The sequence below is a fragment of the Cricetulus griseus genome, chromosome 3 (assembly GCF_003668045.3).
Source record: "Cricetulus griseus strain 17A/GY chromosome 3, alternate assembly CriGri-PICRH-1.0, whole genome shotgun sequence".
Lineage (NCBI taxonomy): Eukaryota > Metazoa > Chordata > Mammalia > Rodentia > Cricetidae > Cricetulus > Cricetulus griseus.
The window spans coordinates 229,270,443-229,342,531 of record NC_048596.1 but is presented as its reverse complement, the minus strand read 5'-3'; the positions used below and the strand labels follow the sequence as shown (position 1 = coordinate 229,342,531).

At 37.0% G+C, this 72,089-nt stretch overlaps 1 protein-coding gene and 2 pseudogenes across 1 annotated transcript in view; all 3 read right to left on the bottom strand.

The window, feature by feature from the left end:
* Positions 1-12,247: 12,247 nt before the first annotated feature.
* On the bottom strand, positions 12,248-16,120 carry LOC100756193 (annotated as a pseudogene).
* Positions 16,121-22,376: 6,256 nt separating this feature from the next.
* LOC100769807 lies at positions 22,377-45,309 on the bottom strand (annotated as a pseudogene).
* A 17,803-nt stretch (positions 45,310-63,112) lies between these two features.
* LOC100769523 (aldo-keto reductase family 1 member C13) overlaps positions 63,113-72,089 on the bottom strand; it is a 13,528-nt gene continuing 4,551 nt past the window's right edge. The window contains exons 4-9 of the mRNA XM_027405091.2: positions 70,677-70,754; positions 70,077-70,199; positions 69,263-69,372; positions 68,564-68,729; positions 65,009-65,091; positions 63,113-63,281 (exon numbers count right to left, since the gene is read on the bottom strand). Coding sequence (XP_027260892.1) covers positions 63,239-63,281; positions 65,009-65,091; positions 68,564-68,729; positions 69,263-69,372; positions 70,077-70,199; positions 70,677-70,754 — 603 coding nt within the window. The 3' untranslated portion in view covers positions 63,113-63,238. The remainder of the gene's footprint in view (positions 63,282-65,008; positions 65,092-68,563; positions 68,730-69,262; positions 69,373-70,076; positions 70,200-70,676; positions 70,755-72,089) is intronic.

The window sequence follows — 72,089 nt, the reverse complement described above, 5'->3', positions numbered from 1 at the left end:
CTAAATTAATTGTTATCTGGGTGCTTTTTTCAAAAATTGTGCTGTGATTAAATATGGCTAAAGTAAAACGATCTGGGCCAGAAACTAGAAGTTCTGGTCTAGAACTGGTTACAATAAAATTGGGCTATACTGAGTTTCATTCTTGCCTGTTCATGAATGATTTCATTCCTGCCTGCTGTAAAGCCTTCAGGGAAATCACTACAGCTGGTGCCAATTTGGGGCACATGACTCTCAGAGAAGGTAAGAAAAGTTTAGTTTAAATAGAAATTAGGGTTAAGGAAACTGGGTTCTCTCACCCAAGCTGTCACAACAATAAGTAAGCGAACAAAAATTAACATGGGTTCTTCTCAGTCCTTTAAGACAAAGCATTTTGTACAATTATTGAGATATTTGTTAAAATCTAAAGGAAAAATATTCAGAACAACAGCTCTACAACATTATATGCATAGCCTATGAGAAGGGAAGTAAAGTCCATGCTAATAATTTTACAAGCTGCAGTACAGTAGTGTACTATGTAGAACTTTTCAGGCGATACAAAAGAAAAGAAAGGAGAATGAAAGAATTTTTCTGTCACTCATCTTGGGAGGGCTTAGCAGGGTGGGCCAAAGGAGACTCCAGTCACTCGGGCTTCCCAGTAGTCACAGAGCAAAATTGAGACTCTCACCCTCATGAGTGATCTTGGCTGGAATTCAAAACCCTCCAGCCACCAGCTTTTAGGGCTACTAAAATCTGGTGGAGCAGTGTTGGTTCCAATGAATGACTCTAGGAACCCAATACTGCAACACAAGCTAGCTTGGCGGCCTCAGAACTTAGGGTTATTATTATTATTATTATTATTATTATTATTATTATTATTATTATTACTATTATTATTATGTGTTTAATTTTTATTTAAATGTTTTTTCTTTGTAACAAAAATAACTCAATGTAAAAGGTCCGTTTATGAGAAATAATTTATTTCCCCTCATAGTGAGAATAATTCATCATCAATAGTCCATGGGAGAACCTTCATGTTCTGCTGCTACTTCTGGTGCCTTCCTGTAGGGAGCCAATTGTTTTAACTAAGTTGCTATGCTTTTATTTTACCGATAAAGACTTGGAAGCCACAGGCTTGGATAAAAACTTGCTAGTTCAGAGATAGAAGCTGAGTGACTTTTCTCAACCTTTCCTACTCTGTCTGAAAACAAAACTCCTCCAACTGGATGTGCCTCCCTTCCACTTCCTGTGCTTCTCTTTTCCGAACTCCTTACTTCCCTCACATTATATGGTTATTTTCATTTATTGGTTGCTTGCTCCACCTCTCAACCTATGGTTGATTTTATTTAATGCACCTCAGGGTTCACAGTGTGATCAAATATCCTTCAACAGCCACCCACTTGTTATTTCTACTTGGAAATTTCATGATATAACTTTTCTTCAAACAGCTAGAAAAACCAATCCTGTTACTGTGGAAGCATTGAAAACCCAGAAAGCTAATGCAATACTTACCAGGAACAGCAATTTTAAAAGCACCACAATGGCTGAATGAAGCAACAGTGGAGCTAAACAAGACTTTATAGACTTCCAATCATCAGATTCCCAATAAATATGCTGAAGTATGCATTGGAGAAAAAGATACTCCTCAACAAATACATTCCTTCAAATTATATACCTATCTATCTGACTATACAAAGAAAAGAGACAAAAAAAGGAAAGGGAAGGGAAGGGAAGGGAAGGGAAGGGAAGGGAAGGAAAGGAAAGGAAAGGAAAGGAAAGGAAAGGAAAGGAAAGGAAAGGAAAGGAAAGGAAAGGAAAGGAAAGGAAAGGAAAGGGAAAATGATGACCTGAAATTCTAGCAGGGATTATGAGGAAAGTGAATGGAAAACAAAGAGAAGATAGAGAGAAATTAAACCATGAGTGAAGAGAGGGGGGTGTCTACATGATCAAGGCACGTTTGTATGTAAATGTCTCACTGAGAAGCTTTCATTTATCCAATGAATATGTATAAACATTTTAATAAAAACCAAATATTAAAACTTCATAGAAGAGACCCAAGTCCCTCAAATGCAAGTATGTTAGAAAGTTGACCAGAAATACAACAGAATTCAGCCTAGAATAGAATGCCTGGAATAGTCCAAGAACAGCAAGACTAACTTTCAAACAATAGAATTATAAGGCAAGTATAAGTATTTTGTTTTAAACTTGTATATAAGGGGCTTTCTGGCAGACCTAAGTATTGCAGGCCCACCCCATTTCCATCTCCCTTGCTAAACTGTTAGATTAAATTCCTAAAGCTAGCCTCCATGGTCTATTTTCTAATTTGGCCACTGACACAGTCCTGAAATGAAATACCAAGGTCCAACAATCAAAGTTCATTATTTGGCAACACAGCTAACCTGTCCAACCAAGACTTACCAACTCATCCTAGCACAGATTTCTTCTTTTCTATTTAAAAAACCCACTCCTGCAAATAAACAAAAAATAAAATAAAAATTAAAAAACACCTGATGCTTGCTGTCTGCCTTTTCTAGAGGAAGCCCCACCCCCTCTTTTCCTCTCCAGGTAATAAATATCCCTTTTGTTGAGAATTTGTTGTTTTTTAATGTGTCCTTATTGACTCAAAGGGACTGCCTTCCCTTACAATGGCTTCCTTAACCACTATAATAATTAATGATGTAAAGTGATTCCCAATAAACTTTATATGAATATATAAAATATAAATATACTCAACCTTGCTCTAATTATTGGGAAGAAACTGAAGATATCCTCCATTCTGAGCCCCACAACCTTGCCTGGCCTTGCCCTAATTACTGGGAAGAAATTGCCAGATATACTCCATGTGGTAAGAAACATCACTTTACTGATAATAATGTAATTTAGTCCACAGCAATGGCCCTCCAGGTATAGCAACCTTTCTACTTTACACCTGACCAATCAACTCAGGACAGATTTCCCCAGCTGGAAGATGCGCCAATCCTGGGACTTACTATGCAACTAGCAGACCCCCAGATGTCACCATTACTCTACCCCCAATATATGCGTTGTCCCACTGAGGTTCAGGATCTCTCTTACTCTACCTGCTGTGTCAAATGGATGGAGGACTAGAGTTAACTTGTAATTAAAAAGACTCTTTGCTGTTTCCTTGGATCTGGTCTCTTGTTGGTTTGGGGGTTCCAGACTCTAGGTACAATAGGTCTCCCTCCTTTTCATGATCTACTCAGATGACCAGTTCCATGGAAGCAACTTCTGAAGATAATGATAAAAAAATGAGATGAGTTATGTTAATTCTTCTGTGCAGTTTGACATAGAAGATTAAAAGAAAGATTATTTGATACTGAGTTATTAATTTATTTAATTATTTACTTAAAGGACTGCTTGTACTTGTATTGCAAAACATGACTTCAGAGCAGAATGACCTGGATAAACAGCTGAAGTACAATAGTCATTACCCTTAGTAACCTGAAGATCAAAAGTTAATACCAGTCAACTATAATAGATGCCTTTAAAAAGCCAAAACTAATTGCTATGTATGCTTCTGGGAAATCTGCTTGCCTGTCTGTTCATTCTATCTTACAGTTTTAAAAATATTAAATAAGAAAACAAATTAAATGTAGAATGGAAGTCTTCTAAGAACTATCCTGGTTTCACTCCAGCATTGAACATGTCTCCTCTCTTCCACTCTCATTGGTGTTGGAGTGATTATTTAAGAGAGTTTCCAATAAGTTGACAACTCATAAGTTGTGCATCAAATTGTAAATGTTATGATTGTGTTCTGACATTTTCTTTAATATCTGTGTGACTAAATTTACATTGTCTTTAGGATAATAAAGCTGTCTTATGATGGTTGTGAATTTCCTTCAACAAAGTCACAAGGGGAAATCCTTTCTTATACCAGGAAAATTTTTAGAAGGGACATCTGGAATTTAATTTTTATATATCTTAAATTAGACTTTGAAATCTGAAGAATAGAAACACTGTCTATTAGACAGTGAACTATGTGGTCTCAAAGGTTATTTCAGGCTCTAAGATAGGGAAGTGATATTTTACCTTGCTTTGTCATTCTTCAGTAGCTCACTTCCTTTTGAATTAAAAAAAAAACTAACAGCTAAAAATGATGTTTACTCTTTTCTTCCTTGCCATTTAAGCTACAGTCAATGTCCGACTTATTCTCTGTGCTTTTCTCTACTTTATAGAAGAACATATCTTCCCTCATGGTCAGAATTGATTAAAGAAGTTGCTATTCTGAATTGAAATATTCTTCAATGTGTGGTGAAAAGAAATCACATTTAGTGAAAAAACTTAAGGAGATTTCATTAAGCATTTAAACTCTTCAATCCTGTTCTATTTCATTTATATTTGATGTGTAGAAATGCTCTAATGCTCAATAAAATATTTTTATTGAAAAAATCATGGATATACATGCTATTTAGAACTGAATGTAAAGTATAATTTTCCATGATGTATCTGAGTTTTGAAACATATACTGTAATGCTTTTGAAAAATATATATGGCATATGATTTTCTATTACCAAAGAGGAAAAGGACATGACATCAAACCACAAAGTAAAGGAATGAAGAAACACAATAAAAGAAAAACTTTTGCTTCTGAAAATAAACACACAGAGAGAAAGACAGAGAATGAAAACAGCAGAATTTAGGATAGAATGTATCTGAATTTGCAAGGTAATAAATGTGAACATATAAATGCTACATATTAACTACAACTTGTATTTCACAGTCTCCACACTCCATGCAAATTTACACCTACTTCTACTAAATGGCAGTATCCATATTATCACCCCTTTAATCTTAACTGTTTGTATCATTTTTCTATTTCCAGTGTGTTTTTCATGTTTGCATATGTCAGGGCTAAAGTACATGTGGTGTGTGTGTGTGTGTGTGTGTGTGTGTGTGTGTGTGTGTGTGTGTGTGTGTGTATGTGTGTCATATAGAATCCTCATTGCTCCTGTACCTTATTCTTTGAGACAGGTTCTCTCCATCCTACCAAGAACTCACCAAGGTGGCTATTTTCATTAACCAGCTTACTCTAGGGATCCCTTATCTCTGCATGCAAAGATGGAATTAGAGAGGACACCACATCCACCTGGAATTTTATGTGAGTTCTGTGGATATAAACGCCAGTCCCCATGTTTGCTTGGCAAGTGCTTTAATTATTGAGCCATCACACATTTCTTGGCAGAATAAATGATATGATAATTATTTTCCTAAGTTTAAGGTCTTTGCAAGAATATATTCATTGTCTTAAAAGAGGAATATGTGAGGAAATGAAGTCTATGTGAGTTGGCTAGTTAAAGAAAACTATTTGATGCTAAAGAATGTCAGGCAAGAGACAAACTGTATTCTGAGGCAGATGAGATTCATCATCTTGCAAAGACATACAACAGTTCTGTGAACATACTTGAGTCAACTCAAGGTAGAGTGATGCCTACTCTAGAAACTGTAAAACTCTGGAAAACTGTAAGAATCATAGAATTACTAACTAAATAATTACTCTTTATATTAACGCTCTATGTTGGGGCTGGTTCATTTTGCAATTGCTGTAGGTTGTAGCATAACAAAGTTATTGTCTTTGAAAATAGAAGATCATCAACATAGGTGAGCCTTCAAGAAAAGAATATGAACTTAGTCAGTAAATCAACTCAAAAGAAATAGTACATCCATATTAAAATACATGAGAATGATGCAGGTGATGTCTCAGTGGTTTAGACACTAGTGCACTTCCATAACAGGTTAGAGTCCCAGGTCCCATAGGACTGATCCCTCACATACACAACTCAGTTCCAGAGCATGTGATGCCCTTTTCTGGCTTCTCAAGGTACCAGGCATGGACATGGTGCACAGACATTTAGGCAGCCAAAATATCTGTACAACTAAACAAAATGAACAAAAATAAAATATATGTATAAGCAAGTCAAATGAAAAATAAAGCCATAAAAATTTATCACATGGAGTCTGTCGTCACTGCTCAGAGTCACCTGAGGCAAGCAACCTGTGTGCCGGACCAGTTCAGCAGTGGGTTCCGAACACCGAACACCCAGAAGCAGCCTGCATCCATCCGCTGGCCCAGGACCCTGCACGCCCGAAACTGCCAACACCGGGGGAACAGTGACACCTCCATTCACCAGAAGAGGACCGATATCAGAGTATTGGATCTGTTTGCATCTACCAGAAGAGAACCTTGGTCCCACACCCACCAGGAGAACAAGAAACTCTTGCTACACCCACCAGAAGAAAGGGTGAGAAGAGGACAAGGTAAAAACACATCCAACAACAGAAAACCCAATATGACACCACTGGAGACTAGTAAGACTTGAACATCACAATGCAGATGAGCCAGAAGAGAATGACCTTAAAAACATCTTTGGGAAAATGATATAGGATCTCAAAGAGGACATGAGAAAATCCCTTAAAGAAATGGAAGAAAAAACTTACCAAAAAATACAAGATATCAATCTTCAAGTCAATCAATATCAGTCTCTCATGGAAACAGTTCAAGAACTAAAAACTGAAATAGAGACAATGAATAAAGCACAATCTGAGGGAATGCTGGAAATAGAAAAGCTGGGTAAATGATCAGGAACTACAGATATAAGCATAACCAACAGAATACAAGAGATGGAAGACAGAATCTCACGGGTTGAAGACACACTAGCGGAAATAGACTCACCAACCAAAGAGAGTCTTAAGTCCAGCAAATCCCTATCACAAAATATCCAGGAACTATGGGATACTGTGAAAAGACAAAACCTAAGAATAATAGGTATAGAAGGTGAAGAAATCAAACTCAAAGGTGCAGAGAACATATTAAACAAAATCATAGAAGAAAACTTTCCCAACCTAAAGAAAGACATACCAATGAAAATACAAGAAGCCTACAGAACACCAAATAGACTGAACCAAAAAAAGGTCACCTCACCACATAATAATTAAAACACCAAACATACACAACAGAGAGAAAATATTAAGAGCAGCAAAGGAAAAAGGTCAAGTAACATATAAAAAGGCAAACCTATCAGAATCACACCTGACTTTTCCTTGGAAACTCTGAAAGCCAGAAGATCCTGAATAGATATTCTCCCTGCACTAAGAGACCATGGATGCCAGCCCAGACTACTATACCCTGCAAAGCTTTCAACCATTATAGATGGAGAAAACAAGATATTCCATGACAAAAGCAGATTCAAACAATACATATCCACCAACCCAGCCTTACAGAAAGTATTGGAAGGAAAACTCCAACCCAGGGAAGTTAACTACAACCAGAAAACCTAGGCAATAAATAATCCCAATTTACCAACAGCCAAAAGGAAAAAGGGACAGAATACCACATATAATCTCACCACAATTGCCAAATCAAAAACAAACAAGAATGAACAATAATCAATGGTCATTAATATCCATCAACATTAATGGTCTCAACTCCCCTATAAAAAAGACACAGATTAGCAGAATGGATAAGAAAACAGAATCCTTCCTTCTGCTGCATATAAGAAACTCACCTCAACCTCAAAGACAGACGGTACCTAATAAAGGTGGAGGAAAGACCTTCCAATCAAATGGACCCAAGAAACAAGCAGGAGTAGCAATCCTAATATCCAATAAATTGGACTTTAAACTAAAATCAATCAAAAGAGATGAAGAAGGTCGCTTCCTACTCATCACAGGAGAAATCCATCAGGATGAACTCTCAATTCTGAAATTTATGCTGCAAATACAAAGGCATCCACATTTGTAAAAGAAACATTACTAAAACTCAAATCACGCATAAAACCACACACACTTATAGTGGGAGATTTCAATACCCCACTCTCACCACTGGACAGAAACACCAGACAGAAACTTAACAAAGAAACAAAAGATCTAATGGAAGTTATGGTGCAATTGGACTTAACAGATATCTATAGAATATTCCACCCAAATACAAAACAATTTACCTTCTTCACAGCACCACATGGAACCTTTTCTAAAATAGACCACATACTTGGCAACATACCAAACCTCAACAGGTACAAAAAACTTGAAATAACCCCCTGTGTCTTATCACACCACCATGCTTTAAAATTAGAATTCAACAACAACAAGAACTACAGAAAACCTACAAACTCATGGAAATTAAGTAACACCCAATTGCACAATTCATGGGTCCAGGAAGAAATAAAAAAAGAAATTAAAGATTTCCTAGAATTCAATGAGAATGCGGACACAACATACGCAAACGTATGGGATACTTTGAAAGCAGTGCTAAGAGGAAAGTTCATAGTGCTAAAAGCCCACATGAAGAAACAGCAGAGAGAATTAACAACACAACTGAAAACTTTAGAAAACAAAGAAGCCAATGCACCTCTGATTCACAGACACCAGGAAATAATCAAATTGTGGGCTGAAATCAATAAAATGGAAACTAGGAGAATAATAAAAAGAATCAATATAACAAAAAGTTGGTTCTTTGAGAAAATCAACATAGACAAAACTTTATCCAAACTTACCAAACAACAAAGAGTGAACATGCAAATTAATAAAATCAGGAATGAAAATGGGGACAAAACAACAGACACAGAGGAAATCCAGAGAATCATCAGGTCATACTTTGAAAACCTATATTCCTCAAAATTTGAAAATCTAAAGGAAATGGACAATTTTCTGGACAGATTTCACTTACCAAAATTAAATCAAGAACACATAAGCAATTTAAATAGACCTATAACCTCTAATGAAATTGAAGCAGTCCTTAGAAATCTCCCAACCAAAAAAAAGCCCAGGGCCAGATGGCTTCAGTGCAGAATTCTACCAGAAATTCAAAGAACAGCTAATACCAATTCTCCTCAAAGTATTCCACACAATAGAAGCAGAAGGGTCATTACCAAACTCTTTTTATGAGGCCACAATAACCTTGATACCCAAGCCACACAAAGACACAACTAAGAAAGAAAACTGCAGACCAATATCCCCATGAACATTGATGCAAAAATTCTCAATAAAATATTGGCAAATCGAATCCAAGAACACATCAGAGAAATCATCATGATCAAGTAGGCTTCATCCCAGGGATGCAAGGATGGTTCAACATACAAAAATCCATCAATGTAATCCACCATATAAACAGACTGAGGAAAAAAAAATCAAATGATCATCTCACTAGATTCGGAAAAATCCTTTGACAAAATCCAACACCCCTTCATGATAAAGGTCCTGGAGACATCAGGGATAACAGGAACAAATCTCAAAATAATAAAAGCAATATACAGCAAGCCAACAGCCAACATCAAATTAAATGGTGAGAAACTCAATGCAATTCCTCTAAAATCAGGAACAAGGCAAGGCTGTCCACTCTCTCCATACCTTTCAATATTGTCCTTGAAGTTCTAGCTAGAGCAATAAGACAACAAATGGAGATTAGGGAATACAAATTGGAAAGGAAGAAGTCAAACTCTCACTATTTGCAGATGATATGATAGTCTACATTAGTGACCCGAAAAACTCTACCAGGGAACTCCTACAGCTGATAAACAACTTCATCAAAGTGGCAGGATACAAGATTAACTCAAAAAATCAGTAGCCCTACTACATACAGATGACACATTGGTAGAGAAAGAAATCAGAGAAACATCATCCTTTACAATTGCCACAAAACAACATAAAATACCTTGGAGTAACACTAACCAAAAAAGTGAAAGACCTGTACCATAAGAATTTTGAGTCTCTAAAGAAAGAAATTATAGAAAATACCAGAAAATGGAAAGATCCCCCATGCTCTTGGATAGGCAGGATCAACATAGTAAAAATGGCAATCTTACCAAAAGCAGTCTCCATCAAAATCCCAACACAATTCTTCACTGACCTTGAAAAAACAATTCTCAACTTTATATGGAGAAACAAAAGACCCAGGATAGCCAAAACAACCCTGTACAATATAGGAACTTCTGGAGCCATCACCATCCCGGACTTCAAGCTCTATTATAGAGCTATAGTACTGAAAACAGCTTGGTAGTGGCACAAAAATAGACAAGTAGACCAATGGAATAGAATTGAAAACCCTGATATTAACCCACACACCTATGAACACCTGATTTTTGACAAACAATCCAAATATATATGCTGGAACAAAGAGAACATCTTCAACAATGGTGCTGGCATAACTGGATGCAAACATGTAGAAGATTACAGATAGACCCAAGCCTTTCGCCCTGCACAAAACTTAAGTCAAAATAGATCAAAGACCTCAACATAAACCCAGCCACACTTAAACTACTAGAAGATATAGTGGGTAACACCCTTGAATTAATCGGTACAGGAGACTGCTTCCTGAACATAACACCAGTAGCACAGACACCGAGACCAATAATTAATTAATGGGACCTCCTGAAACTGAGAAGTTTCTGTAAGGCAAGGGATATAGTCAGCAAGACAAAATGACAGCCCACAGACTGGGAAAAGATATTCACCAACCCCACATCTGACAGTGGGCTGATCTCCAAAATATACAAAGAACTCAAGAAGCTATTCTCAAAAACACCAAACAATCCAATTAAAAAATGGGGCACAGAGCTAAATAGACAATTCTCAATAGAGGAATCTAAAATGGCTGAAAGACAAATGAGAAAGTGTTCAACATCCTTAGTCATCAGGGAAATGCAAATCAAAACAACTCTAAGATGCCATCTTTCTCCTGTCAGAATGGCTAAAATCAAAAATACCAATGACAGTTTATGCTGGAGAGGATGCGGAGAAAGAGGAACACTCCTCCACTGCTGGTGGGAGTGCCAACTTGTACAGCCACTGTGGAAATCAGTATGGTGACTCCTCAAGAAAATGGGAATGAGTCTACCACAAGATCCAGCAATTCCACTCTTAGGCATATACCCAAAAGAAGCACATTCATATAACAAGGACATCTGTTCAACGATGTTCATAGCAGCATTATTTGTAATAGCCAGAAACTGGAAGCAGCCTAGATGCCCCTCAACCGAAGAATGGATAAAGAAATTGTGGTACATTTACACAATGGAGTACTAATCAGCAGAAAAAGAACAATGTAATCTTGAAATTTGCAGGAAAATGGATGGAACTCGAAGAAACCATTCTGAGTGAGGTAACCCAATCACAAAAAGACAAACATGATATGTACTCACTCATATGTGGACCTGCTTTATGATACATAGTAGTGACCATGCTTTATCAGAGCTGTTTTTAATGATGCTGCACAGAATGGTTTCCTCCCAGATGATGATTGAGAAGCTAATTTAAAAAAATGGTGCCAAGTACCACAAGAGAACCAGAACTGTGCTGTTTTCTGGAATTTTGTTTTTTACTTTGTTGTTGTTGTTGTTGTTGTTGTTTGATTGTTTTTTGTTTTTGTTTTTTTTGGTTTTTGTTTTTTTTTAATGGTGTGTGCTGGATGTCTCTACAATTTTGCTCAAATGACTGCAGAACATGGAAAGCTGTTGCTGCTATTGATGCATAATATATTGTCATTATTGGTCTTTTTATGTAAATATATATATGCTAATTGAAACTCAAATATGTGATGAATCCAAGGAGTTTCAGTGAGTACTCACCTATGCATGCAAATGTGATTTCATCTTTAGTAAGTAGTAAAGTTATATGCTTGCCAAAAAAATAAGTGACACACTGGAAGACAAATGTCACACAATTTCAATTTTATTTGTAACCTAGAAATGATGAACTTATGAGAACAGAGAGCAGAATTGTGGCTATTAGGCTTCAATGTGGGTCTTTTAACAATGTGGAAACAATTGGTTTAAGGATATAAAACTGCAGTTGGACAAGAGGCATGGACTCTGTGATGTCTTGAGGTCTACTGAGAGCATGATAAATATGGTTGATAACTACATGCTATATTTTAAAGTTGTGAGATAGTATATTTAAGTGTTCTCAAAACAAAAATGATGAATATGTGTGATATAACATGTTAATTGGTTTAATTTAGCCATGCCATTGTGAACATACTGTGTTATGTATCATAATTGTGCATGACTTTATTTATGAGCTAAATAAATGAATGGAAAAATTTATCACATGAAAATATGTACTCTTAAATTCTCATTTCATCAATGAAGAGATCCATTGCAAAGGTGTTCACAGTGCATGCTAACTTAATTTGAATCCTAAATTTCTGTGCTCTCTTCAAGATAAGTTGTTAATTGTGTTATAGAGTAGAAGAAAACATTTCTCAATGTAAATGAGATCTCACATGAGTAGGAAATGTTAGGTAGATTGGCTCAACAACAACAACAAAAAATCCCTGAGAGATTTCAAAGAAGAAAATAGAAGAGAGGTGTGTAAGAAGATGTGTAAGAAGAGAGATGATGTGTAAGAGTCCTGATGCCCACTGCCTCCCTGGTCACCTGTAAGTTCTTCTTATCTCATTCTCTTTGGAACTCTGGACAAGGACAACAATTACGCATTGAAAATGGTAACAAAGAGCAATCTGGGCCAGTCTTCATTTGTCCATTTTTGCCACATCACAAAGAACTGGATCATTCAAGAGAACTGGAGAGTTTGTTGTTCCCCCTGGAAATAAAAGCAGAAATCTTTATCTTCAAAAGATGAGAACTGTTAGGAGGCTTCAAAACCAGGAATCTTGAAAGGAGTCCTTGCAGAAGCACTATTTCCATCATTGAGATATCCTCAAAATGCAAATTATTCTCTCTCTCTGAATTTCTGAAACCCGAGCTTATAGTATTGAAAGAATTTCACCAGTACTGTTATTTGGAGTAAAGTTCCTACTGTCCTTACCATTGCTTAGGTCTTTGAGATCCAAGAACATAGTAGGCAATTAGAACAATGTCCTTTGACTGGCAGTAGTTTAACAGCTTGCTCTGGTTCAAGTAAAGATAGCATTCCACCTATAGATGGACAAACACAAAGGTATCTGATTATATGAAATGCTAATGTTTATGTAAAAGAGAAGCATTAAAGGTAAGTACCTGAACAATAAAATGTAACATATTTAGATTATCAATTTAATTTAATCTGTGTCTTTAAAGCTTAATCTCACATCTATATTATTATTATGACTCACAAAAATAATTTTCGACTTCCAATTCTACTTTCCATTACAAAAAGAAAACATAGTGCTGGCTCCAATATGTTTCCAGAAATCATTGTGAAATTTAAATATAGAATTGAGCAGCCTTTGGACAAAACCTAATTTGCATTATGTGGAATGTTCCTATCACAAGGCTTCATATGTCACAGTAAGGTCCCATAGCAGAGCTCCTAGCACAAGTCTTCTAGCAGATATCTCTGCCAAGGGTTAAGCTAAAGATAAATCAGGCATCTAGCTTAGAGACAGCTTTTAGGTAAGGTCAGTCCTCTGTGCTCAGGGCATTCTCCATATAAGGGCAGGTAGCGAGCAGGAAGTTTTGTTGAGGAAGAAGGAGTCCCCATGTGCAAAACATGTAAAAAAAAAAAAAAAAAAAAAAGCTTCCAGGCCATGATAGACTAAAAATTCTTACCAGTCAGCATGTCCTTCCAACAGATAGTTCAGTAGAGTGGTGGTCAGGCCTGTGCTTCTGTTATTTACAGCACACTGCCCTACTCTACTGACTCAGTAAGGTGCTTTTCTTACTCTGGTCTATGGTGAAACACTCTATCTGCCTGTCAATTTCTTCTTTGCTGCCATATTAGATAGTTGACTACAGTTCCTAGCCAAAGGTCTTTGCTACATGATGATAATGTATCAAACTGTAATAAAGAACATAGAACCACACACAGAATATATGCATTTAATTTGCTTATGGAGATACGGAAAAAAAGAAAAGCTCACAAGAGGTTTTTCAACAGATAGTCAACTGTGTGTTCTGCATGCAATCTCATAGTTCGATTTTATCCAACATTAATATCACCATAAACAGGTAATCAATCAAATGTGTATGCTTTTTGAATTTCAAGTTTACACTCTTGCAGCTATGTCTCTTTTTCAAGATCCAAGACCAGACATGCTAACCAGAAGGAATAACTCCTTTACTTCTGAAGCTGCCATGCCTACTCATCTCCTTCACTTTCATTTTCTCCTTTTCCTGCTCATTCCATGCTTTTATGGACTTCTCACTATAAATCAGTCCATTTGCCATCACTTTCTATGTTTTACATTTTCCCCAGCTCATGGATAAGTATGTTGAAATACTGCTATTGACATCGGCTTCCTGGACCACTGTAAATCTCCACATGCTGCACCAGTTGGGCACTATGGTATTCATTTCACTAAATTTAATAGTCCAAAATTTGAAATTTAGAATCTCTAAGTGTCCTTTGCCACAATAAAACTGCTCTTAGAATCTTCTCTTCCATGAAAATAAGATGAATTCAGCAAGGGCAAGATGGACTGGAGGCATCAGAGCAGAAATAAGAAAAGGTAGATGAGAAGAAGATGCGTGTGAGGGTTCTCACCTGGTTGCAGACAGGCTTGTACTTAAGCCCAGGCTTATTCAGGATTTTCTCCAGCTGCCTGCTATTAAAGTTGGACACCCCATGGACTTGACCAATTCTGCATCCTTACACTTCTCCATGACCTACAAATGGAAGAGTTGTGAAGAGTCATATTGACATAGAAATAAATAAAAGATGGAACAGTTAAGATTATATCATCTAGCTCTGGACATACAGCTCAGCAGCAGAGTGCTTGTCAGTGTGTGAAAAACCCTGAGTTTGAATGTTGTCACACTAACATTGAAAAAGTGACACTAGTAAGACACTGCCCAGATGATCACTGAAACTGAATATGAAGAAACCAAAAGAGTGAAGATAAAGTAGAAAAAAAAAGTGACATCCATGAAGGAATTCTGTCTAAGGAATTCCTGAGAAGCAGATGTTCACACTACATAAGCTGACAAGATGCATTAATTCCTTTTGTCCCAAGTACCACTTCATTCCCTTTTATTACACTGTACTAATGCACAACCCCCACTCCAGTAACCCACTCGTATAAACGTAATGAATTCCTACACCCAGAAGCATATGCCCCAGTTACTCAAGCATGACTTGATTTCCCTCTCTCAGCTCCTCCATTGAATCTTTCAACTGCTCACCTCCCATGTGGCACAGATATCCTCAGTGTCAAATAATGTTTTTCTATGTTCATCTGCTGGAAACAGAGCCTCCTCTGGCTGGAATAGAAACTGTCTTCACAATATTCTGACTAAACATGAGAATCTCATAGGAATAGATAGAAATGGAACAGTAAATGTGTATTAAGTGGAGCATCATTCTACATACTTACATTTACAAGGTGATTTGTATGTGGATTTATAAGGAATATTCTTAGATGCTTGAACTATATAAACTATATATACTATATATATACTATATATAAACTATATAACTATATAAACTATATATATATATATATATTCTATTATTATTGCTAATTATTATAATTATTAAACAATATTCTCCCAGATCTACCTGTAGTCTCCTAGCTGGTTTCCATTATTTTGTCATTTCTTATTCACACTTCTGGTGAGATATTTTTCTTTCTCTGAGAAATTCAATAGACATACAACCTTTACATACAATCCTTTATAAATGATTTCATCCTGACACAGGCCAATCAATGGTCTTTTACTATCTGGATATATTTGAGCAAAAGGAAACTATGTCGATTAAAGATATTCAATCAAGGCTATATGCAAAGCTAATTTTGATGTTGGAAAACTCAAAGATGCTATAAGGAGGTAATAGCCAGAGAGCTTAAACAGTCCCAATATCACAAGAAAAAAATGCTGGAATAAAATCCAAATGCCTACTAATGTAATATAAGGAATGCCTATATAGTGACATTTTTGAAGATTATTTATTGAATCTATAATTCTAGCAATTGATTGGGCTTTCCATTTTGTGACCATTTGTCTAATCTACTTTGAATAGACTATGTAACACAAAAATTGAATTTACAGAATAATATAATAAAAATTTATCTTTATCATTCAGAAAAATTATTAGTATGCCCTTTTCATACTTGATTAAGATTGATCATTCAAATTGCTTACCTTCATTGGCATTGGGTAATGAATAATATAGAGGTCAATATAATCCAGTTGAAGGTTTTTCAATGATTTTTCAAGTTAGATTGAACCAGCTCTGGTCTATGGAAAGTACATCAAAGCTATTTACATGAAAAATTGGAAGCAATCCTGGATTAGTATATTATCCAAATATGGAGGATTTATTTTACCCAATACTGATACATTTGTACTATATGGAAACTTATAATCATAAGACACAAAATTTCTTTTGTTTTGTGGCTTACACTAATCTGACTTACATAGATGAATATGATAATTGTTTAAAAAATAATTCACTTATTTTAAAATTGAGATATTTAAAGAAGATTTTAAAATATGAAATTACTTCCAGGCTTGCACATTGGCCTTTTTGGTCACTTGATTTCAGAGAACTCTCTGGATCAATATGCTATAAACCTAATGTACATCAGCAAAGATCATCATTTCACAAAATTTTCACTATCATAATTTTGTTGTGTCCACTAATTCCCCAGTTAGGAACCGCTCATTGGATGTTTTCATTAACTTAATTGGAACATTTACTGTGAAATACTGACCATTCTCCCAAGCAGAACTGTCCCGACCTGCAGGACGTCAACCTGGGGCAAGAGAGTCAGGGATAGGGAATGGGGACAAGAGACGCTGAAAGAATGACCGCAAGACAGGATTCTGATCAAGTGGCAAACTTTATTTTTCTCAAGCTAGCTTATATAGTCATCAGAGCAGGATATGGGAGGGACAGAATGGGTTGTTTGTGCACCATGTGTTAGTATTTGCAGGATATTAGGAAGCCACAAAGAGGATGTTTGGCAGGGTAAAGAGTTTATGAGTAAGAGGTCCAGGAAAGGTTGCCTAGATGACTGAGCCTGTGGGTGGAGGACTGGGTCAAATTGTTTCTTTTCTTGAGCTGAGGTTATAAGGAGCTGCTATGTAAAGGTTAATATACAACTATGTGGCCGGCCAAGAACAGCCTAGGATCTCATGCCAAGTTCTGAGATTTGGCTCCCAACACAGAACTGCAGTAGTCTTTGGACATTTGTTTTATGTTCTCAATCTCTTCATTCAACATGTTGATTTCCTTAAGTCTTGCATTTTTTAATATGGGGAAAATATCCTGAATATAGAGCTAAAAAGAGGAACATTCTATCCTTCCAATCAGCATCAAATCAAGGAAATTGACAGTGTTCAGGACTTGTGAATTTGATCTCTTTTACAAAGCCAAGAAACACTGAAGTAATTGACAAGTGATCATGTAATCAGACACTAACTCAGAGCAAAATCAAAATATCTTCTTGTATACAGAATAGCACTAGTCTAGAGAAACAGAACTTAGTGAGTCCTGCAGAGTCAAATGGGAAGTGGGTGTTTTGACAGCTTTATCTCTTCCACCCTCCCTTAGTCTATTTTATTTGAGTCCTCCAACAGAGCACTAATGTTCTTACCTATTCAGGTTTATATGTGCCTCATCTGGCTATTTTTTGATGAGCAAGGGCATTATCATAAGGAACATCCAGGTGAGGGATCACAGATTACTCCTAGGAAGGAAGTTCAGGGACTCTTTAAAAGAAGAACGTGGTTATACCGGTCATGGATTAGCATCATTTGTTCACCATCAGCTAAAGTTTGGGGATGTGGAGTCTTGGAGATATCAACTATACCAGAGTGCTAAGTGAACAAGAACTGAAGACACAAGACAAAAATGAAACTATGAGTAAAATGTTGTACGAGACTGCTGGTATAAGAAACATGTAAATTTTTGTTCACATGAAAATCCTAAGGAAGACTTGTCTCATTTGGTCCAGTGTAAGCTATGATGTATCTGGATCTGGTCCAGGATATGTGGAGCAATATTTTTGCATAACTATTTGAAAAGTAAACTGTTGAAATCTGAAACAAATTTGATTGCTTATTAAAGAAGGAGTAGGGACTGAAAATGATCAACATCATGGGAAATGAGAGGCTAACCAGGGCCACACCTGTTTATGTATGTTAAAAAAGAATCTGGAAATATTTTTATGGGAGTCAAGAAAGGATTTATCTGGTGAGGCCAGAGGCAAGAGTGAATGTGTCATTAGGACACCTCCCATGAGGATAATTTCACTATCAGGAGCTATGGAGCATGGTCCACAGATTTGCTTATCTGAACCTTGGAGAGAAATCTGTCCTATGAAGGAAAAGCACATATGGTTAATTGGTTTATTACTCCAGTGTGGTTCTCTTGCTTCTCATTCTGAGTCTTTCTGAAAGAATAATGTTTTATCTTGCGTTGTAGATCCAGTTAAAATTCCTAAGGATTTGATAGCCTTTTGAATATTGTCCCTTTTACACTGGCCAAAACCAATCACCTGAATGACTGTCTGTACATGTGTTTGGGGGCACAGTGGTTTCCTGGCTAAACTATGTCAGAATAAGTATCCTGATGGGGGAACCCACAGAAAGTTGACCTGAACTTGTGGGAGCTCATGTACATGGGCCAACAGTTACGGAACCTCCATGGGACCGACCTAGGCATGTGTTTGACAGTTGTGTAGCTTGGTTTCTTTGTAAGGCTGCTAGCAGTGAAATCAGGACCTGTACTTGGAGCTTAGCTGGCTTTCGGGAACCTGTTCCTCATGCTGGATTATCTTTGCTCAGCCCTGATGCAAGGGAAAGAACTGCATCCTGCCTCATGGGCCATGTTTTATTCAAGCCCATGGGAGGCCTGCCCTTTTCTGAATGGAGACAGAGGAGGAATGGAAGGGGAAGAGGAGAGATGGGAAGCACGGTGTGGGGGCACTGGGAGGAGAGGAGAGAGGGGAAACTGAGGCTGGTATGTAAAATAAATGAAAACATGCTATTTACATTTTAAAAAGCAAGGCCAAATCTTAAGGACTTTCATTTTTTTTATTCTCCTCTACCAAGTGTGCCATCTGAAGGAATGGGAGAGATTCTCGCTGACCACATGGCTTACCACAGAAGCATGGACAAAGCTCTCTATTCTCTGACTATATTTGGAGACTATGTGCTACTTAGAGCTCAGCATTTGTAATTCTAAGGCCTCTCCAATTAAGAGGACAGGTGACTTACCAGAGTACCAAAACATTTAGAAGGGTTCCCTTTTTCCTCTGTATTCCAGCTTATAGTTGTCCCGACCCGTGGGGGGGGGCAACCTAGAGCAAGATGTCCAGGGAGGGGAATGGGGACAAGAGATGTGAGAGAATGACCACAAGACAGGATTCTGATCAAGTGGCAAATTTTATTTTTTCCCAAGCTAGCTTATATAGTCAGTAGTATGGGGTAAAGGGGAGGGGGAGAAGAGGCCAAGAGCCAGGTGTTAGTTTAAGCAGGATGTCAGAAAACTATAGAAGGAGGATGTAGGCAAAGTAAAAAGTTCATAGGTGGTGGGGTGAGGGAGGGTTACCTAGGTAAGTGGTGGGACAAGGGAGGGTTGCCTAGGAAGTGGGCTTGTGGTTGGAACAAAGGATTGACGTCTGGGTCATGTTGTTGCTTCTGGGTACTCATGCTTCTAGAAGCCACTTATAATCAAAAGACAGTTCTATAACTGTGTGGCTTACCAAGTTTGCCCTAAAGGTTCATGCCAAGCTGTATGGCTCCCAACACCAGATGACTTTGAAAAGTAAAAGGCAAAATACTGGCTATCCTAGACCTTCTATGCTCATTGGCTAAGCCTTCAAACTTTGGCTTTAATCATCCACAAGGAAAGGTCGGTCCATCTTGTGCAGTAAGGGATGATATTTTTACCTCTAACTTTTCTGTGACACTCAAAGTTTAGACAAGAACATTTTTGCACAAATTAGGCAAAAAATATAATTATCTTGATTAAACATGAATTTTTCTCTAACCCAGCCCTCATGAATGATACAAACCACATACTTTTATACTGAATTCTGACCTTAGAAATTTTAATAACCTTTACTTACATGTACACACCATCTGTAAATCCCTCCTCCACAAAACTTTGTGACTGGCATCCTGGCTGGTAGTCTCTCATTCTTAATTACTGGTGCCTTCTGTTTAATTCCATTCCTTAAATTCAAACAGAGTAACATAAACAAATATACCAACTTACCCACAGCAAATTGGGAATCCATCTACCTAAAGACTAAGCGATACCATTTTTGGGCATATACCTAAAAGATGCACTCTCATACCACAAGGACATTAGCTTAATTGTGTTTATAGGCATATTATTTGTAATGGTCAGAATCTAGAAACCACCTATATGCCCCTCAACTGAAAATTGATGAAGAAAATGTGGTCTACATACACAATGGAGTACTACTCAGCAGTAAAAAAAAATCATGAATTTGCAGGCAAATGGATGTAACTGGAAAAAAAGATCCTGAGTGAGACAACTCTGGCCCAGAAAGACAAACTCAGAATATACTCAATAATAAGTGGCTAATAGAAATGAAGCAAAAGGATAACCATCCTATTGGTTATGGCCCCAGAGAAGCTAAGAAACAAGGAGAACCCTAAGAGAAGTATAAAAGGATCTCCCTGGGAAAGGGAAATAGACAAGATCTCCTGAGAAAATTGGAAGCATAGTGGGGGAAGAAAGGAAGACAGGAGAGGGAGAAGGGGACAGGGGAAGAGAACATGAGGGAACTATTTGGTGGAGAAGGGGGAAGGGAGGAGAGGGAGAGCCAGGAAAGAGATATATTGATTGAAGGAGTCATTATGGGGCTAGTGAGAAACCTGACACTATGGAAATTCCAGGGAATCCACAAAGATGACCCCTGCTAAGACCCTAAGCATTAGTGGAGATGGTACCTGGATTGGCCTGCCTCTGTAGCCATGTTTCTAACTACCTAAATTATCCTTATAGAACCTTCATCCAGCAACTATGGATGCAGATGAGGAGATCCACAGATCGGCACAAGGCCAACCTCCTAGAGTCCAGTCAAAGAGAGGGAGGAGTGATGATATGAGCAAAGGGGTCAAGACCATTTTGGAGGTACCCACAGAGGCAATTGATCTGAGATGGGGGAGCTCATCAACACTGAACTGATAGCTGTGGAACCTGCATGTGACAAAACTGGGGCCCTCTGAATGTGGGTGACAGTTGTGTGGCTTAGTCAGTCTGTGGGACCACTGGCAGTGAGACCAGGATTTATCCCTAGCACTTGAACTGCAGTTTTGGAGCCCATTATCTTTGGAGGGATACCCTGTACAGCCTATATTGAAGGGGAAGAAGCTTGTTCTTCCTCAAAGAGATCTGCCAGACTTTCCTGACTTCCCATGGGAAGCCTTACCTTCACTTAGGAGTCCATGAAGTGTGGTGGGGGGGGAGGTGGGGAGAGGTGGGAGAGAGGAGGGGGTGGGAACGGGAATGTAAAATGAGAAAAGATTGTTCTAAATAAAAAGAATCATGTAAAAAAGAATCAATTTTTATGTTTTTCTAAATTTATTAAAATTAAAGTTGGTTCTGTTTTTTATTATTTTACAAATTAATGCTAGGAATGACTATTGTGTCATTGGATTAAATATATAAACAGCACCTTTGTTTGTAAGACATAATTATCTTGTTTTTATTTTTGTTTTTTGAGACAGGGTTTCTCTGTGTATCTTTGGAGCCTATCCTGGCACTCGCTCTGGAGACTAGGCTGGCCTCAAAATCACAGAGATCCACCTGCCTCTGCCTCCCGAGTACTGGGATTAAAGGTTTGCACCACCAAAACCTGGCAAGACATAATTATCTTAAGAAAAAAGAAAAAATGACAACAAACAACCTTGGCATCATTTCTAGGTAGAGCTATTATCAATTCCCTCCTCCTGAAAAGCCCCACCTGACTTTTAATGGTCCAACTAGGCTGACTCTCATGTCATCTCTTCAGCCTCAGCTATCTCAGGAATGCCTCACTCTCCAGTTCCAAGACTCTAGAGAAAGCCTAGGTACTATTGATCAACATTCCCAAGTGTATCTCACCTTCCATACTATGTGCAGTGTACTCTTCTTGACTCATGGCTAGAGGAGCACTGACATGAAACAACTACTAACAGTCATTCTCTGGTCTAGAAAAACTACCTACACCAAGTCTGAGTTATTTATAAAATGGAAATCATCATCTCCAAACACTGCCCACAGACTTTCAACAAAATCAATTTTTGTGTCATAATGACTCATTAAAAACATAAAGCATATCTTGATGAAAACAGTAATATTTATTTCAAAACATCCTGAAAATTAAATCCCTTTTCTTCAAAACAATTAGCTGGAGCTTAAGCTGAATATCAGAGATGCTAAGCAGCCTAGGTTGACTGGAAATGAGACATCCACCAAACAGCATCCAAGTCATATGACCAACATCACACAGTGACTTCAGGCAAAGTCATGACTAGGTCCTCATGTTAATATTCCTCAGAAAATGTATATTCAGGGTGGTCAGAAAAACTGAAATAGGAAATAAAAACAAATATGCACTGTATGATCCATATCTGCAGTGTAAAGTTATGACATCTAGGAAGTCACCATCCGGGTGAGAGTTAGTCATTTTGCTCCCTGATTAGTTGCTGAAGGTGATATTCTTACAGTCATTTACAAATTATAAAATACCATTAATAAATTATTTCCAATTATGTCCCTTTGCCTAGAACAGAACACACAAAGACCAGTGTTCATAAGTATTCATCTCCCTTACCCTCATCTAAGCATCAATCAAAGAAAGAAGAGCCAAAAATCCTTCCCAACTTCAGTCTCCAGTGAAAAGAAAGCAGCATGTCCCTTAGGTCAAGGTAATCTACACATTGATCAACACAAGTATATTTTAATAAGCCTTACATATCAATCATCACTACTACTTTCACTTCCATTTAAGTATTGGTAATGTGCTAATTATTCATTCACTGGCAATTATGTACATGGTAGTATATTAGATTCAGTTAGGAAAAGAATGACATTAATAAGATGGGGTTCCATGTCCAAGGAGATAACTATATAATTTATAGAGCTGTATATAAAATAACAATCTAATTGTAACACAATTAGTAAAAGACCCAGAGACTGATACGAGTTCAAGCTTGAAGCTGAAGATCAGAAAAAATTGCAGCCAGGCATTAGCTCTCACCCTTACCTCAGACTGAGAGGTGATACTGGCTCCAATAATCTCAGACTGTAATCCCAGAGTGCTATGCTCTCCTCAGTGTGGCTGGAGAATTCTGAGACTTCAATGTCTTCCTATCGTCAATGTGGCTAGAGAATGAATGCCAGCTGTGAGACCATGTTGCTGTCTTAAATACCTCTCATGTGTCCTGGGATTAAAGGTGTGAGCTCTAATTCTTTTTTAGACTGATTCACTCTAATATTTCCCTGGGTGGCCTTGAACTAACAGTGGTCTCTCTGCCTTTATCTTCTGTGTCCTGGGATTTAAGGTGTATGCCACCCCCTTCAGACCTCTATATGTTTTGGCTGAATTTGCTTTCTGAATACTCAGTCAAGCTTTAAAAAGTCATAAATAATTCATCACTACAAACCGTTAATTGTGACAAGAATTATTCATTGTTTACAAAAAAGATTCACTAGCTGAATGATATCTCCTTTGCCTTCATTCTGCCCTCTACTAAGAAAAAATTTTAATGATGATAAACCAATTTTAATGATGATATACCAATTTTACATGGCATTGTAGATTTTCTGATCCTCCTTCAAACATTATCATATTTATTTCTATTAAGAAGTAAAATTTAACAAGTATAAAATATAGATAGATAGATAGATAGATAGATAGATAGATAGATAGATAGATAGATGATAGATAGGTGATTGATAGATACATAGATGATAGATACATAGATAAATAGATGATTATAGATAACAGATATTTAGATGATGGATGGAATTAAGATAATAGAGTATAGATAGATGATAAATAGATACATAGATAGATGATAGATTGATGGATGAATATTTACATATATTACATATATGCAGTCTTTGCTTGTAATTTGAAACCTATTTCCAGTATCAACTTTTGTAACCATAGAACATGAAGGGAAACTAAAGATCATTGAGTGGCTATTAATTCTCCTATGCAATATTGTTTTTTACTGAAGGTTCTATTCTTAGTTTTGAGCATGACATTTCAAAATCTTCTCTATTTTGTAATGTCGCATCTACATTTTCAAAAACTCAGGAACAAATGTTAGATTAACTATCTCTATGGGAAACTTGCTATAGACAAATAGGATATTTGGTTTCTGAATCATCATGGATGGAAGAGGTAGACAGAGGCCTGAAACAATTTGAGGTGAGATGTTTATCAATACTACTTGCACCTTAGCTGGAAGATATCAAAAATTTTTGTTCAGGCTATCTAGGGTTTTCATATCCTTGGGAGACAAACTGGATTTCAAAAACCTTTCAGAAAAACACAAAGGTTTTACTAATTGAGTGAATCAGATTTTATGTCCAAAGGCAATGTAAGTAGTATGTCTGCTCCTAAAAATGAGGAACATTGTTTACTAAAACACTTATAGTTAATAAATATCAAATAAAATGGGAGAAAACTGCTGTTAAGATATATAAAAATTGCACAGTGCCACAGGCAACATGAATTCTCAAAGGCAGCTTGAGGGAAAAAAAGTTAACATCATTTATAGATGGTGGCATCACAGGTACAATTTCCAAGAAATCTAGAACAAAAATCTGAAATACATCATACAAACAGTGAGCTGCATGGAGAGTTAGATTTAGTAATCCATCAATGAATAGCTAAAATGTAAACAATTGCTCTTTTCAATATTATGTAAGTCAGGATTTGTCCAAATTCTAATCATAACATGTTCATGTAAGACAAAGGAGCTTGCTTTATAGAGGATCTTCTTATTTAAATTTGAGATATTTTAACATCAACATGATTTTCATGAATTTTCCCATCTTAAAGCTCATGCAGTGGGAAGTCTTTTGGAACCTCAAAACTATGGAGACAAAGAAAGACTGGGGGAAGAGGGACAAGGAAATGTGTCAACAGTTTAAAAACTGAGAAATCTAATAAGACAATCATTAGGGTAGTGGAAAAGTAAATGAAACAAATGAACAGAGAAGAGAACTGATAAAAGTAATCACCCTTTGTAAGTCATTTAAAATTACATATATCTTTCTGATTCATATTTTACAACTTATAAGAACTGTATTTTAGAGAACAGTTTAGGAGGGAATTATACAAAGCCTCGGTAAAACAGTGAAGGAGACTCAAGAGCCTGAATAGTGAAGACATAATGTTCAATCACAGAGTAAAAGTATGAAGACTGGAGTAAGAGGCAGTTTTTGAGGAAGTAATAAAATGAGAAGAAAAAGAGAGCAAAATTTGAGAGAAGGCAATTCAGCAAACTTATGAATTTGTATAAAAATCACTATTGAGAATATGTAAACGTAGCAAACTGATAATCCACACTTTTTTATTTGAGAAAACAGAGCATCTCTTTATTGACTACCTAGCATTGCAAATTATTGCATTGTCATACTTCTATACTTCAACCAACAGTCTTAATTTTTGTATGTGTGTACATATATATATATATTATATATACATATATATATATAGAGAGAGTATCATTTTCAAATGATCATATATATCAATTTCAAATGAGCATAAATATATCACATTGCATATATTGGCATATGATAATTATTACATACATTTGATATATAATTTACCATGTATATTTTCACACACACACACACATATATGTATACATTCACACATCATCAATGGCTCATGCCTACACACTTCTGCACATGTCCGGAGGTGTTTGTCACAAAAACTGGGCTTATGATCTTTTTCCAACAGCATTTCTGGGAATACCAGCAATACTTGACTACAACATTGAGGCAGTTGTAGTTGTCTGCCAGGCTGAAGTATCAGAAGTACCTTTGGTTGAATTTCTACTTTGGTTTATTATCAATTTTTTAAGTTAAATTTAGTCATTTATTTTACATCCACACTGCAGTTCCTCTCCCTCATCTCCTCCCACCCCCCCTCCTCTGTATATTCCCCAATTCACTCCTTCTCTGTCATTGTTCAGAAAGGTGATGGTCTCCCATTTGTGACTACAAAATATAACATACCAAGTTGAGATAGGAATAAGCTCCTCCCCTTGTATTAAGATTGCACAAAGAAATGTACTCACTTAAAGGTGAATATTAAATGCAAAATAAAGCATAACCATACTACAATCCACAGACATAGAAAGGCTAGGTAACAAAGAGGGTCCAAGAAGTGTCCATGGATCTCCTGGGAAAGGAGAAATAGAAGAGATAGGGTAGACTGGGGTAGATAGAGATGGGAACATGTGGGATCTGGTTAGGAGTGGATGAAGGAGAAGACTATTGAAAGATATGACAGGAAGTGTGGGTGCATTTCAGGTTTAGGAAGAAACCTGGTGGAAGAGAAGCTTCCAGGAATCTACAAGGAAGACCCCAGCTTAGGCTCTTAGCAATGGCAGATTCTTAGCCTTAACTGACCATCTCCTGTCACTATGGCAAATGTCTAGTGGAGTGATTGGGATGACAGCCCAGTCAAACAAAATTTGATCTACAGTCTATCCTGCCTATGGGATGTGCATGCAGTGGGCTGTTAAGACTGGCATGGACATTGTGGGAGTGGCCTACCAATGACTGGCCCAGCCTCAGACTCATACCGCAAGATTGAGCACACCTCTGACACTACCTGGAGTGCCAGGACACAGAGATTGGAAGGCCCAGAGAGCTAGGATAGAACTAAACATGACTGAGGAGAAAATGCAGGGAAATGATGCCTAATGATATTCTTCTATACTCATGGTTTGGTAACTACCCCAAGTGTCATCAGAGAGCCTTCATCCAGTAACTGGTGGAAACAGATGCAAAGACCCACAGTAAAGCACTGGGCCAAGTCGGGGAATCCTGCTTAAAAGACAACAGAAGAATTGTATGAACTGAGTGGGCCAATAAAAGGACATAACAAGGGAACCCACAGAAACAACTATCCTAGCTTGTAGGAGCTCAAAGAATCTGAACTGACTGCCAGGGAGACTGTATGGGATCAAACTAGTGTGTGTGTGTGTGTGTGTGTGTGTGTGTGTGTGACAATTGTGTAATCTGTTCTATTTGTGGGACTCCTACTAGTGTGAGCAAGAGCTATCACTAATGCTTTGGATGGCTTTGGGGAACCAATCCACACTTCTTGATCTGCACTCTGTTGAAGTGTTTTTACACCTTCACCCACTGAGATGATGTCTACTTCCTACCCTTTGAATATTGACTGCTGTGTAACTTGCACTGGACACCTGAAATTCACAAAAGCAATGATGTGTCAATCCTGTGCTTATGATAAAAGGCTTCTCACTGTCTTGGTATAGGGCTAAGTGCAGAGGTAAAATCTAGGAAATTGTCACTTGTATGAAACCCATATGGAATGGAGGAAAAGTTCAAACAGTCTACTCTGCTTGAGAGACCTCATTGTCCTGAGTATATGTATAATTGTTCTGGAAGATATGTGAAACAACTCAGCATAGACAGATAATTATTACTGAGGTCAGACTAAAATAAAGTAATTTTTCTTCAATTTTGAGACATGGTTTCTCTGTATTTCTTTGAACCCTGACATGAAACTTGCAGTGTAGACTAGGCTGACTTTGAAATCACAGAAATCCTCCTGCTTCTGCCTCCCAAGTGCTGGGACTAAAGGCATGAACCAACAATGCTTGGCATATAAAGTAAATTTTTAAATCAAAGATCACTAAGGTTAATAAATGTTATTTATTAAACTTCTCTTTAAGAATGGCTTCTTTAGAAACTAAACACTTTATACTAAAATAAAGTAATCTTACCTGGAATTTTAAAAAAAATCAATCCAGGTAAATGAGAAAGAGGAAAATAAAATTAATCATTATATACATACATACAAATATGTAATGAATATCCAAGCATTCGACATATTAAAAGTAAGCCATAGAATTTTCTAGAATCAACATTACACACTCCAGATCCCTCATTTCAGAAAGTAAAGCAGAGGGCCATGGAGAAGGAATATGCAGTACTTGACTGACAATGCACAGCAAATTCTACATAGACTCCAACATTAAATCTGCTAAGTCACACTGCTGTTTACCTCATATACAAAAGATTTTTCAATGCACATGAAAGCTCACATGCATAGAAAATGCTAGGAATATAGGCTTGATTTCAATAAATTTCAGAGATTTGAAGGAGGCAAGCATATGGAAGACACTATTTGCAGAGCTCATCACCTGCAAATTCTCTTTCATCTCATTTTCTTTGAAACTCTGGGCCAGGGCCACAATCCCACGCTGAACCAGGTAACGAAGTGCAATCACAGCAGGGCTTTGTTTATTCTTTTTGGCCACAGAACAAAGAACTGGGTCATTCAAGAGAACTGGAGAGTTCTGGTCCACCCTAGTAGCAAAGTAGGAATGAGCTCATGATGCCAAGGTTTTGGTTTTGTTATGGTGCTTCAGAACACATGGCATGGCACTTTCTAGACTGGGCATGATGGGTTTGGATAGTTGTCAACTGGAAAAATTCTAGAATTTTTCCTGGACAATGAGGCTTTTGGATACCTGTAGGGGATTATCTTACTATGAAAATTGATATTGGTAGACCCATTTTAATTATGGGTGAGACCATTCCCCTGAGCTGGACTGTATAAATGGAGAAAGTGGTCAGAGCATAAGTGTTCATTTGTCATTCTGCACTTCTTGCCAAAATGTGAAGGGATGATGTAGTTCAAGTCCATGACATGACTTGGCTGTCATTATGGTCTGTACGATGGACATGTGAAACATAAGCAACCTTTATTCCTGAGGTTGCTCTTGCCTGCGTATTTTAATAGAACAAGAAAGAAAAGGAACTAAGACACTAGGGCTACTCAGAAGTCTCTGAACAACCACTTTTTGCTTCATCAGGTTCTTCTAAAGAAAGATCCCTCTCTACCTGAAAAGTGAAGGTTATCATGCTAATTGACAGTCTTGCTTCAGGTATATTCTTCATCTTATTACCATTCTTTATATCTTTGGGTTTCTAGAGCACCATAAGCAAACAGAACAATGTCTTTTGATTTGCAGTATTCCAGCAGTTTCCTCTGGTTATTATAAACATGGCATTCAACCTATGAAACAATATGATAGAAAGATATGATTATATCAAATACTCATATTATGACAAATAAAAATGCCTGAAGTCAATAGACTAAGAAAATTATATGCATTAGCACATGTGAATTTAAAAGATCAAACTGTTGCATTTTTGAAGAATAAAACAACTACTGGCTCTTCCATCCCTTTACTCTGACCAATCTGTAACGAGGTGAGTGAGCCTCTGCTCCTACCGAAGCCCTGTCCAAACCATTATTCACCCCAACCCCCAGGGTGTGCGCCTGAATGCTTGGGGTAGACACACCCAGGCAGGGAGGAGCTTCCTGAATCTGATAACACCCCACTCTTCCATCCCTTTCCGCCAACCCATCTGCAACTTCTGCAATGAGGTGAGTGAGCCTCTGCTCCGACCCAACCATCGTCCAAATCATCATTCACCCCGGCCTCCCTGGCCTGTGCCCCCTTGGGGAAGACACCCCCAGACAGGGAAGAGTTCCCTGAGTTTGGTAACAACGAGAGTGAGGAAACTACCAGGAGAGGCAAGACAATCCAGAGCTGCAGACATTGAATTCCTGGACCCCACACACCACTGGGTCACAAGAGGAGATAGAGAGACCCGACCTGCACCCACTAGAAGAAGATATGGGAAGAAGACAGAATAAGATCTCACTCAACAACTGAAAGACCAATATGACACCACCAGAATCTAGGGTCTCCACTCCATCAAGATCTGAAAAGCCCAACAGAGAGCATGAAGAAGAGATGGACCTCAAAATTATCTCGGCAAGATGATAGAGAACTTTAAAGAGGAAACAAGAAAATCCCTTAAACAAATAGAAGAAAAAGCAAGCAAAAAAATTACACAAAATGAAAGAAAAGACAAATCAAAAAATTCAAAAAATAAACAAATCTCTTAAAGAATCTAAAGAAACCCAAGGAAAAAAAAAACAAAACAAGTGAAGGAAGTTCTTGAAACAGTTCAAAGCATGAAAGATGAAATAGACACAATAAAGAAAACACAGAATAAGGCCATGCTGGAAATGGAAAGGCTGGATAAATGATCAGGAACTAAAGATTTGAGTGTAACTCAAGAATTCAAGAGATGGAAGAGAGAATCTCAGCTATTGAAGACTCGCTAGAGGATATATATTCATCAAGCAAATAAAACCTCAAGACCAACAAATCCCTAACACAAAATATCCAGGAAATATGGGACACTGTGAAAAGACCAAACCTAAGAATAATAGTTATAGAAGAAGGTAAAGAAACACTGCACAAATGTACAGAAAACATATTCAACAAAATCATAGAAGAAAACTTCCCCAACCTACAGAGGGATATGCCTATGAAAGTACAAGAAGCTTATAGGACACCAAACAGACTGGACCACAAAAAGAAGTCCCCTTGAAACATAATAACCAAAACACCAAATCTACAGAATAAAGAGAAAATATTAAGAGCAGCAAAGGAAAAAGGCCAAGTAACATATAAAGGCAAACCAATCAGAATCACACCCGACTTCTCAATGGAAACTTTGAAAGCCAGAAGGTCTTGGATACCATACAAGCACTAAGGGAGCATGCATGTCAACCCAGACTACTGTACCCAGCAAAACTTTCAATCACTATAGAGGGAGAAAACAAGATATTCCATGACAAAAACAGATTTAAATAATACATATCCACAAATCCAGCACTACAGAAGGTTCTGGAAGGAAAACTCCAACCCAAAGAACATAACTCCACTCACAAAAACACAGGCAATAGATAATCTAATTTTACCAAACACAAAAAGAAACAGGAGGGCAAAATCCACACACAATGACACCACCAACAATAAATCCAAAACAAACAAGAACCAACAACCAATGGACATTAATATCCCTAAATGTCAATGGTCTTAACTTACCCATACAAAGATATAGGCTAACAGAATGGATACGAAGACAGAATCCATCCTTCTGCTGTTTACAAGAAACACACCTCAACATCAAAGACAGGCAATACCTCAGAGTAAAAGGATGGGAAAAGATTTTCCAACAAAATGAGGTCAAGAAACAAGCTGGTGTAGCAATCCTTATGCCTAACAAATTAGACTTTAAAGTAAAATCAATCAAAAGAGATGAAGAAGGGCATTTCATACTCATCACAGGAAAAGTCCATCAAGATGAAATCTCAATCCTGAACATCTATGCTTGATATTGGCACAAAAATAGACAGATAGACCAATGGAATCGAATCAAAAACCCTCCTATTGACCCATGCACCTAAGAATACCTTATTTTTGACAAAGGTGCTAAATCTATACAATGGAAAAAAGATAGCATCTTCAACAAATGGTGCTGGTACAATTGGATTCGGACATGCAGAAAATTGCAGATAGATCCATTCCTGTCACCATGCACAAAACTTAAGTGCAAAAGGATCAAAGATCTCTCCATAAATCCAGCCACACTGAATCTTCTAGAAGAGAAAGTGGGAATTACCCTTGAACAAATTGGCACAGGAGACCATTTCCTGAACATTATGCCAGTAGCACAGACATTGAGGTCTGCAATTAATAAATGGGACCTTCTGAAACTGAGAAGCTTCTGTAAGGCAAAAGAAACAGTCAGTAAGACAAAACGGCCACCCACAGAATGGGAAAAGATCTTCACCGATCCCACATCTGACAGAGGACTGATTTCCAAAATATATAAGGAGCTCAAGAAGCTAGCCACCAAAACACCAAACAATGAAATTAAAAAGTGGGGTGCAGAACTAAATAGAGAATTCTCAACAGAGGAATCTGAAATGGCTGAAAGACACTTAAGAAAGTGCTCAAAATCCTTGGCCATCAGAGAAATGCAACTCAAAACAACTCTGAGATACCACCTCACATCTGTCAGAATGCCTAAAATCAAAAATACCAATGACAATCTATGCTGGAGAGGAAGTGGAGAAAAAGGAACACTCCTCCATTGCTGGTGGGAGTGTGAACTTGTAAGACCACTCTGGGAATCAGTATGGCCGTTGCTCAGAAAAATGGGAATCAGTCTACCTTAAGATCCAGCCATTCCTCTCTTGGTTATATACCCAAATAGTGCATGTTCATACAACAAGGACATATGTTCAACCATGTTCATAGCAACATTGTTTGTAATAGCCAGAACATCAACTGAAGAATGGGTTGAGGAAATGTGGTACATTTATACAATGGAGTACTACTCAGCAGAAAAATGCAATGGAATCTTGAAATTTGCAGGCAAATTGATGGAACTAGAAGAAACCATCCTGAGTGAGGTAACCAAGTCACAAAAAAGACAAGCATGGTATGTACTCAATCATATATGAATTTTAGACATAGAGCAAAAGATTACCAGCCTATAATCCTCTTCACCAAAGAAACTAAGAAACATGAAGGACTCTAAGGGATAAATGGACCCCAGGAATGGGAAGGGGCATGACTCCTGAGCTAATTGGGAGCATTAGGGTAGGGGAGAGGGAGCTGCCACAATAAGAGCAAGAGAAGAGGAGTAGAGGAGAGGAAATGGAGGAGCCGAAATATTGAGTTGGGGGAAGAATAGAGGAGAGAGAGCAGGATGAGAGATACCATATCAGAGGGAGCCACTATAGGTCCGAGAAAAGATCTGGAACCAGGGAAGTCTCCAGAGACCTACAAGGATAACACGATCTGACAATCCAGGCAATGGTGGAGAGGATAACCTAAAAGCCCTTCCCCTAAAATGAGATTGATGACTACTCTTTATGCCATCCTAGAGCCCTCATCCAGTGGTTGATGGAAGCAGGGACAGACATCCACAGAAATACACTGAGCTGAAATCTGGAATTTAGTTGAAGAGAGGGAGGAATGAAGATGGAAGGGGTCTGTACCAGGTTGGAGAAACCCACAGGAACAGTTGGCCTGAACAAGGGGGAGCACATAGACCCCAGATGCTGTCTGGGAGGCCAGTACAAGACTGATCCAGACCCCTGAACATGGATGTCAATAAGGAGGCCTCTGCACTCCAGGGAGCCTCTGGTAGTGGATTAGTACTTTTCCCTGGTGTAAGAAGGGACTTTGAGAGCCCATCCCACATGAAGGGATACACTCTGGCCCTGGACACATGGGGAAGAGCCCAGGCCCAGCACAGGAAGATTTGGTGGACACTGCAGAGCCCCCATTGAGGGCCCAACCCTGTCTGGGGAGTGGTGGGTGGATGGGGTGGAGGGTTGGTTGGGGGAAGGGAAGGAGGGAGCTGGAGGGGAGGGAGAGGGAGAAGGGACTTACATGTGAAACAAGCTTGTTCCCTAACTTGAACTAAAAAAAAAAAAAAAAAAAACAAACTACTGTTGGAAGATTCTGCTAAGAACTTTTTGCTGGGTAAGTTTTTTAACCAAAAAACAATAGCTAGAGGTCCTCACGGCAGTTCAGTGTGTAAAGATGTCAGCTGCTGAAATAACTAAAATCATGAAGAAGGGCCATAATATGATGTTGAGAAGCATCTGACATCCACATAAGTCCTCAACACTGACTAATTTTTCTTTGAACTCAAAATTTCAGCAAAATATCCCACACCTACACATTACTCTCAGTTGAGGGAGAAGATCACGCTCCCCTGCTCTCAAGTTCTGCCTGCTGGACCAACTTTAAATTCATGCATTCACCAACAGTGAGATACTATAGAATATCTCCATTCTCACTAATATTTTGATAGTCCATTGTTATACTTAGAGTCTCCCATGTCTTTTGAAACAGTGGTGCTGCTCTCAGAATCATCTTTTCCACAAAATTAAAATCACTTGAGCAGAGGGCAAATGAACAAGTGTCAGTAGTACAGAGTAAGGAAAAGTATGAGCTATGGGAAGGAGGGAGAATTCTTACTTGATTGCACACAGGCTTGTACTTAAGTCCTGGTTTATTCAGGATTCTCTATAACTGCCTGTGGTTAAAGTTGGACACCCCAACTTGACCAATCCTGCATCCTTACACTTCTCCAATGCCTGGTGAAGAGAAGAGAAAGGGGTTATAAGGGGTGATACTAGCAAATTAACTACATCAATATAAAGTGAAGATGGAGCACTCACAAGGAAAATTGTCTAGAGCTAGACATATAAATCAGTGACAGAACACTTTCCAGTGTGTAAAAGGTCCTAAGTTTGATCACAGACACTAAAAATGGTGGGGAGGGGTGCATTACCCAGATGATCACTGGACTTAAATATGTAGACAACAAGATAATGGTGATAATGAAGAATAAGATGTTAGCCAAAGAGGAATTTCCATGACATCAATAGAAATTTGAGGATGTCACTACATAAGGTGGGAAAATATCACATAATCGTATTATCTTGAGTACTTCTTCATTTTCCTTCCCTTACATTTTAGTATGTATTCTTATGCTTCCACTCCAGCAAATATGTATGCATGTAAATGAATTTCTATACCCAAGGGAAATTAATATAATTCTCCTTCTTTCTGCTTGCATTATTTTCCTTTTGAAAAGCACTCACCTCCCACGTGGCTCAGAAATCCACTGTGTCCAACAGTAATTTCCTATGTTCATCTACTAGAAAATCATTATCCCCTGACTGAAAGAGAAGTGTTTGATAAATAAATCTCACAAAACATGTGTCTCACCTATAGTGATGCTTTTAAGAATATCCTGGAAGAGCTGGAGAGATAGCTCAGTGATTAAACACTGACTTCTCTTGCAGAAGACCTGGTTCAATTCCCAGCACCTACATGGTGGTTCACAATTATTTGTAACTAATTCTCATGGTGCCCACTCCCCTCTTATGGGCTCCATATACACTAGTGCAAAGGCATACACACACAAAAAAACATACATACACATTAAAGAAATATTTTTAATTTTAAAGAATATCTTGGAAATAACACAGTAAACATCCATAACAAGAGTGAAGCATCATTCTATATACTGTGTTTACCAACTTTAGAGGAGTTGTAAAAATTATCTGTAGGAGATTAGTTTTGCTGTTCTTTCTTACAATAATATGTGAATAATTACATATTGTCTTTCTTATAATGATTTTATTTTCAAAATTATCATATAATTTCCTTCATCCCCTCTTCTGCCTTGAACCACTCACATGTATGCCCTTGCTGCTTCTTAAATCCATGGCCTCTCTTTCTTAAATTGTCACTACATACACACACACACACACACACACACACAAAATTTCTGCACCTAAATAATATTTTCAAACAAAAAAGTGTGATGTCCTAGTTGACTTCTATTCTTTTGTCTACTCTTTCTTTTGGAAAAATGAAAGAAAATGTTTTATATTCACTTGAAAGCACAGTAATTGCATGTCCTTTAACTCCAGCAAGAATTTATACCAATCTTGTCCCAGGATAAATAGTTTATATGAATATATGTGGGCACAAGAACAGGCATTTGAGCCAAGGATGGCCAAACGTGACTGTGTACAAGATTGATTGTGATAAGAAAAGATACAGAGAGGCCATAAAATGTCAATGACCTTGAAGCTGAAACTATCTTGGGGCCACAATTGTCACCAAGAGAGAAAATAGAGACAAGACACAAACACACAACTAGTAATACAAATAAATGTAAAAGACATGTAAAAATAACTTTTTTCTGGATGTTACTTCTAATCTGTGTTCCTGACTGTTTCTTGGACACCTCATTTCATAATCCAGTAAATGCTTTGTGGAACCCACTCAGAAGTTTAATAACAAAAATAAACTTTATATGAAATTACAATGGAAACTTGTCTCAACCATCCATAAAATGATATCCAGGTCACCATGCAAAAGTATATACACTTGAAAATATAAATCACCTACCTTTATTGACACTGGGAAATGCATAATGTAAAGATCAACATAGTCCAGTTGAAGATTTTTCAGTGATTATTTCCAAACTAGGTTGGACCAGCTCTGGCTGAAAGCAAGTGCACCAAAGCTACAAATGTTGAGAAATGGAAGTCATAATCAATTAAGAGATTGCCCAAACTTCTAACAGTGGAACCAGTGTTTATCCCTGGTGTGCAAATCGACTTTGGGAGCCCATTCCCTATGGAGGGATACTATTGCAGCTCAGATACAAGAAAGAGTGCCTAGACCCTCCCCTAAATGATGTGATGGACTCTAACAGTCCCCAGTGGAGGGCTAAACTATCATTGGGGAGTGAGTGGGTAGTGGGGAGCATGGGAGGATGGGAGGATGATGGAGTGAGGGGATTGATATGTAAAATAAGAATGTTTCTAAAATAAAAAAGATTAGAGCAGAAAAATAAAACATCATAAACATTTAAAAAGAGAGAGAGAATGCTGCTGTGTGGAGAAGGCATTGTGGAACTTCTGTGCACTGGGAATTGCTCACTTGGGGAAAAAAAACAAGGAGAATGTCCAAACATGTACACTTATTTATCCTAATACTGAAATATTTTTTGTACTTGAAGGAAAATTATAATCATTCCTTTAACCAAAGATTCTCTTTACTCTGACTTAACAATGCAAACGCAGATATATATATGTGTGTGTGTGTGTGTGTGTGTGTGTGTGTGTGTGTGTTTGTGTGTGTGTGTGTGTGTGTGTGTGTGTTATTGGTGGTTCATTTATTGAACAATGAAAGAAAATTACTCAATGAATAAAATACATATGACTAATAATGTCTAATAACTGAATTTCTTTTCATAGAGATTATAGTCTACCATTACTTTATCTTACCCATTTACGTAACTGACACCTTTAACCAGGTTCTGGTCTAGTATTATAATTTTTACTTCTCTATATTATAGTTCAATAATTTGTACTTGCATACTACAAAAACTATACCTTTGTAGTGATGAACATGTCTTCTTTCTTTACAACACCAGCTTTAATCTTTGAATGGCTAGTCCTATCTCCTCTTCTATTTGATAGAAAAAAGCAGTATCAATATGGTGGTACCCAACACCTATAGCCAGGTTTGCAGACTCCAGTGACTTACTCCTGGGAATCTAGAAGAACAACCAAAAGAGGTATTTAGAGATGCATGTTCTAAAATCTAGGTCAGATTGAGCCTAAATGGGAGTTTACCAGACTAGAAAGAATTTTGTTTTTCAAAGTCATCCTCAGACCTCTTGTTCGGCAACAGCCTAATCCACTGATCCTTGAATTCCCACGTTCTATTCTGTAAAACAAAATGAATTCTCCAAGAATACTGTAGAAGTCACAGAAAACTAAGTATCTCTACAGGACTCATATTTGCCTATGTTTTGACCCATGTTTGTGGCCATGAGCCAAAATACACTTTGTGTGTGTGTCTTTTCTAATAAATAGAAAGACTTTCAGGTCTAAGAACCTCTTTATATTCATGTAAACCTGCATACTTACTGGCACTGATGAATGCCAAACTCACCCTGGGATAACTGTTTCTTAAAAGTCATGCTCAATTTATTGAGTGAGGTTACTAAGCAAAAGGAACACAAGGAACTCTGATTTGTCAAAGCACAATTACATAAAGTCTCCTCCATGACCCAAGCTAAGACACTGTCACAAAAAGATGAGAAAGCAAAGATCTCAGATACCAAGCAAGATCAGGTTAATAATAGGGACTTGGAAAAGAACAGTGTCCTATGGTTGTCTTTCTGCAAATCCATTCTACTCATCTGAGAGAACTAAATACTGGCACAAAAAGAAAATCTACCCTAGAAATGTATCCTCATTAAAAATAAATTACATATATCTAGTTGGAGATTATTCATTTGGGTTTTCAACCCTTTCAACCAATTTCATTTGTTTAAAAATGATAAAACTGGAATTAAATCTAAAATTACTGCCTTGACAGTGAGATGTGGATAACAATATGACAGTTCTTTATTAAAGGATTTAAGATGTGGCCTGGGGAGGTGTCTCAACCAATAAAGTGTTTGAAACAACTCTCAGAATATTAGTTGAGACCATAAGCCCTCATGTAAGAGTGGAATATGACAAGGTGGCATACAGGTTTAAACCCAGTGCTTGGGGAAACAAAATCAGGGTGATCCCTGAAGCTCACAGGACTGACAACTTAGCTGAAGCACTGAGTTCCAGATGGACTAGGAGATCCTACCTCAAACAAAAATAAAATGAGAGCCGTGGAGGAAGACTTTGACCTCTGGCATACACACACATTAACAAACACAAACATATGTAATCATACAGCACATACAAAGGGGTTAAAAAGGAAATCAGACTACCTTTTCTGATTATTTTAATAATTTCTACAGTTATCTTTCCTAGTAACACATAGTGACAGAAATTTTCAATGGTACCACCTTCTCAAATGCCAGCTCAGACATATCTAAAAATAAAGCCACTCTAAGAGTTACCAACCCTGATGCTTACGAGTGGCCTTGACCTGCTTCTGTTTTTTGTGCCACTTTGCAAAAGTAATAAATCTTTTGTACATTTCCAGATTCTTCTATGCATTTATGCATCAATCTAACAAGAAGGAAACATACAAATTAGACACAGAATGACTAAGTCTCAGGAAGTTTACAAATAAGAAAGTCCCTCCAGGTTAAGAAACAGTAAACCTTGACGTTTTCAGTTCTGGGGATCATAATACTCTAAACCCAACATGTAGTAATGAAGATCAATAATTAGCATTATCTTTCTAGGTACACCTTCTGCCTGTCATAAGGATACAATATAAATCCTAGTAAGTTTCCCACAGTTGAGAATTTGTACATGGGAGACCCTTCTTAGCTCTGGTACAGCATTCACTGTGTGATGCTGAAGGCTACACCAAAACAAATTGAAGTAGTCCTCAGATATTAGTTTGTGCATTAATCTACAGGGAAAACCCCTAAGTTACCATGCTTATTTCTCTGCATCTTGCCGTTTTTAAAGGAAAAAAATGGTGTCATGGATTGTAGACTTAAACATAGAAGTCTCCTCCCACACTACTACCAAGAAAGTTGATAGGCAATCTGATGACTTTCTTCACTTCTATCAAGCTGAGAAAAATAGACATAGGAAAAACATAGTGCCAAGAATTATTAGGTCACAGACATGTCCCTTTAAGCCCAGAGCTAACTGACCGAAGATTTATGCCAAGTTCACTTGTAGAGCTGATAGGCCCCAAACAAGAGCAGTAAACTGAAGGCAGGCCTGGGTCAGAAAAGCAAAACCAAGAAAAAAGACACAGCCACATCCTGCCAAGCCCAGACACCTTAGCCTATAGGAAGAACAACTAGGGAATATAAACAAACTTTCTCCCTATCCCTGAAGTCCCTGACTGAGTTATAGTAAATGTCCCAATGTCGCTGAGGCATGTACCATGTTGCTCCATCATATACAATACCAACATCCATCCTCAAAGAAAATGTTTAAAGACTCAGGCTTTCCCTTTGTTCTCCCTTAAGTGTGCCTCTCTGCTGGCTCATCAGGAATAGGGACCTTTCCCGAGACAAGTACAAGCATGAATAAAGACCCTATTCTGACACAATCTTGACTCAGCCTTTTTAGGAACCAGCTTGGTCTCCTGCCCACAGCCACCAATTGGAACTGCTGTAACTTCTGTTTAACCCGAATAATAAACATGTGGGGACTGAAGCAAACCCTGCTGTAGGGCAAGCCTGACTATAAGCCTTCTTATACATGAAATGGCTCTCTCCTGGAAATACTGAGAATCATGTATTCTTACCTCAATGGGTTTATAGGTGCCAAAACCCAGAGCAGGAATGTAGTCGCCATCGTTTAATCTGACTAACTGCTATTTGGAACTCATTGCCAGTCACTCCTCTGCCTAAGCCAGTCCTGAAACTTCTTGGTGCCCTAAATGGGAAGTTGGTAAACACCATATATCAACTTTCTGTCTAGTGCCTAACAAGTCGCACCTCCATTCTTGTGGTTAACCAGTCCTATTTACTGGCCAGTGTTTACCAATTTCTACTCCATGGCTTATGCTAGTATCTGGCTAATGGTTAAACAATACTACTGTATGCCTAATGTGTAAATACTACTATTGACTGTCTAATGGGCAGTCAAAAGAAAAGAGGAGGGATTAAAGCCAGAGAATTATCTCGTATGTAAGAAGGGAAACCACTCATGTTCACCTGAAGCATGAATTTTAAACAAAATACTATATACTGATAAAGAATTTGTTTTCAGTAAATTTCTCTTCATTATCACATATATTTGAGGAGAAGAGATTGATTTAATAATTACAATATTTCAGACATTTATTAGCCTTTGGACATTATGAAGACTCTGCTTGACCATACATTATCATGTTATCTAAGCATGATATAAACCCAAGCCTTGCATCACTGAGTGGCCCTTCTCTGCACTCACCTATGTCTTTTCTTTTTTTTTTTTTTTTTTTTTTTTTTGATTTTCGAGACAAGGTTTCTCTGTGTAGCTTTGGAGCCTATCCTGGCACTCACTCCGGAGACCAGGCTGGCCTCGAACTCCCAGAGATCCGCCTGCCTCTGCCTCCCGAGTGCTGGGCTTAAAGGCGTGCGCCACCAATGCCCAGCTGCACCTGTGTCATTTGAGATGCCCTGTCAATGGGACCGAGAACTAAGAAGCACCAGCAAAATATTTGACTTCTTCGCATCATCCCTCCAGCAGCAGTATGTCTATGGCTCAGTATGTTTTTGATATAGACAATGGTCTGTATGTACAAAAGTCAATGCAGAGGGAGAAATCTGCACTCCAGAATATTAGTCATTCCAGAAGTGTACAAGCTAGGGAGAACAGAGCATGGGAAAGAATCTGCCAAATTCCATGTTGCAATGTTAAATGTGGCCAGTAGAGGATCCTCTTGCTCTACACACACACACACACACACACACACACACACACACACACACACACACACACACACACAATGTGGAAAAGCACTCATGGGCATATTGCACTTAAAAGTGCTTGAACTTCAACGAAGTCTAACTGGTTGTAAAGGCAAGAGACTCCAGCTTTAAGTGGCCCCTAACCTCCCCCTGGCCAAATACAACTTTAGAAGACTAAGAAAGACACTCAAAACACTTTGTCTTTCCTTTCTTAATGTGTTTCTACATTTCTCTGATTACTATTTTAGTAGTGTTTGAATTTATTTTATTTTCAAATATATATTTTAAATCTTTATTCATGTTTATCAATTTTTCTTGCAATATTTTTGATCAGTTATATAATATATCTCTCCTTGGTTAACATGCTAATGACATTCTTCTATAATCTCACTTTTTTCTTTCTTTTATTGAACATTAACTGACACTTCTATTTCTTCTTTTCTTCCTTTTCACTTATTCTATTAGTTTATTACATAAACTTTTATCTAAAAGATTTAACCATCATTTTTTTCTAATTTTGTGTTCTATGGCCATTGCCCTTGGTGGTATAGTCTTCAATTGGTTTTATTGTTTGTATATGGTGTTTAGTTAATGTTATTCTGTTAGAGTGGCTTGATTTTTATGCTCATGGTGATAATAAGAATTGAGCCCTCAATTGTGATTGCTCACTCAAAAGGTGTCCTAATAAAACAAAGAAATACTCAACCTGAAAGATGTATGTATCAACATACAAAAACACAAGAAAACCCAAATAACAACAAAAGACAATATGATTATCTCCAAGGCATCATAACACCTTCACTGATGAACCCAAAAGTAATAAAATGATTAAAATGCTGGACAAAGAAAAAGTCTATCAGCAATGTAAAAGAAAAGTCAGTAACACGAATAAATTTTGGGAGGAAACAAATATTGAAAATAAAAAGCAAATTGAAATATTGGAAAAGAAAAGCTCAAGTAATCAAATGAAACAAAGTCAAAATCCTCAAGAGCAGGCTATATTAAGCTGATATAGAATTCAGGGATAGAGGACAAAGATGGAAAAGTGCTACATTCATGTAAGAATGAAGTAAAGCAAACAAGAATGACCATAACATTCCAGAAATTAGGAGACCATGAGACAGACCCAGCTAAGATAAGCACTAAAGGCACAGGAAGTCTACTCAATACAATTATAGAAGAAAATTACCGAAATCTAGAACATTCAAGTACAAGATATTTTAAAACATCCAGTAGACATTAATAGACAAGAACTTTATCATGACACACTATAACCCAGATGCCAAGACAACAAAAGTAAAAGCTCCAAGAGAAACCTATCAGTTTGCTTGTATAGGTAAAGCCATAAGAATAATATCAGACCTATGAGTAAAATCTGAAAAATTCAGAAGAGTATGAGAGCTATTTCAAGATTTGGAAGTAAATAGTGGCTAATAAAGCCAAAAAAACCAAACAAATGAAGCCCAGTACAACTTAAATTTTTGACCACTAAGTCAGTATTCCGGAAGATAATTAATTATTTGTACATAGAGAAACCATGGGGGAAATTTTGCCATAAATAGTTTAAGGAAAGGACTCAAGGACTTAAATGGAATTGGATGAAATTTGAAATGATCTTCACAGCAAGGAAAGTAATTGACAGAGTGACAGGGCAGCTGACAGAGTGGGAGAAAAATCTTTCCCAAAAGTACATCAGATAGCGATTAATATTTGGAATAATTTAAAAGATCAATAAATTAAGCATCAAAAAGTATCCAATCAATAAAAAGGAAATTGAATTTACAAACCAGATTTTAAAGAAATAGACACAGATTCCAATAAACTTATTGAAGGTAAGGATTTAATGATATCACTAGGCCCAAGATCAGTAATAAATAGGTGTTTGGGGAAAACTTACACAGATAATCCAAAGAACTGAAGGAACGTTTCTCTACCTTCCTATATGATCGGCTGACCCCCCAGAAAAGAGGATGGAAGGAAAACCACACCTCAAGATTCCCTCTTTCTGCTTCCATCTGCCTGATGCTATGACCCAAGGAGTATGACCACCATCACAGGCAAAAATACCCGTTTTGCTACAACGGATAGCAAAAGTAACTTCTCTATGCATTAACAACATGAAAATTAAAACTACACTGAGGTTCCATATGTCCCCACTGAAAATTGGTGTTATTAATAAAATGCTGACAAGGATTGAGGGACTCTTATACACTATTGTTGAGAATGTAAACTAGTACAGTTAGTCTGTAGTTCAGTATGGATATTAAAAATAAACCACTAAAAACTGACAATCATGGGATCCCTTAAAATCACCAATGATTGTATACTAAAGGAACCATGAGTCAGCATTCAACAGAAATACCTGTACATCTATATTGATCACTCAATGAATTGATAAATGAAGTGACAAATGAATTGGAAAGAACATGGTATATAAACACAATGGAGTTTTATTCTGCATCAAAGAAGAAATAAAGTATATCACCTGGAGGAAAATAGATGAAACTGAGATTGAAATACTAAGCAAATAAGCCAGACTCAGAAAAACAAACATACTTGGTTTTTCTCATGTGCAGAATCAAGATTTTAAACAAATAAACATGACATATAACATCATATCATATAAAAATAGACAAAGGAACATGTTGTAGAGAAAGATAGACAAAGAGAGGAGGACCAGAAAGGATAACGGGAGAAAGAAAGGCAAATATTTTATTTTCTCTCATATCAATATCTACTATAAATGTGAATTCAAAGCCCATTAAACTATTCCTTTATTGCACAACTAATTATTCTGGGGTCAATACCTGAATAAAAACTTCTTCCAAGTCTAGTAAACTATTCACTTTGGTTACTTCATTTCTGATGACCAACTTTACCAATTTAAACTCAACAGCTGACAGTGACACAAGGGAGTCCCTATAGCCCAGGTCCAGCATCTAACAAGAGATTCTGGAGCTACTCCACAAAAATGCAGTATAACTCATGTATCTTATCTTCATTATCATTTAGCAATTTATTTCTTTCGATGTGGCCTGCTAAGAAGGAAAAGTATTTTCTGAGTCTATATGAATAGAGACTCTACCTAGATCCAATTGCAAACCATATCGAAACGAGGAAACCAACAGGCAATGATCTAGACTTTCTAAAAAGTGGAAAGTAAACTGAAATAGGGGAAACAGTGCCCAGAACAGCCAATAGGTGATGACATGATCAGACTCTGTAGAGCCAGCTCTAATGATCTATCTTGTCTCCTCTTCATGGACTAGTTCTAGCATGAGGAAACAGAACCAGAAGCCAGTGACTGTGCAAACCAGTTGAGTCCCTATTCATTCTGCCTCTAGTTTCCATTGATCTGACAACACCAGCATCACTAATGTTCCTACATATAGTTACACAAACTGGTGTGTGAAATTCAATTTCTGTTATTCTTCTGGATAAATAGGTGGTGTTTCTTTGTTCCTTCCCAAGACACAATAATAACAGAAGCCATTATGTCTAAAACTTGTTCTGTTTTTATGTGAATTAGAATTCCTAAATATAACACTATATCATGATAAAGAAACAGCTTTTAATATAATTCTGTAAGAATTTTTCAATATAGTAAGTTATGCAACATATTTATTGGATACTTTAACATTTGTTAGGCTAGGATTCATTAGCCTCTACTTTCCTGATGATATTTGGTCATACAAACCCTTTGTTCTATCTATGTATGTAGATGCAGAGTGTATATGCTAGGCTTATGAACATGTATGTAAGTGTGGGAGCACACATGCCTCAGCATGGAGATTAGAGAACAACCTCAGGAGCCAGTCTTTGCTCCTTAACTTCAATCTTTGTTGAGACAGATCTCTTGTTCACTACAGAGTATGCTAGAATAACTCACACACAAGCAAGGGGGGATTAATTCTCTCATCTCTGTCTCCTATCCCACTATAGAGACATAGGGATTACAGACACAGGCTGCCATACAGGCTTTACAGTGATTCTGGGATCTGAACTCAGATCTTATACTTACACATTAAGCATTTTACCCACTGAGCCATCTACCCAGTCCATGAAGCCTCTTCCTAATTGGACATTCCTTGAAATAATCAAATGTCTTATACTATGCACACAATAATCCACACAGAGAGAGCATTAAAAATATGATAATTGGGTGTTTCTCAATTTTTGACTCTTAGAAAGCTAAAATGAATATTGAAAAGAAAGATAACCCTTTCAATTTTCTCCTTGACAAATATATTTTTGCCTTGTAATTGTTATGCTTAGTCATGACACTGTAGTGAGAGCACTATGCAATAAAAGGCACAGTATAGCAGTGCACTGATTAGATGTAGAATGATTAACCACTGTTGGAAATCGTTTGCCAAAGGTACACAGAACCTTAGGACTCATGGCTTTCACCTGTGGTACAACTATGAGAATCCATCAATATAGTCAAAACATGAATTTGAAAGAGTCTGAGGATATATGGGAGGGCTTGGAAGGAGCAAAAGGCAGTTGGCTATATATAATATATATATATATATATATATATTAAAAATGAAAGAAGTTTTTAAAAGATAAAATGGAATTTCCAAAGCAGAAAACAATACTCATGAGTTCATTTCAAAACTTTATTTACTTGCTGTGACAAACTCAGTGTCCTTCTGTCTCCTTCATTACATTCCTGTTCATGAATGCAAATATGGATATTAATAACACCTGAGTATCCTTTATCTGTATCCAGGACACTGCCACAACTGACCATATCTCTGGAGATTCAAATATTTTTGTTTCAATCCTGGTACCCAACTGATCTACTTGGACATTAAACTATATACCTACATACCTGTCTGAATGCCTTGAACACAGGAAAAGAACTATTTTGCTCCATGAACAGCAAATTTCAGTTATTGCATCCTGCCCACAATCTACATTGGTAAATACTCCTCTTTATAGAGCCTTGATGATGGAGAAAACACAGAAGGAAATTTAAACAAAATTTAAATGAGCCTAAAACATGAAAACTGATATATGTATATGTTATGATAAATCTTTCCTCCAAAGCCCTACTGCCACATGGGCGTTTTATGCCAGCTGCCCGCCTGAGTTAGGTCCCAAATTAATACACAGAAACTTGTATTAGGTTCAAATGCTGCTTGGCCAATGACTAGGATTCCTCATCTGTTAGCTCAGTCTTAATTATCATAAATCTATATATTTTATAAGACTTATAGAGGATGCCTTCTGCTGGCACCCTTTCTTGCTGGTGGATCACATTGAGCTGCTGGAGGAGGAAAAGAGGGGAAAAGGGACACTTCCTGTTTCTCCTTGCTTAAATATGAGTCTCCTTGCTATGTCACTTCCGGCCTGGATCACCACTTCTCTACTACAGTTCCCAGAATCCTCTTTGACTCCTAGTCCTGTCTAACTTACTATTTCATTGGCCAAACAAGTGCTTTATTCAACAATCAATAAGATAAACATACACAGAATTACTTCCCCATCATGTATATATAAATATTTATCATATAAGCAATTTATATAAATAATCAAAATTCTGATAATCTTATATGATAAAATCTTAGATTCTTATGTGCCTAAAACTATATACATCTAAACTAAATTTATGGTTGAAGTTTTATGTATATAATATAGTAATGATATTTTAGTGTCTTAGAAATAATAGGACATTAATTTTTCCTGGGTACATGGATATCACTATATTATATACATAAAACTCCACCCATATAAATTAGGATAAGATGTCAGCACAGCTCTTTATTCTATGGTGGTCAGTCATAATACTATTATCTGTAAGTTGACCTGTCTGGGAAAATATCAAAGGATAAAGGTAGTGCCTCAAAAATCAAGACCAAGTCTTTGGTGGTCATTTGGTCATTAAACATTATTTCTGCTGTTTACTAAGTTATTGATTTATTGAATTTAGAATTGGGTTCCATTGACTCTAACTGATCAGTTCCCACACAAGTCTAAGTGTTCTAATTAGGCAAAGTCATGAACTCAGGAAAAGATGAGTAGACTCTGATCATTCTCTCTATAATTTGCTATTCAGAAAATTTGGCTGATGGCTACAGTCTTTGGTTTCAACTATTGGTTTGTTTTAGATCACATTTTAGCAGAAACCTGTCTATGACAGAAAAGTTCTATTCTTACTTGCATGGACCAATTTATTTAAAACTAAGTTCCTGTATATACATACTTATTCATTTGGATTGCAGTAAGGCACGTACTACAAATGTAAAAAACTTGCCAAGCAATTGTAAGTCTGGGTAAGATAAGAAACCCTCTCTCAATAAAATCATTACTGTCTCCCCTTGACTGTAGCAACCGTGATTTTTTTCTTCAAATTAAATGTTTCAGATGTTTTTGTTAATTTTATTGACTTTTTCATATGTTCCCTCTGCAAAGCAAGCTGAGCTCCATTCCTAGACAATGCTACATGAGAGATGACCATGCTAGGGCACTATCCAACTTTATTTTGTAAGCCATGCTTTTAAAAGGTGTATTTTCTCCTGTTGAATCTTGTACTGTTGCTCACTAAGATCTCAAGTTACTGTAGCTTCATTCATCCAGCCTGAACATGATGTCAACACATGGGAGAAGTGTCAGTACAGATGGAAGAAGATAAGGATGCTCAATGGACAAGATCCAGAGTTTGGTCTCCCACAAGACTTTTTATGAAAGTAAATATTTCTGTGATACTTCAGCCAATATGATATAGATTTATAACCTATAGATATCCTAAAAACTTACAGTGAAGGTAGCATATTTCTCCAAGATATAACCTATCTCCCACTTCATTTTTCACACATACCTCAAATTTCTGAACATTTGTGAATCAATAATGAGGTTATAAGGCTTTCTGAATTTAAATTAAGATGAAAATATTGAGCAACAGGGCCTGGAGAGATGGATCAGGAGTTAAGAGCAATTGCTTCTTTTCCAGAGGACCTAAGTTTGATTCCTAGCACCCACATGATGGCTCACACCACCTATAATTCGAGTTCTAAGTGACTAATACTCTCTTCTGACCTCCTCAAGCACCAGACATGCATGTAGAACATAGAAATCTATGCAGACAATCACACATACACACACAATAAAAATAATTTTAAAACATATATTGAGCAATAATAAATTAGAATTAATAAGGAAAACATAACTGTATGTATAAAAAGTACTCATTTCTCTCCTAAAGCATTAAATTCTGGTCAACTTTTGAAACATTGAGAAAAAGCTATTGGTCATCATGTAATCATTTTTTCAAACACAAAGAAAATAAAATTTATTTACTATTGTACATAAAGTATCTTTAGGAAATAATTTGTAAAATTCCTAAAGAAAGCACCATAAACCTTGACTGGCAGTGTAATGTCCACTGGTATTTATGAGGTTATGCTGTATGTGAGAATGGAGAAAACTATTGAGAGAATTGTTCCAAAATGACAAGTACAGTGTTACAAAAAGAGGAGGCGGTAAATTTAAAGTATTACCTCACATGTAAGAAGGGAAGCCACTCATTTTCATATGAAGGATGACTTTTAAACAAAGTACTATATACTGATAAAGTATTTGTTTTCTGTAAATTTCTCTTTATTGTCACATATATTTAAGGAGAAATGATTGATTTAATAATTATAATACTGCAGACACTTGTTGTCCTTTGGACATTATGAAACCTCTACTTGACCAGGCCTCATTGGAAATAATGAGCTACCACTCACCTTAAAACCATATCCAAAGAATAAAAAGTGACACCTGAACATTTAAAAATTTTTGATCAACAATTACAATAGAAAAGGTTAGTATTTTTTGAAATTTTTCCTATATTTTCCTGTGTCTTTGTCACAAGTACAATCATGAAATGCATAAGGAGACAACACAGAATAGTGATTAGTGGTTGATAAACCATTGGCAGCTACTGAGTATTATTTTGCAACAAGCAAGGGGATATAGATATTATTACAGACCTCATTTGTTTGGTAATTTTGAAATATTTATGTATATGTGCTATGCAGGTCAGAAGAGTGTCTGAACACTGGTGCTTTTGTTACCAGGAGTCCTGGGAAATCTAGCTTTTTATATGAATGTGTTTATATACCTCTGATCACACGACTTCACAGCAACACCCTTAATCACTGAGCCATCTCTCCTGTCCATGATTTTTATCTAACGATAAATAAGATGTTAAAATTCAGATCAATGTTTTATAGTTTTAGCCTCATTTAACATTCATAAAAACTAAATTAAAAATAATCAAATTACTATGAGCTTCGAAGTGGGAGAATAAATTAAAAATATTGATGAGATAGGTTTTTATTCTATTAATCCTAGAATATATGGGCTTTCACTAAAGCAGAAAATGAGACTAGAATATGTGATAATTTTTAATTTAATATGGCCCTACAATGTGCATTATATACAAGGTAAGACTGAAATACATAAAACTTCACTCTTCTGAAAGAAATGGTTGTAGTAATTAATAACTTTATATGCTTTCCAATCTAGAATTACTATCTATTAAATAGGAGTCAGGAAAAAGTGTTTACTGAGAGGTTTAAAAGAGGGCTGAAAAGATGGCTCATCTCTTAAGAGTGTCATCTCCTTTTCCAGAAGACAAAGGTTTGATTTCAACAACCACTTGGCAGTTCACATAATTATGTAACTCCAAGTGATCTGATGCCCTCTTCTGGCCTACATGGACACACCATGCATGCGGTAGATAAACACAGATGCAAGTAAAATACCTATGCACATAAAAATAAATAGTACTTTGACAGAAATAGAAATATGGTATCGGCTATAGTTCATCTGTGCCTGGTTTCTGTTGCAGTAGTTAGTAGCTGATGGAAGCAGAAGCAGAGATCCACAGCTAAACACTGAGACAAAATCCTGGAATCCAGTTGTAGAGGGAGGAATGATGAACAAAGGAGTCAAGAACATGCTGGGGATGCCCAAAGAAACAGCTGACCTGAGCAAGTGGAAGCTCACAAACCCCAGTCTGACAACTGGACAACCAGCATAGGGATGAACCAGGCCTCCTGAATGTGGGTGTCGGTTGGAAGGCCAAGGCAGTCTATGGAACCTCTAGCAGTGGAACCAGAATTTGCCTGTTCCTTATGGGGGATACTCTCTCAGCCTAGATATATGGGGTAGCACCTATGCCCTGCCCCAAATAATGTGACAGACTTTGATGACCCCCTACAGAAGGTCTCACTCTCCCTGGGGAGTGGATGGGGGTGGGATGGGGAGTTGTTGAGGGGTGTGGAAGGAAGAAAGAACTGGTATTGGTATGTAAAATAAGATTGGTTTTAACTTAAATAAAAAAGAGAAAAAAGTAATGGATATTCATCAATGTGACTGAAAGAGCTTATAGTTCATTGTATTGATTGTTTGATATTATTGCATTTGTTTATATGTTTGTCACATACTGTTTATACCTTCATTTATTGATGGAAAATTTAGTTCCTTCCACTTGCTGAACTCATGAAACTCCTTTTTAATGTTATCAAACTTTATTTTTGATTGTCTGGGGAGTGTGTGTGTGTGTGTGTGTGTGTACATGTTTCATGTGTGGAAGTTGATATGGATAGTCCACATGTCCTAAAGAATCCAATCTTAAGTCATTACCAAAAGCTACAAATTCCAGACCAAGTAATTTTGTGCTACCAGTTACAATGTGGTATGAAACTGAAAGCCTCAATGAACAAAATATCAGACAGTAAAAAACTGAAGAATATCTGTCAAGGTGAGATGCTGAGGTATCGGGGCTATCTTCTCAGATATGGGAACATGCATCGTGTTTCTCTCATAGCCATACTTCTTTCTTCCATGTGCTTCCAGGGGAGATAGAAGAGGACTACATTTAGAATCAGAAGCTCCTACATGGTCTGGTTTTTCCACTTAAACTTCTTGGTAACATCAAGCTAATCTCAACCTTTCCCTTTTGGTTGGGGGAATTCCTTTATTACCTTAAGGATTCTGACTATTCCTTATACCTTCTTGGTGACTTCTTGTGCCTTTTAATATTTATGCAGGAAGGAAAGAATAATTATGAATTCTTAGCATAATTGCTATGTGACAATTGTGTTTTCAATGGGCCATTTGTTGTGCTTATTGAGAAGATGATGAAGGTGTGAAGGAAAATAAGTTCTCTGAGGCTTCTCATAGTTAATAAAGTACTCTTGGGCTTCTCACAATTCATATATAAAATTGCACAGAGTCAGATCAGAGGGAAGGTGGCCAGCAATTTTAGTAAAATGCCTATTTTTCAAGAATAGAGTCAATGAGCCAGGCGGTGGTGGCAAGAGCTTTAATCCCAGCACTCAGGAGGCAGAGACAGGCGGATCTCTGTGAGTTCGAGTCCAGCCTGGTCTACAAGAGCTAGTTCCAGGACAGCCTCCAAAGCCACAGAGAAACCCTGTCTCAAAAAAAAAAAAAAAAAACAAAGAATAGAGTCAACGAAGCTTTCTAATTCATCAAACACATAGAAAAAAAGAAATGGACTGCAGGTTAACTCCCAAAGTTTAGTAAGTCCAACAACTGAATGAGCTAGCTGAGAGGATGAGAATGAAGCAGATTTTTCCAGGAAGACAGTGAGTTTATTTTAAACACATTTCAGTTTCTAGGTATCCACCTGAGTGTGTAAGACAATTTTGCCACTAAGCCTAGACATATTGACACATATTTAGATACAGTTGGAAAATAATTTCTAGCTTAGATGCCCTGAAATTAGTGTGAAAAATCAGCGGGTTAGTGTGGACATTAATGAAATAATACATGAGACATTCTAGGGTTGAGTTGGTGAAAGAAAATTTAAAAGGAGCAGAGACTAGAATGGAAACTGAGAAATACAGGTACTTGTAAATGGAGTTCTTAATTGGTCTAACTAAAAACCCAGTCAGATATAGAGGAAAATGTTGAGAGATCAGAGAGAAGAAGGAGCAAGCCACCACCACACCTTACATCCTTAGAGTCTTAGCAGACAAGAGATTTATTTCCTGATCTCTCCAAGACCTTTAACATGAAAGGGTGTTGGATTTTGTTAAAGGCTTTTTCAGCATCTAGTGAGATGATCATGGGATTTTTCTTCCTCAGTTTGTTTATATGGTGGATTACATTGATGGATCTTCATATGTTGAACCATCCCTGCATCCCTGGGATGAAGCCAACTTGAACACAGTGGATGATTTTTCTTATGTGTTCCTGAATTCTATTTGCCAGTGTTTTATTGAGTATTTTTGCATCAATGTTCATAAGGGATATTGGCCTGTAATTCTCTTTCTTTTGTGGCTTTTTACCAAGTTATTGAAGTGTTGTTAAAAGAGTTTGGCAATGACCCTTCTGATTCTATTGTGTGGAATACTTTGAGGAAATTGGTATTAGCTGTTCTTTGAGTTTCTGGTAGAATTCTGCACTGAAGCCATCTGGCCCTGGGCTTTTGATTGAGAGACTTTTCATGACTGCTTCTATTTCATTAGTGGTTATAAGTCTATTTAAATTTTCTTCTGTTTTTGAATTAATTTTGGTAAGTGATATGTATCCAGAAAATTTTCCATTTCCTTTAGGTTTTCGAATTTTGTGAAGTACAGGTTTTTAAAGCATGACATAATGATTCTCTGGATTACCTCAGTGTCCATTGTTTTGTCGCCCTTTTCATTTCTGATTTTGTTAATTTGCATGTTTACTCTCTGCCATTTGGTAAGTTTGGATAAGATTTGTCTATCTTGTTGTTTTTTCAAAAAACCAATTTTTCATTACATTGATTCTTTGTATTGTTTTCCTTGTCTATTTTATTGATTTCAGCCCTCAGTTTGATTATTTCTTGACCTCTACTCCTCTGGGGTGAGTTTGTTTCTTTTTGTTTGAGAGCTTTCAGTTGTGCTGTTAATTCTCTAGTATGACTATTCTCCAGTCTCTTCATGTGGGCACTTAGTGCTATGAACTTTCCTGTTAGTGCTGCTTTCAAAGTGTCCCATAAGTTTGGGTGTGTTGTGCATTCATTCTCATTGAATTCTAGGAAGTCTTTAATTTTTTTATTACTTCCTTGACCCAGGAATGGTGCAATTGCATGTTGTTCAATTTCCATGAGTTTGTAGGTATTCTACAATTTGTGCTGTTATTAAATTGTAACTTTAAAGCATCTTGTTCTGATAAAACACAGGTGATTATTCCAGTTTTTTGTACCTGTTGAGTTTTGCTATGTTGCCAACTATGTGGTTGATTTTAGAAAAGGTTCCATGTGGTGCTAAGAATGAGGTATATTCTTTTGTGTTTGGATGGAATGTTCTATACATGTCTATTAAACCCAATTAGATCATAACTTCTATTTGATTCTTTGTTAAGTTTCTGTCTGATGGTTCTGTCTAGTGGTGAGAATGGGGTGTTGAAGTCTCCCATTACAACTGTGTGAGCTTTTATGTGTGATTTGAGTTTTAGTAATGTTTCTTTTACAAAAGTGGATGCCTTTGTATTTGAGGCATAGATGTTCAGAATTGAGACTTCATCCTGATGGGTTTCTCCTGTAATGAATATGAAATTACTTCCTTTGTCTCTTTTGATTGATTTTTAGTTTAAAGTGTAATTTGTTATACTTTAGGATTGCTACCCGCGTTTGTTTCTTGGGTTCATTTGATTGGAAAATCTTTTCACAACCCTTTACTCTGAGGTACCATCTGACTTTGAAGTTGAGTTGTGTTTCTTGTATGCAGCAGAAGGATGGATTCTGTCTTCCTATCCATTCTGTTAGACTATTTCTTCTCATAGGTGAGTTAAGATAATTATTATCGAGGGATATTAATGACCATTAATTGTTCATTCTTGTTAGTTTTTGATTTGTTGATTGTGATGAAACTATTGTGGATTCACCCCCCCCTTTTTGGCTGTTGGTAAAGTGGGATTATCTATTGCCTATGTTTTTCTAGTTGTAGTCAACTTCCTTAGGTTGGAGTTTTCCTTCCAGTACTTTCTATAGGGCTGGATTAGTGGATATGTATGGTTTAAATCTGGTTTTGTCATGGAATCTCTTGTTTTCTCCATCCATAGTGACCGAAAGTTTTGCTGTGTATAGGAGTCTGGGTCTCTTAGAATTGGTAGAATATCTATCCAGGACCTTTTGGCTTTCATATTTTCCATGGAGAAGTCAGGTGTACTTCTGATAGGTTTGTCTTTATATATTACCTGCCCTTTTTTCTTAGCTGCTCTTAATATTCTTTCTTTATTCTGTATGTTTGGGGCTTTGATTATTATGTAGAAAGGTAACTTTTTTGTGATCCACTCTATTTGGTGTTCTGTAAGCATCTTATACTTTTATTGGCATGTCTTTTTTTAGGTTGGGAAATTTTTCTTCTATGATTTTGTTGAGTATGTTTTCTGCACCTTTAAGGTGAGTTTGCTCACCTTCTTCTATACCCTGTTATTCCTAGGTTTGGTCTTTTCACAGTGTCCCATATTTCCTGGATATTCTGTTTTAGGGATTTGTTGGACTTAAGATTTTCTTTGGTCAATGAACCTATTTCTTCTAGTGTGTCTTCAACACCTGAGAGTGTCTCTTCCATCTCTTTTATTCTGTTCACTATGTTTACATCTGTAGTTCCTGATCATTTACCATGCTTTTCTATTTCCAGCATTTCCTCAATTTCTGTTTTCTGTACTATCTGTATTTCAGTTTTCATGTCTTGAACTGTTTGAATTGTTTACTTCATCTGTTTATTGTTTATTCTAGACTTCCCTTGCTTTCTTTAAGAGAGTTGTTGATTTCCTCTGTTTTTTGGTTTGTTTTTGTTCCATTTATTTAAGGGATTTTCTCATGACCTCTTTGAGGTTCTTTATCATTTTTATGAAGTTGTTTATCAGATCATTCTCTTCTGCTTCATCTACTTTGAGATGTTCAAGTCTTGCTGGTGTAGAGTCCTTAGACTCTAGTGGTATCATATTTGTTTTTTGTTGTTGAATGTGTTTTTGTATTGTCTTCTTCCCATCCCTTTTTCCAGGGGGTGCAGGAGGAGTCTCTTCCTCTCCTGGTTGGTACAGGTCCAAGGTTCCCTTCTGATGGGTGCAAGCAGGTGCAATACTCTGATGGCTCTCCTCTTAGCAGGGATGTAATCAGGACTATTACTGGGGACTTTGCAGACTCTGGGTGGTCTGGTCTGCCAGGATGGGATCCCCAGTGCACAGTCCCCAGGCTTCAGGCAGCTCTGAGCTCTAACTTTTTCTACAAATCTGGAAAATAAATTGAAATAGGGGAAACAGTACCCAGAAAAGCCAATAGTTGATGACATGATTAGACTCTGAGGTATAGCCAGCTCTGATTATTTATCTTGTTTCCTGTTCATGGACTAGTTCTAGCATGAAGAAACTGGGAACCAGAAGCAGGTTACTGAGCAAACCAGTTAAGTCCCTACTCATTCTACCTCTAGTTTCCATTGATCCTACAATGCCAACATCACTAATGTTCCTACATATAGTTACACAAACTGATGTGTGGAATTGGATTCCTGTTACTCTTCTGGGTAAACAGATGCTGTTTCTTTTCTCCTTCCCTAGACACAAAAATAACAGAAATCATTATGTCTAAAACTTGTTCTGTTTTTATGTGAATTAGAATTCTTAAATATAACACTGTATCATGATAAAGAAACATTTTTAGAATTTTTCAATCATAGTAAATTATGCAATATATTTATTGAGTATGTTAACATTTCTTAGGCTAGGATTAATTAGCCTCCACTTTCCATATTCTTTTTTGGTCACTGTAAACCTTTGATCTATCTATGTATGTGGAGACAGAGTGTGCATGATATGCTTATGAACATGTATGCAAGTGTGGGAGTACACATGCCTCATCATGGAGATTAGAGGACAACCTCAGGAGCCAGTCCTTGCTCCTTAACTTCCACCTTTGTTGAGACAGAACTCTTGCTGTTCACTATGGAGTATGCTAGAATAACTCACACATAAGCAAGGAGGGATTCATTCTCTCATCTCTGTCTCCTATCCCACTAGATTACAGACCCAGGCTAGCATACAGACTTCACAAGGATTCCAGGATTTGAACTCAGATCTTATAATTACACATCAAGTGTTTTACCTACTGAGCCATCTACCCAGCCCATGAAGCCTCTTCCTAATTGGACATTCCTTGAAATAACCAGATGTTTTATACTATGCACCCAGAAATCCACACAGGGAGAACATTAAAAGAATGATAACTGTGTGTTTTTCAATTTTTGACTCTTAAGAAGCTAAATAGGAAATTGAAAGGAAAGATAACACTTTCAACTTTCCCCTTGACAACTATATTTTTGCTTTGTAATTGTTATGCTTAGTCATGGCACTGTAATGAGAGCACAATGCAATAAAAGGTACAGCATAGCAATGAACTGATTAGATGTACAATAATTAACCACTGTTGGAAATCCTGTGCCAAAGATACACAGAACCTTAGGACTCATATGACTTTCACCTGTTATATAACTATAAGAATCTATCAATACAGTCAAAACAAAGAAGACCATTTCATTTTTGTGTGAACTTATTCAGGATTATTCATAGAAAAGGAATTGAAAAGCACATCATATGACACGAACTGACAATCCAGGCAATGGTGGAGAAGATAACCTAAACTCCCTTCCCCTAAAATGAGATTGATGACCACTTTTATGCCATCCTAGAGGCCTCATCCAGTAGCTGATGGAAGCAGAGGCAGACATCCACAGATATACACTGAACTGAACTCTAGAACTTAGTTGCAGAGAGGCAAGAATGAAGATCAAAGGGGGTGATACCAGGCTGGTGAAACCCACAGAAACAGCTGGCCTGAACAAGGGGGAGCACATCGACCCCAGACTACTATCTGGGAGGCCAGCACGGGACTGAACCAGACCCCTGAACTTGGACGTCAATGAGGAGGCCTCCGAACTCTAGAAGGCCCCTGGTAGTGGATTGGTATTTTTCCCTGGTGTAAGAAGGGAGTTTGAGAGTCCATCCCACGTGAAGGGATGCACTCTTGGCATGAACACATGGGGAAGGGCCTAGGCCCGGCCCAGGATGATGTGGTGGACTTTGGAGAGCTCCTGTTGAGGGCCCTACCCTGCCTAGGGAGTGGAGGGTGGATGGAATGGGGGGGCTAGGTCAGGGGGTGGGGGAAGAGGGGTAGGGATGAGGGGAGGGAGAAGGAGAAGGGATTGACATGTGAAGCAAGCTTGTTCCTAATTTGAACTAATAAAAAAGAGAAAAGCACATCATAATTGTAAATTTGAGAGTACTCGTATAAGATTTGAAATGTTGGTGTCAAAATACAACAAAATAATTGTAAGTAGAGCATATATATTTCACATTAATAAAGAATGTTTAAATTCAGGACTTGGAATTTTAATGCATGTCTTTCAAAGAGCAGGGAATATGTTATTACCCATGCTATTGCATGGTTATATGATACATGTGATAAAAATTGGAAGACTGGAACTTTTAATCAGTCATTATTTCTGAAATTTTGGAGTGTTATTATTTTATGTCCTATGTGTTTTTTCAGTCATTATAAGAGCTTTATTTTATTTTAAACTCTAAGAAGGGTTCTTTTCAAGCAACTAAGGAATGCTGGGACAGAAGAAATAGTCTTCTAGAAGAGAACTATAATTGGTATGATGTACCAAATTGTCAGTCCCCAAAGCATATATATAAATAACATTATATAGACTCTGAAGAATATTTGTGTATATATATATATATATATATATATATATATATATATATAGGCATGTGTGTGTAACAATTAATGTTCAAATGCCATGAATTTGAAAGAGAGCAGGGAGGAGCATATGGGAGGGCTTGGAGGGAAGAAAAGGCAGTTGGTATTATATAATAATCTCAAAAAATAAAGAAGTTTTTAAAAGATAAAGCTATGCCTTTAACTATCTGAGTAAAATGGAATTTTCCAAGCAGAAAACACAATACTCTTAACTTTATTTCAACTGCATTTACTCAATATGGCAAACTCAATGTCCTTCTGTCTCCTTCATTATGTTCCTATTCTTTAATAAACTCCTCTATCCTGCTCTCATAAATGCAAATATGGATATTAATATTTCCTGAGTACCTTTTGGTTGGACTCCAGGATGCTGTCACAACTGGCCATCTCTCTGGAGATTCAAATAATTTGTTTTTAATCCTGGTACCCAGTTATCTACTTGGACCTTAAATTATGTACCTACATAACTATTTGAATACCCTGAAAATAGAAAAAGAACTATTTTGTTTCATGGACAGAAAATTTCAAACTTGTTGCACCCTGTCCACAATTTACAATGCTAAATTCCCCCTCTTTATACAGCCATGAGGATTGTGAAAATATGGCAGCATATTTAAACAAAATTTAAATGAGATTACAACATAAAAACTGTTACAACTATAAATAAAGATCTTTATTATATAAAGAATTTATATTAATTATGAAAATTCTCATAATCTTATATGATAAAATTTTAGGCCTTCTTTTTGTGCCTAAAACTTTGTCGTATCTAAACTACATTTATGGGTGAATTTTTATGTATTTAATATAGTGATGATATTTTAATGTCTTAGAACTAATAGGACAGTAATTATTCCTGGGTACATGGCCATCACTATATTATATACATAAAATGCCACCCATAAATTAAGATAAGATGTGAGCACAGCTCTCTATTCTGTTGTGACCAATCGTCATTCTAATATTTGTAAATTGAACTGTTTTGGCAAATGTCAAAGCATAAAGCTAGTGCCTCAAAAATCAGGACCAAGGCCTTGGTGGTCATTTTGTCATTAAACACTATTTCTTGTGTTTTGCCAAGTTATTGATTTGTCTCATTTAGAATTGGGTCCCGGCTAGGCAGTGATGGACCTGCCTCTCGGGAGGCAGGGGCAGACAGATCTCTGGGAGTTCAACACCAGCCTGATATACAAAGCTAAACAGAAAAACAGTGTCTTGAAAAACCAAAAAAGAAAAATTGAAATAGAATTGGGTTCCATGGACTCAAACTGATGAGTTCCCATACAAGTCTTAAGTGTTCTAACTAGGCTAAGTCATGAACTCAGGAAAAGATGAGGAGGCTCTATCTTCTCTTTATCATTTGTTATTCTGAAAATTTTGCTGATATGTACAGCCTTTGGTTTCAACTATTAGTCTTTTTTGCATGAAACTTTGGTGGCAATGTGTCTATAACAAAAGTTCTGTTGTTACTTGCATAGACCCATTTATTTAAAGCTGAGTCCCTGTCTATGCATACTTATGCATTTGGACTGTGGTAAAGAAGGTACCACAAGTGTTCAAAACTTGCCAAACAGTTATAAGTCTAGGTAAGATGAGAAACCCTCTTTCAATAAAATCATTACCTGTTTCCCTATGACTGTAGCAACCATGTCTTTTTTTTCTCCAGAGTAATTGTTTCAGATGTTTTTTGTTAATTTTACTGGCTTCTTTACATGATCCTTGTGCAAAAGACATTGTGATTCATTCCTAGCCAATGGTACATGAGAGATGACCATACTAGGGTACTATCCAATTTTATTTTGTAAGAGATGATTTTAAAAGGTGGATTTTCTCCTGTTGGATTTTGTACTGTGGCTCCATAAAATCTCAAGTTACTGTAGCTTCGTTCACCCAGCCTGAACATGATGTCAACACATGGGAGAAGTGTTAGTACAGATGGAAGACGATAAGGATGCTCAAGTGACAAGTTCCAGAGCTTGTTCTCTCGCCAGACTTCTTATGTAGGTAAATATTTCTGTCATACTTCAGCCAATATGATGTAAATTTATAACCTAGAGATATCCTAACAACAGCAAGTGAAGGTAACAAATTTCTCCATGACACACCCATCTCCCATTGCACTTTGCAGACATCCAAACAAACCTAGACTTTCCAAAAATTTGTGAATCAATAATGAGATTATAAACCTTTGTGAATTTAAATGAAGACTCAAATATTGAGCAACAGGGCCTGGAGAGATGGTTCAGGAGTTAAGAGCAATTGCTTCTTTTCCAGAGGACTTAAGTTTGATTCCTAGCACCCACATGATGGCTCATACCACCTGTAATTCCAGTTCTAAGTGACTAATAGTCTCTTCTGACCTCCTCAAGCACCAGACATGCATGTGGTAAATAGACACATATGCAGAAAAACACACATACACACACAATAAAAATAATTTTTAAAATATATTGAGCAATAATAAAAATTTATATGGAAAAGTTAATGGTATATTAAAAATTACTCAATTCTCTCCTAAAGTAATAAACATTGATCAACTTTTAAAACATTGGTAAAAAGCTATTGGTCATCACTTTTTCAAATGTAAAAAAAAATAAAATTTATTTTCTATGGTACATAGAAATAAATTGTAAAATTTCTAAAGAAAGCACCATAAACCTAGACTTTCTATATAATGTCAACTACTATTTATGAGGTTAGACTGTATGTGAGAATGGAGAAAATTATTGAGAACATTGTCCTGAAATGTTAAGTACATCTTTGATATTTTGGGACCAATAGAATCAATTGCTAAAATTTCTTTGAAAAAAAATAAATGGTAACTATTTACATCATCTACATGGAAGTACACATGGTACCAGGCAGGCAGTTATTCCAACTGTGGGACATAAATCACAGGAAAAGTACCTATTTTGAATGTCTCTTTGTTACTAATAGTTGTGTCTTTACTTGGTTTCTGTAGAGAGCTAACTTGTTACCAGAGCCTACATGTCAGTTAGTCTGTGTTACATTTTTTTCTGATGTTTGCATCGGAAAAACTTGAAGCCTCTCAGTCCAATATTGTGTTAGTATCTTTACACACTAAATTTTCAGGGATTTATAAATTGAATTCATCAATATGATAAGAATCACAATTCTTTCCCTGAAGGCTAAGGATGTTGAGCAATTCCTTAAGTGTCTTTCAGCCATTTGTGACACTTCTGTTGAGAATTTTCTGTTTAGATCTCTACCCCATTTTTAATTGGATTATTTGGTATTTTAGTGTTTAGTTTCTTGAGTTCTTTATATATCCATCAGGGAAATGCAAATCAAAACAACTCTGAGATACCATCTTACACCAGTCAGAATGATTAAGATAAAAAAAACGCCAAAGATAGCTCATGCTGGGGAGGATGCAGAGTAAGGGGAACAATCATTCATTGCAGGTAGGAGTGCAAACTTGTATAACCACTGTGAAAATCAGCATGGTTGTTTCTCAGAAAATTGGGAATCTATCTACTTCAACATCCAGCAATACCTCACTTGGGTATATACCCATCAGATGCACTCTCATACCACAAGGCATTAGCTCAACTCTGTTTATCTGTAATAGCCACAACCTAGAAACAACCTACATGCCCCTCAACTGAAAAATGGGTAAAGAAAATGTGGTACATTTACACAATGTAGTACTCAGCAGTAAAAAGCAATCACATCATGCAATTTGCAATCAAAGGGATGGAACTAAAAAAAAAGCCTGAGTGAAGTAACTCCAATCCAGAAATACAAACACAGTATGTACTCACTTAAAGCAAAGGATACTCAGCCTATAGGCGATGACCCCAGAGAAGCTAGGTAACAAGGAGAACCCTAAGATATACATACAAAGACCTCCTTGGGAAAGAGAAATAGACAAAATCTCCTGAGAAAATTGGAAAAGCATAATGGGGGGAGAATGGAAGGCAGAAGTGGAGGAAGATGGGGAGGGCATAGGAAAAGGTGAGGGAGTTGGATGGTGGAGTTGGGGGAAGGACAGAGAGAGAGAACAAGGAAAGAGATATCTTGATTGAGGGAGTCATTATGGGGCTAGTGAGATACCTAGAACTATGGAGATTCCTGGGACTCCACAAAGATGACCCCAGCTAAGACCCTAAGAATTAGTGGAGAGGGTCCCTGAACTGACCTTTCCCTGTAATCACATTGGTAACTCCCTGAATTTGCATCATAGAACCTTCATCCAGCAATTGATGGAGGCAGATGAGGAGATCCAAAGTTAAGCACTGGACCAATCTCCCAGAGTCCATTGAAGAGAGGGAGGATCAGTATTATGAGTAAAGGGGTCAAGACCATTTTGGAGATACATACAAAGATAGCTGATCTGATGTATGGGAGCTCAATGACTTTTGACTGACAACGAGGGAACCTGCATGGAACCAAACAGGGCCCTCTGAAAGTTTGTAACACTTGTGTGGCTTTGAGGCTAACAGCAGTGGGACCAGAATTTATCCCTGGTACTTGATCAGTATTTTTGGAGCCCATTCTCTCTTTGAAGGGATAACTTGTGCAGTTTTTTTTTTTTTTTTGGAGGGAAGGACCTTGTTCTTTTTCAAAGAGATATGCCAGACTTCCTTGACTACTCGTGGGAAGCCTTTACCTATCTAAGGAGTGGTTGTGATGGGGTGGAGGGAAGTTTGCAGAGGTGGGGGAGGGCAGAGAGTAGAACTCAGATTGGTAAGTAAAATGAGAAATGATTGTTTTAAATAAAAAATCATGTCAAAATTCAATTTTTATAAGTTTCTCTTAATGTATGAAAATTAATATTGGTTCTGTTTATTTATTTTACAAATTAATGATAGGAATAACACTCTGATGTGTCATTGGATTAAATCTGTAAAAAGCAGATTTTCTGTAAGATGTAATTATTTTAAGAAAAAAGACAAAATAATTGAAAAAATACAACCTTGGCATCATTTCTAGTTAGAGCTGTGATCAACTCCCTCCTCCTGAAGTGCCCCATTCTGACTTTAAATGGTCCTACTAAGCTGATTCTCATGTTACCTCTTCAGCCTAACCTATCACAGGAATGCCTCACTCTCTAGTTCCAAGAATCTAAAACTAAGCAGCTATTGAGAGCCTGGGAACTGTAGTCAACATTCCCATGTGTATCTCACCTTGGAGACTGTGTATGGTGTTCTCTTCTAGACTCATAGATAAAGCACTACTGACACATAAACAGCTACTAACAGATATTCTCTGGTCTAGAAACACCACCTACCCCAAGTCTGAGACATTTATAAAAGGGAAATCATCATCTACAAACACCACCCACAGACTTCAACCAAAACTAGTTTTGTGTCATAATGACTCATTAAAAAATAAAGCATATTTTGAGGAGAAAAAAGTAATATTTATTTCAAAGCATCATGAAACTTAAATCTCTTTTCTTCAAAGTCATTATCTGGAGCTTCAGCTGAATATCAGAGATGCTAAGCAACCTGGGTTGACTGGAAATGGGACATCCATCAAACAGCATCTGAGTCACATGACCAACACCACACAGTGACTTCAGGCAGTCATGACTAAGTCCTCATGTTAATATTCCTCAGAAAATGGATATTCAGGGTGGTCAGCCAAACTAAAATAAAAATAAAACAAACATGCACTGTATGATTCACACCTGCAATGTAAAGATATGACATCTAGGAAGTCACCATGGAGGTGAGAGTTAACAGTTGCAGAAGGTGATATTCTTATAGACATTTACAAACATTTATATGAAATGTTTTAAAATATTATTTATACATTATTTTCCAACTATGTCACTTATACCAGAACAGAATACACAAAGACCAGTATTTATAAATATTCATCTCCCTTAGCTTCATCTATGCATCAATCAAAGAAAGAAGAGTAAAAAATCCTTCCCAACTTCAGTTTCCAATGAAAGGAAAAAAGCATGTCATCTTAGTTCAAGGTAACTCTACACATTGATTAAGACATTAAGAAATATCTCAATATTTCTTATATATCATTTATGCTCCCTACTTCCATTTAAGTATTAGTAATTTGCTAATTTTCACTCAATTCCCTTATGTACAACATAATTTACTAGATTCAGTTAGGGACAGAATGACATTAAGAAGATGGGGTTCCATGTCCAAGGAGCTAACTATATAATTTGTAGACTTCTATCTATAAATAACTATCCCAAATATGCAGTGATAAAAACCATTGTAAAACATAGAGACTGATATTTGGGTTTAAGCTTCAAGCTGAATATCATTAAATCAAAGCAGCACACCACTAGCTCTCACCTCTACCTCAAACTGAAAGCTGATCCTGACTCCACCAAAACTCAGACTGTAATCTCAGACTCCTCTTCCCTCCTCACTGTGGCTAGAGAATTCTGAGACTTCAATGTCTTCCTATCCTCAATGTAGCTGGAGAAAGAATGCCAGCTCTGAGACCCTGTTGCTGTCTTAAATACCTCTTATGTGTCCTGGGATTAAAGGTGTGAGGACTGATTATCTTTTAGACTGATTCACTCTAATGTATCCCTGGGTGACTTTGAACTATCAGAGATTCATCTGCCCTTATCTCCTGAGTCCTGGGATTGATTAACTGTGTGTGCCACCACCTCTTTCCCTCTAGAGCTTATGTCTGACTTTGCTTTTTGAATCCCCAGGAAAGCTTTAATAAATCATAAATAATTTATCACTATAAATCATTAATTGTTGAAGTGTGACAAAAATTATTCATTATTTACAAAAAGGATTTACTCACTGAAGTATCCCAATTTTACCTTCATTCTGCAATACACTAATAAAAGTCTTACTAAAAATAATGTATATACCAAATTTACATAGCATTATAGATTTTCTAATCATCCTTCAAACACTATCATATTTATTTCTTTTGAGAAGTAAAATTCTAACAAGTAGAATATATAGATTGATAGATGATGATAGATGACAGGTAGATGAATATGCTCATATATATATGTATATATATACAGTCTTTGCTTGTAATTCATAACCTATTTGCAATATCAACTTTTGTAACCATAGAACATGAAGGGAAACTAAAAATTGTTGTGTGGCTATTAATTGTCCTAAGCAAGAGTGCTTATTCCTGAAGGATCTTTTCTTAGTTTTGAGCCCAGTTTTTAAAACCTCTATGTTTTGCAATGACACATCCATATTTTCAAAAACTCAGAAACAAATGTTAGATTAACTATATCCATGGGAAACTTGCTACAGACAAGTAGGGCATTTGATTTCTGAACTTTCATGGATGGAAGATGGGAGGAAGAGACATGGACCTGGAACAAATTGAAGTGAGGTGTTTTTCAGCATTACTTACAAATTAGCTGGAAGATATCGGAAATTTTTATTCATGCCATCTAGGGTTTTCATATCCTCGGGAGACAACTGGAATTCAAAAACCTTTCAGGAAAACACAAAGGTTTTAGCATTTGAATGAAGCAGATTTTATGTCTCAAAGACAATTGAGTAGTATGTGTGCTCCCAGAAATCATGAACGTTGTTTACTAAAATATTCATGGTTAATAAATATCAAATAAAAATGGGAGAAATCTGCTCTTGAGATACACTAAAATTGCACAATGTCACAGACAACAGGAAATCACAAATGCAGCTTGAGAAAAACAAAAACAGTTAACATCACCCAAAGACTATGGCATCACAGATATAATTTCCAAGAAATCTAGAACAAAATTTGAAATATATCACACAAACAGTGAGTTGCATGGGGTGTGAGATTTTGCTATCCATCAGTAAATAAATAAATGCAAACAATTGCTCTTTTCAATTTTATGTAAATCAAGATTTGTCCAAATTCTACTTCTATCATGTTCATATAGGAGAGAAGTGCTTGCTTTATAGAGGATCTTCTGATTTAAACATCAACATGATTTTCATGATTTTTCCCATCTTAAAGCACATGCAGGGGTAAGTCCTTTTGTGCCATAAAATATGGAGACAAAGAAATATTAAGGGAAGAAGGATGAGGAAATTTGTCAACAGCTTAACAAGTGATAAATCTAGTAAGACAATTAATTAGGATAGTGGGAAACAGTAAACAAAAAAAATGAACAGAGGAAATAACTCATAAAGGTAACCACCATTAATCAGTCATTTAAAATTACACATATCTTTCTGATTCATATTTTACAACTTATAAGAACTGTATTTTAGAGAACAGTTTAGGAGGAAATAATACAAAGCCCTGGTAAAATAGTGAAGGAGACTCGAAAGCCTGAATAGTAAAAAGACATGATGCTCAGTCACAGTAAAAATATGAAGACTGAAGTAAGAGCCATTTATTTATAAAGTAATGAAAAGTGGAAAATTAAGCAAAATTGGGAGAAGGCAATTCATCAAACTTCTGAATTTGCATAACGATTACTATTGACATTATGTAGGAAACTGATAATCTGCACTTCTTTTTATTTGAGAAAATAGAACATCTCTTTTTTGACTACCTAGATTTTTAAATTATTGCTCTGTTATACTTATCACCTTAAACCACCAGTGTTCATTTGTGTTTGTGTGTATGTGTGTGTGAATCATTTTCAAATGATCATTCATATATATGTATGTCATATATATGACATATATATATATATGTCAATTTCAAATGACCATAAATATCATATCACATTGCACATGTCCAAAGGTATTTATCACAAAACTGAGTTTGTGCTCCTTCTCCAGCAGCATTTTTAGGAACACCAGCAGTACATGGTTACAACATCGAGGCAGTTGTAGTTGTCTGCCAGGCTTAAGTATCAGAAGAAACTTTGGTTCAATTGCTGCTAAGATTTACTATCATGTTTTAGAATTAAATGTAAACATTATTTTACATCCAAACTGCAGTTCCCCTACCCTCTCTCCTGCCATCTTCCCCTCTCCCCTATGTGTATTTCTAAATTCACTCATCATCTGTTTCTGTTTAGAAATGGGCAGGCCTCCTATTGGTGACTACAAAACATGGCATACCAAGTTGAGATAAAAATAAGCTCCTTCCATTGTCTTAAGACTGGGCAAAGCAACATATTCACTTATAAGTAAAGAAAAGAAAGGATAGTCATGCTACAATCCACAGACATACAAGACTAGGTAACAAATAGAATCCAAGGAGGGAGCTATGGATCTCCAGGAAAAGGAGAAATAGAAGAGATTGGGTAGACTGGGGTAGGAGAAAATGGGAACATATGGGATCTGGTTAGGGGTGGATGAAGGGGGAGACTATTAAAAGACATGATGGGAAGGGGGGAAATTTCAGATAAGGCAGAAAACTGGTACAAGAGAAGCTCCTAGGAATCTACAAGGATGACCCCAGCAAAGCCTCCTAGCAATGGCAGATTCTTAGCCTGAACTGGCCATCTACTGCACTACGGCAGATGTCTAGTAGAAGGATTGGGAAGCCAGCCCAGACATACAACCTTTGACCTACAATCAGTCCTGCCTATGGGAAGTTCATGGAGTGGGCTGTAAGACTGTCATGGGCATTGTGGCAGTGACCTACCAAAGACTGGCCTGCCTCAGACCCATACCACAAGATTGAGCCACCCCTGACACTACCTGGAGAGCCAGGACACAGAGGTTGGAGGGCCCAGAGAACTAGGGTAGAACCAAACATGATTGAGGAGAAAAAAGGCAAGGAAATGATGCCTAATGAAATTCTGCTATACTCATGGTTTGGTGTCTACCCCAATTGTCATCAAAGAGCCTTTATTCAGTAGCTGGTGGAAAAAGATGCAGGGACCCACAGCTAAGCACTGGGCCGAGTCATGGTATCCTGCATAATGAAAGGCAGACGGATTGTATGAACCAGGGGGCCTGGTCAAGGGCATCATAAGGGAACCCACAAAAACAGCTATCCTGGGGCTCATAGAAGCTCACAGAGTCTGGACTGACAACCAGTGAGCCTGCTTGGGAACAAACAAGTCCCTCTATATATGTGTCACAGTTATGTAGTTTGTTCTATTTTTGGGACTCCCACTAGTGGGAGCAAGAGCTGTCACTAAGGCTTCCCCTGGTTTTGGGGAACCAATCCACACTTCTAGATCTGAGCACTGTTGAAATGTTTTTATACGTCCACCCACTGAGACAATGGCTACTTCCTACCCTTTGAATATTGACTGCTGTGTAACTTGCACTAGATACATGAATGTCACAGAAGCAATGATATGTCAAGCCTGTGCAAGTCATTAAAGCTTCTCACTGTCTTGGTGTAGGACTAAGTGCAGAGGTAAAACCTGGGAAATTGTCAGTTGTATGAAACCTATATGGAATGGAGAAATAGTTCAATCACTCTACTGTGCTTGACAGGCCTCTTTGTCCTGAATATATGCACAATGGTTCCTCAAAGATATGTGAAGCAACCCAGCATAGATGATTTTCACTGTGTTCAGGCTAAAATAAAGCAAATTTTTAAATTAAAGAACACTAAGGTAAATAATAATATTTATATTAAACTTCTACTTAAGAGCGGATTCTTTGGTAACTAAACATTTTCTACTAAAATAAAGTATAATTACTTGAAATTTAATATATCAGTATTAGAATAGCTGACCATTCAATGAATAAAAAGTAAACCATAGAAATTTCTAGAACAAAAGTTACTCATTCCAAATTCCTTATTTCAGAAAATACAACAGAGAGCCATGGAAAAGAGGTATGTAGTATTTGACTGACAACACAAAGCAAATTCTGCATAGGCTCCAACAATAAATCTATTAAGTCATGCTGCTGTTTGTTTCACATACAAAACATTTCTCAATGCACCTGAATGTGGGCATGCATAGAAAATGCTAGAAATACAGGCTTGATTTCAATTCAGAGGTTTGAAGGAAGCATGTATACGAAAGATACTATCTTCACAGCTCATCACCTGCAAATTCTCTTTCATCTCATTTTCTTTGAAACTCTGGGCCAGGGGAATGACCCCACGCTGAACCAGGTATCGAAGTGCAATCAGGGCGGGGCTTCGCTTATTCTTTTTGGCCACATCACAAAGAACTGGGTCATTCAAGAGAACTGGAGAGTTCTGGTCCACCCTAGCAAAGTAGAAATGAGATCCTTAGGGAAAGGTTTGGTTTTGCTATGGTGCTTAAAAACACATTGCAGGGCACATTCTAGACTGGGCATGATGGTTATGGGTAGTTGTCAAATGGACAAAGTCTAGAATCACCTGGACAATGAGCCAAGTGATGAACCATTCCCCCGACAGAGGATCCTGGACTGTATAAATGGAGAAAATGGTCAAAGAATAAGTGTTCATTTGTCATTCTCTGCTTCTTGACTGAATGTGAAGGGATGACCTGCTTCAAGTCCCTGACACCCTGACTTGACTGCCATTATGGTCTATACCCTAGAACTATGAACTATGACCAGTTCTTTCTCCCTGGGGTTACTCTTGTCTGAGTATTTTTGGAGGAACATGAAAAAAAGAACAAATACACCAGGACTACAGAACCAAAGACTTTGGCCTTCACAGGTTCTTCTAAAGAAAGATCCCCCTCTCCCTGAGAACTGAGGGTTAGGATACTAATTGACAGTCTTACTTCAGGTATACTCTTCATCTTATTACCATTCTTTATATCTTTGGGTTCCCAGAGCACCATAAGCAACCAGAACAATGTCTTTTGATTTGCAGTACTCCAGCAGCTTACTCTGGTTTAAATAAAGATGGCATTCAACCTGTGAAAGAATATAATAGAAAGATATCAAGTTATATCTAATGCTCATATTATAACAAATGAAAATGCTTAAAAACCCATAGACTAAGACAATTATATGCACTATCACAATTGAACTTAAATGATCAAACTGTTGCAATTTTTCCTGAAGAATAAAAGAACTGCTTTTTGGGGATTCTGCTAATAACATTTTGACTGGGTAAGTTTGGGGGCCAAAATAATAACTAGAGGTCCTCAAGGCAGTTCAGTGTTTAAAGATGCCAGCTGCTGAGATAACTAAACTTGTGAGGAAGGACCATAATAAGATGGTGAGAAACATCTAACATCCACATAAGTCCTGAACACCAACTGATTTTTTTTTATTTGAACTCAAAATCTTTCAACAAAATATACCATGCCTACCCATTAGTCTCAGTTCAGGGAGAAGATCACTTTGCCCTGCCCTCAAATTCTGCCTGCTGGACTAACTTTAAAATTATACATTCACCAGCAGTGGGGTACTAAAGTATACCTCCATTATCACCAATACTTTAATAGTCCATGGTTAAATGAAAATTCTCCCATGTCTTTTGAAATAGTGATGTTGCTCTCAGAATCTTCTTTTCCACAAAATGAAAATCACTTGGGCACAGGACAAATAAACAAGTGTCAGTAGTACAGAGTGAGGAAAAGCATGAGAGATGGGAAGGGAGGGAGAAATCTTACCTGATTGCAGACAGGTTTGTACTTAAGTCCTGGTTTGTTCAGAATTCTCTCTAACTGCCTGTGGTTAAAGTTGGACACCCCAATAGACTTGACCAATCCTGCATCCTTACACTTCTCCAATGCCTGGTGAAGAGAAAGGGGTTATGAGGGGTCATACTAGCAATTGACTACATCAATATAAAGGGAAGATGAAGCAGTTACAAGGAAAACTGTCTAGAGCTAGACATATGGATCAGTGCCCTAAGGTCAATCACAGACACTGTAAAAGGTGGGGAGGGGTATATTGCCCAGATGATCATTGGACTTAAATATGAAGACATCATGATAATGGTGATAATGAAGAATAAGATGCTAGCCAAAGAGGAATTTCCATGACATCAATAGAAATTTGAGGATGCTACTTCATAAGATGTCAAAATAACACTTAATCCTATTATCCTGAGTACTTCTTCATTTTCTTTCCCTTACATTTTAGCAATGCATATTTTCCCTTCTACTCCAGCAAATATGTATGCATGTAAATAAATTTCTCTATCCAAGGGAAATGAGATGATTCTCCCTCTCTCTGCGTGCTTTATTGTCCTTTTGAAAAGCACTCACCTCCCACGTGGCACAGAAATCCACTGTGTCCAACAGCAATTTCCCTTGTTCATCCTCTGGAAAATCATTATCTCCTGACTGAAACAGAAGTGTTTGTTAATTAAATCTCACAAAACATGTGCCTCATTTATAGTAATGCTTTTAAGAATATACTGGAGGAGCTGGAGAGAGAGCTTAGTGATTAAACCCTGGTTTCTCTTTCAGAAGACCTGGGTTCATGTCCCAGCACCTCCATGGTGGTCACAACTATTTGGAACTAAGTCCCATGGGGCTCACTCCCCTCTTCTGAGCTCCATACACACTAATGCACAAGCATACACACAAAGAAAACATCCATACACACTAAAAATATCTTAAATTTTAAAGAATATCTTGGAAATAAGACAGTAAGTAGCCATAAAGAGATTGAATCATCATCCTATATACTGTGATTACCAAGTGCTACTTACGAAGAGTAGTAAAAATTATTTGTAGATAAAAGAACTTAGTGTTCTTTTTTTCTTACATTAACTATGTGCATATTGCAAGCATGCAAGTAAAATTATATGTGCTGAGTAGGTTGTATTTATAATATATATATATATATATATGTGTATAAATATACATATATGTATATATGTATGCTCATATATATGTATATATGTATGTATGTATATGAAAAGAAGCCATGATTTTGAAAGAGCAATGTGTTTTTATGGGAATGGATGGATGAAGGAGTGTGCAATAATAGGACATAATCATATTTCACTTTTAAAAACATGTATTGAGATTTTCTTTTGTCGTGATATACTGTAAACTTAATAAAATTCCCCCATGCACTTAAAAAGTGATACATTCTCTCCCCAAATGCTGCATATATGGATATTTTCTATTATTTGCATACATGTTGATTTTTTACCTAGCATCTCATATGGCTAAATCCTCGTGATACTTCTGCTTCTCTTTTCTCTAGTAGATTTCACATTATAAATTTGAAGAAGTATTATTTCAACATACCTTCTAGGAGCAGGGACATTTTTAAATATATTTTCAGTACAATGATCAAAACAAGGAAAAATAACAGTCAAAAAAGGTTATCTGATCTGAAGTCAGGCTTAAATTGTGCTAATTGTTGCAATACTGTCTTTTGTTGTAATTATGAAGATTACTTCATTGTGATGTCCTATTGACTTAAAAATGTACTTAGCTTATTCAGTATCAAGGGTGGGATCCCATTGCATTTAGTTACCTGGTTTTAATTTTCTCTAGCACAAAACAGTTCCTTTGTCTATTGTCTTTGGTGATCTTGACATTTTTGAAGAATACAGATGTGTGTGTGTGTGTGTGTGTGTGTGTGTGTGTGTGTGTGTGTGTGTCTGTCTGTCTGTCTGTCTCTCTCTTTCTCTCTCTCTCTCTCTCTCTGTGTGTATGTGT